General features: G+C 36.3%; 1 long non-coding RNA gene across 1 annotated transcript; it reads right to left on the reverse strand.

Annotated features, from left to right (window-relative positions):
* Positions 1-6,137: 6,137 nt before the first annotated feature.
* On the reverse strand, positions 6,138-28,476 carry LOC134662944 (uncharacterized). The gene is made up of 2 exons (XR_010098109.1): positions 28,133-28,476; positions 6,138-6,637 (listed from the first exon to the last, which is right to left on the reverse strand). It is a non-coding gene; the product is annotated as an uncharacterized LOC134662944 (long non-coding RNA).
* Between the last annotated feature and the right edge of the window lie 43,613 nt (positions 28,477-72,089).

The raw sequence follows: 72,089 nt of genomic DNA on the forward strand, positions 1-72,089 counted from the left end.
TATTTATTTATTTATTTATATAGGTATATATATATTTCGGGGATCTCGAAAACGGCTCTAACGATTTCGATGAAATTTGCTATATGGGGGTATTCGGGGGAGAAAAATCGATCTAGCTAGGTCTTATCTCTGGGAAAACGCGCATTTTCGAGTTTTTATATGTTTCCCGAGCGAAGCTCTGTTACCCAGATATTGTTATTAATCTTAGCACCATATATGTATATTTTCTATATGAACACGTTTGCGGATACTATATTGTGTCGTGCGTTCCACGAAAATTACTTAATTACTAAATTTGATCAATGATGCGATGAAATTTGACAGATTTCGAAACAGTAAATGATAAAAGATTTTGGTATGATAGATACAATAAACGCCCCCGTGGCTTCTGAATATCTTTAATTTTAACTTGCACTTTACTTACAGCAATAGAGGTCAGAAAGGGTTTTAATGATTGGAATTTGAAGGTGTACCTTTGAAATGCTTAAGAGTAGGTAATATGTGACATTATCTATGAAAAGGGACCTTATTGTCGATGGCGCTTACGCCATTATTAACGATGCTCCGATATAAATACAATGCGGCCTGATGCTGTGGGGCGTAAGCGCCATCGACAATAAGGTCCCTTTTCATGGATAATGCCCCATATACGTGTACGGCAGTAAACACTACTTACGTTTTACGTCCACGATTGCATCAATCGCATGAGATCCAATGTCCCACAATTGTTTCGCAATCAAACTCATCACCGTTTTGTTCGAATAAAAAAAATCCACAGCTCTCCCTACTAGACGGTCTACGGTACTCCGTTTTTCATCCTTAGCTTTATCATAACTCTTTTGTAACTGGTCTAGTGTTTTAAAAGACGATATTTTAGTAACTTCAAGAGTAAGAACTGATATAAGAAAGACCATAACCACTCGTGGTAACATCTTGAATGGAGTTTGAAAATCCTTTTATCATTGATGAGAACAATGCTAATGCAACAATGGTCTTAAGTCAGGATCAATTTGCAATTCGATGAAATCATGCATGTTATTCTTTCACAGAAGAGCCCATATTTGAAAATCAAGTAGATATTATGGAAGCGGGATAATACAGTGTGTGTATAGCAAAAAGTAACTAATAGGTACAGCAACAATAAGGATGTCTAGTGATACAAAAACTTTTTACAAAAAAAATAAAACCGACTTCAAAAAGGATGAAATAAAATATTATCCTTTTTGAAGTCTATGCGTTACCAACTGATATATTTGAAGTCGGTGCCAAGCCAAGTAGCAACAATACGAGTCAAAAATGGGATTTATAGCCATAAAGCTGATTATTTTTGACTGGTATTGTTACTGGTATTGTTAAAAGGATAATATTTTATTTCATCCTTTTTGAAGTCGGTTTATTTTTTTTGTAAAAAGTTTTTATTTTTCCATTTTTAGTTTCAATCGGTGAGTGAAAAATCAATCATCCCCTATTTTCCTACCCTTAAGGTTGGAGTTTTTTTCCAAATTTATATGGGACCAACTTCGAGGTATACCCTATGCAATAAAAAAATAATTATCAAAATCGAACTACTTACTCTGTAAAAAGTTATGCGTGGTCATACATAAAATATTTATATATACGCGTCGACTTGAGAACCTCCTCCGTTTTATTCGTCGGTTAAAAAGAGTACCTAATGCGAAAGATCCTTAAGAAGTCAATCCATTTGTGGCTCTGACCGAACGACATGCCTTACACGCCAACTCTAACGACTTACAGACAATCATAAAAGTCTATTAAAATCCCGAGAAGGGAGCGCAATCAATAAAATAAGGTCACGACTCGGCATTATCTCGAAAGGGAAGGCTCTGTTATCGATTCCAATAAATGCCTCTCTTTTATTTCAGGGAGAAAAAGAAATTACAGCTAACAGCTGAAATTCTCATTAAAATTCCATTATGGCATCGCTGCGAATATGGCTATATTTGACGTTGGGATTTTTTTGTATATTCTTTCCATTAACGACTTCCATAACAAGGGTTTTTGATAATCAGACAAAGTAATGATGATTGGGGTATTTGCGTTCATCGGGTTTTTCCTGTTATAAATTATGTGACTCATGAATATGTTATTTGAATTTTTTTTCTATTATTCAATATTATTCATGTATATTTTTGTGTGTATCCATAGGAGGTATTTGTTTTTAACCTCAAAATATCATTTTAGTCCGTGACAATTTGACAGTCATCTAAGCATGGCCACAGAATTAATAATACACACAGTTGCTGCGTCGCCAGTTCCTTTTTCTTTGAACTTGGCTGGACACGTTACCGCGTGTCTAGATAGTACTAGGTACAGAAGACTCACTCTCTAACAAAACGCGTCTGTTACGATCAGCACAGATATGGCCGCTAGGTGGCGACAGCGCCACGCGCGGCTTACGCTACGGCTTAGGGTAACATTCCATTTCTGACCGCAGCTGCACTACTGGTACTGAACGCGTCGCTGTTACTGTCAATTTCCTTAGTAAAATGAACAGTAGTGCAGCTGCGGTTGGAAATGGACTGTCACCTTTACGTAGGCGAACAACGCGCGAACGCGGCGCGGCGCGGCGCGGCGAGGATGAAACAAACCGTTGATACGTATAGGTGTGTCCTACTCGTACATGAGCGATTTAGACGCGAAGCGGCGCGGCGCGGCGCGCCGCGTTCGCGCGATGTTCGCCTACGTAAGCCGTAGCGTTATGGCTAGCCACCAATATTGGTGTGGAACGGATGTACTTTTAGCTACCTGTAGCAAAGCGACGAAGTCGCGGAGTGAGCCACGACTGGCACGGCTATCAACTTTATATTGTTATACTTTTATTACATAACAGCTATCTTTTTTTAATTTGAGCTATCGCTTTACGTTTTTTTAAACTAAAATTCAATATTTCTCTGAGAAATTCTTAAGTTCTAAATATAAATTATTATTAACTGCCAAGCAGCAGAATAGTTCAACGGATTACTTAAAGGTAACATTCGTATGATGACCGCAGCTGTAGTATTGTTACGGCATTAGTGCTGCAAAGTTAACGCGAGCGTTGTCACTTTCAATTTTCAATCTCCTTGATAAAATAAGTGACGTTCTTAGCCGCATTAGTACCGCGATTAGAACATTGAATCCGTCACTCATTTTATCAAGGTAAATGACAGTGACAGGGCCCGCGTTAAGGCCGCAGCAGTAATGCAGCTGCTGTAGTTGCAATTCGAATGTCACTTTACCCACCCAAGGGTTGGCACGCACTCGTCTTATTTATTAGTGAACCTAACGGCCCGCGTAAGATTGCAAGCCCTTTTGATAACCCTAGTGACATAGATGACAAAATAAGTACGCTCTATTGCGGTCTCGAGGTCGGAAGAGGCGGGGTCGATCGATATTTTGATATCTTTGTCACGCTAGTCTTAAAGTGTTAGTACTACCTATCTTTATTTTACAATATATAACAATATCTGCTAATATTTGAGGGAAACGAGACATGACCAATTAATTAATACAACACACGTAGAAAACCTACAAAGTTTAGCGTACAGTAGTTTAAGAATAAGATACGATAGTAGCTTTTGTACGCGTTTAAAGTGAAAAAAAAAATGTAATCCAGCCATTTTAACACTTCGACAGGTCTATTAAGCTGACAGATATGTTTTTCTAATGTGTTAGGTGGCTAACATTAAAAAATAAAACGGGTTGGTGGTATCGGCATAGGTATCAGAAGATTTCGGAGTTCGGAAAATCGAGACGTATCGAAAGCCTCTAGGTCTAGGAATACAATATCTACCATTAGGTATCTAAATTATGTAGATGTCTAGAAATCGTATTCGTGAGAATAAACACAGCGTTTTCGGTCGAATTGTCAGACCGTACCTATTATAAGTATAAGTAAATTTAATTCCAACATTTACTTGCTTTATCCGAAATTATTTTAGATCAGTTATTATAGCGTACGAGTACATTAACTCCTACAATGAATGAAACTAATAATATATTTTTGACGACCGGTCTGGCCTAGTGGGTAGTGACCCTGCCTATGAAGCCGATGGTCCCGGGTTCGAATCCTGGTAAGGGCATTTATTTGTATGATGATACAGATATTTGTTCCTGAGTCATGGTTGTTTTCTATGTATTTAAGTATTTATATATATTATATATATCGTTGTCTGAGTACCCACAACACAAGCCTTCTTGAGCTTACCGTGGGGCTTAGTCAATTTGTGTAAGAATGTCCCTATAATATTTATTTATTTATTTATTTATTATTATTTATTATATTGCCATTTGCCCATTACTTACATTTTCCTTAGCTGTTAAAGTCGTAAATGTTTGGCGAACATGCTTGGACGAGGTCAAGACCTATTTACTCTGTAACAGGCCCAAGACACAGGAAATCCTGATTTGGGCAGCTGATTGTCACATGGCCATTACAGATTTGATTGTATTGTTTGTGGGTAGGCAATATCGTGAGAATAACTATGTGCTTGGAAAAAGTATTAGGTATACTCGTATATTTTTGTAGGGCTCACCTACAGGATACTCGGACTTCAATCGGTTCGGTTAATATAACCGACGATAATGTCTAGTATAGGTAGTATAGGTTTATCTAGTATATCTGTATCTGGCAAAATAAGGAAAAATGTGTACCTTAGTACCACGTACTTGTTTTGCCTGAACTGTACGAACAAAGACCCATTCACTCCGCGTTCCTGTAATCTCGGTCCTCGATTGCTCTGATTGACCTTTATGCAAATCGTCCGTTTTCTTCATTTACCTCACATCAATATTTGAATTGGTTTAGGATAGTAAACTTTAATTCTATCCATCAAGGTATATTGTCAAATGGAAAGTATTCATGAAATACGACTTCGGATTATTTTAGATGGAATCCCAAATTTGCCTAGGAACGGATGGCGTGTATAATTGAATAATTAACCTGCCGCTCTTCACTTTATTTAAATAAAACGGGCAGCCTTCTGTCTAAACTGTTTATATTAACTAACTTAGTGATTGTTTTTCGTACATCATGAATTTTTACTTAGCCACTTCTTTCCGGTGTACGTTGATAAAAAAACCTTTTTACCTTAAGTAGGTAGGTACCTACCATAAAAATAAATCTATTAGACGGCGACTGATACCTACCTACATTGTGTTGGTTTATCCACGACTAATTTGTACAATGTTATATTATAGATCGTGACTGTACGAATATAATTAGGTATATTACTTGTAACTATGTGTTTTAATCCACGCTGAGTTCGTTTGTTCAGATATTTAGCTATATTGAGGTATGTTACAAATTTTGAAGCATTAAATGAAAGTCGGTACCTACGGATAAATTTTGATATTTATTTTCAGCTGTTTTTATAATTTTTTTAGGACTGTTGGTGTGAATCCAGTTATGGTAATTTAGAAAGGCTCGCCTATTACATATTTTCATAAAATAAGTCATACAATACGTTCCACTAATGAACAAAAAATGTAAACAAACTGCTAAATGAGGCATTGAAGGGTGCACAGAAAATCGGCAGAAAATTGTTCCAACACAAACAAACGCAATTTCTATAGTAACGATGTTTTAATCCATTGATGACATGAGATTGTGTAGATAAGTCAAGCTTTTTATCAATGTATTCATTATGTCGATTCATATCAGACTTAGTGTCATTAAACTTCAACATTATATACAGAGTGCTTCCTGTAACAGGAGCATTAAATTAAACTGTACACTTTAAAGTTTATTCTAAGACGCAATGTATTGCAAATTTTGTTATGTTTAAAGCGTGACAAGCAACGTCAAACATACTGATGTCAGAGTACATTGAAGGCAATATTTATTTTGTACGAAAAAGAGGAAGTCTAAAGGATTCATAATCTTTAAAAGTTGCTGAACAAATGTTGGTCAGTTTGAGGAGTACAGCCTTTAGTTTAATTTAATGCTCCTGCTACAGGAAGCACTCTGTATATTTAACGGTTAAAATAATAATACATAATATAACGACAATTAAAATTTGTTAAATGTTCAATAAGTATTTTATCGTCATTAATTCCACGTTTTGGTGCTATAGGCTCTTGCTAAAACACTTGTCTTATTCACGTACGAATTTTCGGTTACACGGTTCGGTTCGGTATTTTTAGGGTTCCGTAGCCAAATGGCAAAAAACGGAACCATTATGGATTCGTCATGTCTGTCTGTCTGTCCGTGTATGTCACAGCCATTTTTTTCCGAAACTATAAGAACTATACTGTTGAAACTTGGTAAGTAGATGTATTATGTGAACCGCATTATGATTTTCACACAAAAATAGACAAAAAAACAATAAATTTTGGGGGCTCCCCATACTTAGAACTGAAACTCAAATTTTTTTTTTCATCAAACCCATACGTATGGGATATTTATGGATAGGTCTTCAAAAATGATATTGAGGTTTCTAATGTCATTTTTTTCTAAACTGAATAGTATGCGCGAGAGACACTTCCAAAGTGGTAAAATGTGTCCCCCCCCCTGTAACTTGTAAAATAAGAGAATGATAAAACTAAAAAAAATATATGATGTACATTACCATGCAAACTTCCACCGAAAATTGGTTTGAACGAGATCTAGTAAGTAGTTTTTTTTTATATAAATCCCCTTAATACGGAACCCTTCATGGGCGAGTCCGACTCGCACTTGGCCGCTTTTTTATATTACTTAAAGGAAACATTCGTACGCTTCTGGTAAGTAGCGATCGGACCGGTGTTTCGATAGATCGCAAGTTCGAGTCTTACCGGAAACAGTGAGTTTCGGAAACAGTTTTCCTTTAATATAAAAAAGTTTAGTATCGCTTGCAGACGTTACGGGCTTGATTATAAATTAGTTTAGATGCCATTTTAGTAATAAATTTATCCTACCTCTATTACCAACAGCAATACCAATAAAATAGGTCAATGTTCCATTTTAATACTCATTATTTATATACACCCGACGGCGATGCATTAAACAACACAAACATTACTGGTCAAAAGGTTTGCGGATGCCATTGAATATTAAGATTTTCCCCATCTACCCTTCCAAATTTATCTTCTACTGTATAATAAATCTCAAAGCTTAGGTCCGCTCAGCCTATGAAAATGTATTTTACCCTGTTTGCAGGCCTTTGTAATAGCCGGACCTCCCCAATTAGTTTTTTATTGATTCAGAAACCCTCCGGCACTCTCCTATTTTAATGAAACCTTTCTTTAGTTACATGGATATTAATTTTACATAGCTAGTATAGTATTACTTATTTAGGACGTTGTTCTCTGCATGTTAACTGCATGCAACTTTACGTTTGCTAATATGTTTTTAATCCAACCTGCCTTTTATTTTTACCACAGAACAAGTAGAATGGCGATGCGAGCAGGGTACGTGTCGCCGCGGGGTTTTGAGCAAACGCTCGCATGCTACTCGCCCGCGCTGACCGAAAATGAAGTAAACATGACTTTTTGCGCCACAATAACGTTCAGATTAAGAAGCCAGACGTCAAATGTGTTTAAAGGAGGCGTATCCATTCACCACGCACACAAGGCGCTAGCTAGTTTTTGTGTAGAGTAACGAGCGGCGACACCGGTTCCGATACTAACTGTGCGCGATAGCCATTCTAACCTCTTTAATATGTTCTGTGATTTTTTTACTTATATTTTGAGGTTCTCTTCCGCTGATTTTGTGTGTGACTTAGTAAATAGTCTAAAAACTTAAATAGGTATACTAAGATATCTTAAAATGGGATTAGATTTTATAATTTAATCTGGCTGTTCGTCGGGCTGTTCAACTATTCAATTATTTAGTGGAGTACTTTGGCAGGAGTATTAGAAGTATTAATTTAATTAAGTAATGTAAAATGGTGAAGTAAAATATTATATTTTCTCGTGTTGAAGCACGAAAGTAGATTAATAGTGTAAGTAAATAACTTATATGTATGCCTATACGTAATCTACTAGTTTTTTTATATATTACTTATCACTAGGTACCGCAATTTGTTTATTTTCGGTAATTGGGTAGGTACATTTATTAAATGAAATAAGAAAAACTAAGTTTAGTAGTACTTTTACTAACACTATATGGTAATGCTATGTTGCGGATTTCAAATTTTAGAATTAATTTCGTATTTATAAACGCATTTATTGATCAAACATTATAAAATATTTCTCATGCACGTAGCCCATTCTATAGAAAGACCCTGGGTAATACCAATCTCCATCCATTTAATTACGACGTAAAGTCCCCCTCTTATCCCACATCCGCGATTAGACGCCCAATTCACGGTCAATTTCAGCGACTTCATATCGCAACCCCACATACTACAAATAGGGATGCAACTCAATAAACTTCAAACAAAATGCCGATGCATACGAACCAATCGTGAAACGGTCTAACGCACAGCACTTTCATTACCCCTTTGAACAAAAGAACCCGTATTTAGGAGAGCATCTATGCCAGTTACGTTCTTTTGGTAATAGGTAAGATAGTATAGGGGATCTCGATTTCGATTTATACAAGTACGGAATTTAATTAATCCCCCCAATGTTTGAAATGATAATTGAAGATTGCCGTGGAATTTCGCACCAGGGAAGGGTGTGAATTGGGAATAATCCAAGTTGCTTATATCACTTTGGTTGTGACGCAAAATTGCGTCACAGCCAAAGAGGAAAGCATGCTTATGATGTGACGGCCTTGTTCATAACACTATATTAAGGTTGTCATCAAAATTATACAGTATTCAAAAATGTAGTAGTATGAAATGAAACTTTATATGATTTGTTCGTTGCAAGACAATTGTTTTGTAATAAAATAGTAAGTATTGTTTTCTAATAAGAATTCTTTACCTTTAATTTTGCTAGTTAATAATTATTAACATAAAAAATTTTTTTAAACACAACAATGATTTGGTTTTGGCTGCCAAGTAGTCTCATGTAGGAAATACGTAATAATAATAACTAAATAATACTAGACCCTTTTCTTCCCTGTGTGAAATAAAATAAGTGTAGGCAATACAGTGCTGCTCGATAATTTTTCAGAAATTAATTACGCTATACTGGTTAAGACTAACTTAAAATTACCTTGCAATATCGGTTCATAGTACTAAATCCTACGTTCGGTTACGGTTTTAGGTAATATTAAAAATACACGCTGTATATTTAAACCAATAAGTATCAATAAAAAAAATATTATCTATAGCGCAACTTTTCGGATTGAATATTAATTATGTACCTACTTACTAATGCTTTTTGCTGTGCAGCTGTGTAATAAATGGCGTTTTTTAATCAATGTTGGCATTATAATATAATAATAATAATATATAATATAATAATATAGCCTTTATTTCTGACATTTCAACTTAATCTATATACATATATTAAATTGTGTTTTTAACTTGGTGTTTCCTTGTCAGTTTGCCTTCTGGCAAAGGCCTCCCCTAGAATTTGCCTGTCTTCTGTCCCTGGCTTGATTCAGGTTAGATTCTTGTTTTGCGTTCTTGAGTTGCTTTATTTATATATTTATTGTTTTAGGTATCTCGTTTTTATTAAGTTAGTTATGATTTACATTTTGTTTTTATATCTCGGTTTTTACATTTCGGTTTACTTTTTCTAGGGGGTGTTGGTCGTACTCCCCACGGGGACCAGCCGGATTGGGGAATGTTGATTAATTCTAAGTTCTTGTTGTTATTGTAGTTGTTTTGTTTTCTTCCTCCCGGGTGCCTGCTAGTTGTTATTATTTCGAATGCATTACAGCATGAGCATCTATTTTATTCTTTTTGTTAGGTTGTTTCTTCTCAGGTTCATTGCTTGGACGTTCTGAACTCTTCTGAACATTATTTGGAGATTGTGTGGGAGATCGCTTCCTCTTCTCGTTGGGGGTTTCCTTTTCACCTGTGTTGTCCTCTATGATAAGTTTATCATATCGGATATATGCTTTCTTTCCCTTCTCTCTTTCTTGTATCAATTGTTCTTTTAGTTCTTTTCTTTTTATAAGAATCTCTTTAGGATAGTCTTCAGTAGCATAGATGTTATTATGGAATTGCTTGTTGTTTTTAAGAACCTCCATTTTTCTCCAAGTTACTGTCACTAGTATCGGTCTAGGTTCGTCTCTTTTCTTTCCTAGCCTTGTTACTTTACTGATTTCCCATATATCCCACTTTTCCGTGTTTGCGATTTCACTGAGTTTATTCAATGTTTCTACCACCAGTTTTAATAGATCGTTGGTGGACGTCTCGGTTTCACTGACTTTATGAAGTATAAAGTTATTCTTCTTAACTTCCTTCTCCAATATATGAACTTTTGTTTTTAATCTTCCTACTTCTACTTTGAGTTCCTTATTATCTTGTATTAGTGGTTTTAATTTCTCCTCTATAGTGGTAGATAAATTATCTGTTAATGTTTTCGTTTGGATTTTCATCTCTTCCTTCAGTTTTTCAAAGAGTGTTTCCATTTGCGCGTCCATAGTTTTTAGTTATCGAAATTAGCAGTTTTTCTACCAAATAGTAGTTTGTTATTCGCTCTGGCAATAATTACGTGCGAGTCTGGCAACACTAACGTGTTATGTCAACTGTCACTGACGGAACTGTCGGAAGTGCGTTAAATCAACTCGTATTTATAGCGCAATGTATACGTAGCTATATATAGATTTCGTCACGTTATAATCACTTTTTCGACAGGACAGGCTGTATTTCAGTACACTTCACGCGGCGCTCGATGTATATCACTGTTTTTTGTAACCTGCGGCGTAATTTGACGAGAAATAACTACTTTTCGTTTAATTTAATCACGGACCGAGTTCCCAACGATGCTTCTTTGACAGCTGCAACCGGAAGTCAATGTTGGCATTAATAGAGCTTTAATTGCGGATAGCGTTGCAAAAAACCGGAAAAAAATAGCAGTATTTTATTTTATTATTTCAGTGGTTATTAGTCTGATAAAAACGAATAAAGCAGAAAAAAACCAAAGTTTTTTTTAAGCTTCTGTATTTCTCAATACGTTCAATGCGTTATTTTTGTAAGGCATGTGATGTGGGCTATTATGTCGTCATTAACAGATTGTATACACATTATAGAGTAAACATCTCATTCGTCAAAGACCACGTGATACAGCTATGTACATATCTACGTATCCTATAATCACATTCTTTGATGTTTCAAGTAGCACTCTGTGTGCGTCTGGCGCGACTCTAGTCCCCCTCCGCGACTTCAAACGCTATGATTCGCTTTTACACCTCTAAGTGGGTACCTAGTTTGCAATCTAGACTTAAGATTTTGAATGGCATCTAGGTAGGTCTTTAATGGTTTCTAATTAATAATTTCAAAGCTACGTGTAACAATGGTTTAACAGCCATATTCGAACTTTAAGATACGTCAAATATTAGATATAGAAAGGATATGGATCGGATACGTCACTGTCAAACAAGTGTCAAAAGTGACGTTTCTTCAAACAAAAACGTCACTTTTGACACTGACATATCCGAATGTTATCCGAATATTTGACGTATCTTAAAGTTAATAAATAATTAATTGCAGCGTGGTCGAGTTAAAGTAAAGCTAGGAAAGTAACAATTTTTAAGGAGACGAATTAAGGTTCATGTGAAGGTTAAGTATTAACCATAATTAATAATTTCAGCTGAATTTTACTTTACCGATTCCTTTAACTCAACAACACACCAAAAATATATAACACGGCCGCTGCGTCGCCAGTTCTCTTCTTTTGAACTTGGCTTGACACGCTCGCGCGTGTCTCGACATCAGTTATCTTCGATTGTTTTAAAATTACGTTGGAAATTCAAATCTCTGTGCATTTATGTTTGCTTGCGTAATGCCATGCAGTCCGCTAAGACTTAGAAATCATGCCTTATCATGGCTTGTTTAGTACCTACGTAGTCATTTTTTCCAAGGAGGAGTTTGACTAATATAGGCACCTGGGTCCAACAAATTTTAGAAAAAGGTTACTTCTGTGGACAATACCATCAAAGTTAACGACTCTGGTACATAGATATCCCGTTTTTCTGATTTGAGTCTCAAGTACCTACTGAAAAAATGTGTCCAGCCTGTAAAGGTGCCGCGTAAAAATTAGCTTTAGGTTCCCATAAATTTGCGATGTCTACAGGAAAGACGCGAACGAGTTTGCTAAAAAAAGGTGTACGAGTCTGGCCCACCTACTACTAAATAAATGTACTCACTCTGGCGATTCTTAGTATGATCCGTTTATTTCTCGTAGTATTTTTATGTACTTAATACGATAATAAGAATAGAATTCGAAATTGGCCCTTGAAATATTCATACAGCTATCTAATGAATAAATAAATCAGTTAAAGGAATCAAATTAATGAGCAGTAACATAACTTCAACAAAATTCATATTCAGATGAATTAATTCCAAGCGATGCCTTTTAATATATGTACAAAATATAATATCTACATTAATGTTGATGGTATTTATACATTAATAATGATGTGTTAGTTATAAATATAATACTATAAATGCAATGCAATGTACTGTAATGTAATTTACAAACCAACTTGTAACGATATTACTTATAAATATTTTCTTCTTCTTTTCTTTCTATTCTTAAATGGTTTTTGTTTCGTAAACAGATTTATTTACCACCTTATCACAAAAATCAAAGGCTTCACCCTCAAAAGCAGCGTTGAAGAATCCTTTTTAAAGAAATTACTATCACAGGAAAAATAATCACGCCCCAGTCGCAATCCTTACCAGTGAAATAATTAGGCTCTTTTAATTAAAAGACAGATGTATCCCTTTATTCTCTTGTTCCACGATGTGTGTAATCTTTCCTTTGTTTAGCTTTTCCAGGATCTTACGAGTGGTAATTGAATTTGTGGTGAAGTTTTGTTTAAGTGGCGTTTTTAAATAATTTAAGTTGGGTTTAACTTAGACATTGCAAAAATACTCTCCACTGCAAATGATCAAAATTTAACATAGTAAGTAAATGTTTATTTCCCGAAATGTTGTGATTCGAGGTGACAGAATGAATTATTGCGACGTTGACATATTACTTGTGGCAAACAACGGAACTCTAGCTGTAATCTTTTACAGGACTTGTGAATTTTGACTTCCACTCAGATGGGATTTAGGAATTTCGATGTTGATAGATTGATTGTTGTTTTTGTGGCCCGTTATGTTGACGGATCGAGCAAAAAGTTATGTTTCTGTGTGGGAAGTTGATTCATAGTCATTTTAATTCTCTTGTATTATGTACCTATACGTACATGTTACAATCACTTCAGCAGTCGCTAATGAGTCTGATGAACCCAGTGACCTTGACTATTAACTCTAAGCGCCCCTTGCACCATTTCACTAACCCGGGGTTAACCGGTTAAATCAGGAGTTACCATGGTTACCAGTACAATTTGACATTAGGTTAACGGTTTAACCGCATAACCCCGGGTTAGTGGGATGGTGCAAGTGGGCCTAACTTGTTCATTAGGTATTGCACGACGATGCCGTTCTTAAGTGAATAGTCCCTTCAAGTGATAGGTAGTTAGTTGCGTCATTTTGCTTGTCCGTCAGTGCGTCACACTCACGAGAGATGGACATAATATAAGTGACGCAATCAACGTCATAATCGCGGTAGTAATTGATAGATTCAGTAATGCAGCTGCAGTTGTCTACTCAATATGTAAACAGGCCCTAAGGCAATTGTACACGCTCGTAGGGGCCTTATCGGAAAAATAATAATTATTGATTACCTATCTCTGAAATGGCGTTAATTAGAATACCGGTGTCATTGAGAAAGTTGATTGATTTATTAAGCTCAGGAATGCACCCTTGAAATTAACGGAAAAGAAAATACAGTATAGTGTTAAATAGGTATTTAACTGTCTTGGCACCATGACATTGACTTTACATGAAAAGTTTTTCGATTGGATACATAATATTATCTTCCCCCTCAGCCTACTACTTCTGTCCCAAATGTACCTAACCACGGCTTTTTCAGAACATAACACAAAATGCTCCAATTATTTTAGGCAAGTACGTCAACCAAAAATTTTCCGCTGTGAAAACGTGACTTTGAATTCATATCTTTCATTACTCCGACGGAAGCTCAAAGTAAAAAAACCAAACGAAACCACTTGATATTTTGATTAAATTGGCAGCTCGAATAAAAGACTTCGGAGACGGCCGGTCCCAGATCAATGTGAAAGTTAATTGGAACGAATCGCACTTGAATTTGTAATTGAAAGATTACAGGTTCGATTCTGAGAGCGACAATATTGGCAAGATTGGAATTTGGATCCGATGACTGCCCTGAATATTTATTTGTAATGGGTTTTAATTGATTTGAGTCAAGTTTGTAAAGGGGTAGCTTTTGGCGTGACGTTTAATTAAGATTATTTGTTTCAAGTTGAGTTTATAGAGATGACAGTATTTTTTTATTTCAAAATATAGGATTTTTTAAGCGTTTGGCTAGCAAGGAATAGCACCCAACTGTCCGGCTCCGATTTGATTTATTAATTCATTTTTATAGGTATAATAATTATGTTATAGCCAGCACTGTACTCGAGCACAAAGGGAATTATAACTATCTATACATTATATATGGTCCGGAACAGTCCCTGGCCTGGCGGTATACAAACCCGCACGCAAATTTAGTCCCTCCCTGCGATTTTTCTTCATATCATTATGTTATGAATAATACTTTGTGCATTGGGTCCTTATGCCAGGAAAAATCTTAACACCGCGATGTACGTTCTCTATGTGCATTGTACAGTGAAATCTAGCAGGAAATTGGGTAAAACTTTATGCCGTGGTCACACTAACGGGAAACGCTGGGAAACACCTCCCTTTTCCTCCGCCCCTTTTCATATGGCCACACTGGGATTATCGTGATAATCAACGGCGTTTCCCGGCAGCCTTTAGTGTGGCCCCAGCATTAGGTCGTACTAACATGCCTGTTTATTAGGCGTTACACAATTTGGGTACAATCTATATATTTTTAGTAATACGTTACATGAAGGTCTGTATTTTTACAGGTTACAGGAACGAGATATGATGCTACTAGCGTCATCTATGAATACTTGTTTGCAGTATACATATGAGTTTGACTAGGTGTCACTAATCTTGATGTACACATTCATTACACTTTCATAAATATCTAGGCAATACAAAACACAAAGTTTCGGAATTTTAAAGCTACAGGAAAGGTAAAATATTGTAATTGTTAACATTGGTATCGTAGACTACTAGTGCCATCTAGTAGTCTCTATGTGAACTAAAAATTGCTTATTGGAAAGTTTGCGTTACAAGTTTAATGTTTATTTATAGTTTGACAAAGCGTATGATGGATGAAATTTTTAAATTTTTGGCGATGGCCAATGTGGCAAAATTATATTTTTGTAAAACATTGAACGAAGGTCTGTTAAAGTAAGAGCCGAGCCGCTACATTTCGGTATTTCTATGAGAATTACTGTACTACTCTCTTGGAATTCTAAGTAATTTCTTGAAACAAATATAGGTACTTACTTATTTTAAATTTTTTAAAGTTTGCTCTCTGAAAGCTCTCTGTGCACTTTGGAGGAAAAATGGTTTAAAATTATTTAGGTAATCAGATGGAGATGTATATTAAAGTTTTATTTAAAGAGCAGCCTAAGTTCTTCTACCTAGTCCTCGTAGTATTATGGCCAAATTTTCTAATTGAATAGGTATTTACAAATTACATTACATTTCCCAGTAAAACACCCCAAAGGAAAGACTTAATGACATTTTTAATTAAAGTTACTTGGGAATAACTCCAACCAATTGATTATCTCCAAAACGGAGTAAAAAATATGCCGTTGTTTTTTGAGAAAAATATTTTTTTCTGGAAAGAACCCTTGAAATTAACGGAAATAAAAATAAGTGTTAAAATATTCTTCTGGTTTTTTCTTGTTCTTGTTGTGCATCTTTTTAACCAGCTAATCATTAATTATCTTTTTTGTGCAAATTAGTAACCAAGTTATATGTTTTTTTAACGATTTCTACGGATGAAGTCACGGAATGAATGTTTGGTGTAAACTTCCCCTCTTTTTATTACCAGTAATTCTTTATTAGGTAACACAATCTTTGATGAGATTACTTAAAAAGCATCTCGAGTTTCTTAGAAGCTCTTTTCACGTTTTCACCCCTCACTGCCTTAATAAAAACGTAAAATAAACAAAACCCGGAAACGACCAATCCGCTAACAACATTCCTTATAAAAGTCTAACATAGAAGTTTTCCTTTACCGGCAACCATAGAAACACGCGGATATAAAGATGTTAAAAAACGCAATCAGGGACGTTATCTCAGAGTTAGATGGCGCTGTCGTCAAAAGTTTCCAGTAAAAAGTTATTGTTGTGATAGGATGTAAAATCTAAGAAAAATAGTGCTCCCGACATATCAGTTGAAATTTGTGCTGGTCCTACCTACCTGAATTGTACAAAAGTCAACTTTTGACAACCACCATTCCCCGACTCCACAGCCCCAGACCCCTTGACTCCTAACCCCCGACCCCTCAACTCTGAACCTCCGGAACCTCAACTCCCAAGCTCCGACCCTCCGGTTCTCAATTATAAAAAAAAACTACAACGGAATACAGAACCGCTTCCTTTCGAATTGAAGTCGGTTAAAAAGAAGGAAGTGGGTCGAAGTTACAGCAGTTTAATAGATAAACCATTTTTACACACCCTTCCAATGCACTTATGCTCACATCTAAAGCCGCAACGCACACAAACAAAACCAAAATAGATTTACAACCACAAACAAGACATCCTCTAGACTGAGCATAGTAACGCTACCCCCTCTGCCACTATATACGGTAGTTTTACTCCATCTTCGAGTCAAAGTGTCAGAATCCCGTGCCGTTATTGGTCCGTGTCTTGGAACGGACCGCTCACCTCGTCCCCCGCACCCCCGTATTTTTGGCAGCATCGGTTTCATGAAATAATTGCTCTAAACTCCGTCTAGAGGATTCCTAGTCTATGTTTACAACGAACTCAGTCAGCCCTTGTTTCCATGTTTTTTAAATTATGCTAATAATATTTACCTCAATCAACTTCGTACGTTTCTGATTCATACAGCAGCGAATGTTTTTAGTAAGTATTGGCGAGTAATGTGATTTCTCTAAATACGGACTATTGAAATCCGTATCTATGATTACTCATATTAATTATGAGAAAAGAGACTATCGGAATTTGTATATTCATAATGAATAATTTAAATATGTTTGATTTTCATTTACTTACCTACTTGGTTGGATATATTTCTTTAATGCAGGAGTTTACAATAGAATTAATTAGGTGATGAGAAATTAACACAATCAGTTCTAATTCACTTTCTAAAGCAGCACTTGTTTGATTTTATTTTTAGATTCTTCTTATCCATCGAAAGGTTCTTTTTAGGTTTCAGTGTAACATTAAATTCTAAGTAAGAGTTGTTTTTTTGTAGGTATAAATATATTTTTAACTTGCAAAAATATCAAAACATCGAGCAAAAACTCGTATAGCTTTATAAAGGGTATAGCCGGGTAAGCATGGCCAAACTGCCCTTAGCGAAAAAAACAATTTCCTTTTACTGGATTATTAACCTATGTATATGTAGTGATTTCACCAAATATTAAGCCTCAAATGCTTCAGATTTAAAAAAAAAATGCAAAAAAAGAAAAATTATTTTTATTTTATTATAGCCAAAGTACTAATCCGATTTCTTTGTAATTTGGGTATGTTGTATATACAATTAAGGTCGCTTTCTGAAAAAAATAATATTGAATTATCTCTTAAAATAATAATAAAAAATTTAGATGAAAATTTTCAGAAAAATAAAAAAAATACATGCGAGATAGTGACAGTTATCAAATTTACATATTTCATGTAGAATTTAATAATGTTTAACACATATTTTTTTCAAAAATTAAAATCGGGATTAACAGTGTTAAAAACTCGAATTTGTAACATCCCATAATACCTTCTCTTCATACAAAATAACTTGTACGTTATACTAGAAAGTTATATTCCCAACGCAATTTGAATTTAGAACGCGACTTATTTCGCTGAGCGCGGACCTTAAACTCCGTGGCTGTATGCGGCTAGGGCGAACGGCATTCAGAGATTTAAAAAGCGGCCAAGTGCGAGTCGGACTCGCCCATGAAGGGTTCCGTATTTAGGCGATTTATGACGTATAAAAAAAACTACTTACTAGATCTCGTTCAAACCAATTTTCGGTGGAAGTTTACATGGTAATGTACATCATATATTTTTTTTAGTATTATCATTCTCTTATTTTAGAAGTACCAGGGGGGGGGGGCACACATTTTACCACTTTGGAAGTGTCTCTCGCGCAAACTATTCAGTTTAGAAAAAAATGATATTAGAAACCTCAATATCATTTTTGAAGACCTATCCATAGATACCCCACACGTATGGGTTTGATGAAAAAAAAATTTTTGAGTTTCAGTTCGAAGTATGGGGAACCCCAAAAATTTATTGTTTTTTTTTCTATTTTTGTATGAAAATCTTAATGCGGTTCACAGAATACATCTACTTACCAAGTTTCAACAGTATAGTTCTTATAGTTTCGGAGAAAAGTGGCTGTGACACACGGACGGACAGACAGACGGACAGACGGACAGACAGACAGACATGACGAATCTATAAGGGTTCCGTTTTTTGCCATTTGGCTACGGAACCCTAAAAAAAGCGCGGGAACAGGAAATACGCACGAATTTTATACAGAGCGTTAACGATTGAAAAATGTCTGTTCCTTTGATGAATAAAATACGTCACATTCTAAATTCAAATTCGTAAAGACTGAGTTCACAATATACTTCATTCGTTTACGACTACTTAGCTTTGCTTGTATGAAGAGAGAGTATTATGGGATGTTACAAATTCGAGTTTTTCACACTGTTAATCCCGATTTTAATTTTTGAAAAAAATATATGTTAAACATTATTAAATTCTACATAAAATATGTAAATTTGGTAACTGTCGCTATCTCGCACGTATTTTTTTATTTTTCTGAAAATTTTAATCTCAATTTTTTACTATTATTTTAAGAGATAATTCAATATTATTTTTTTCAGAAAGCGACCTTAATTGTATATACAACATACCCAAATTACAAAGAAATCGGATTATTACTTTGGCTGTAATAAAATAAAAATGATTTTACTTTTTTTGCATTTTTTTTTTAAATCTGAAGCATTTCAGGCTTAATATTTGGTGAAAGCACTACATATACATAGGTTAATAATCCAGTAAAAGGAAATTGTTTTTTTCGCTAAGGGCAGTTTGGCCATGCTTACCCGGCTATACCCTTTATATGTGACACAAGTTATGGACTGGGATAAGCCTGTCACGAGAGCATGTCGATTGAAATTATGAATGATGACCAAATTGCGAGTATGTTTTTGTTTTAAAGGACATCTCATGAAACGAAACAGAAACTTTCAGAAGCGTATGGTTTAGATTATATGAACAATTTTAAACAATATACAGAGTATAAAATTCTGTGAAATACCTATATAAATGGGTACGGAAGAATAGCTGGTTCAATAAATCTGATCCGATCACATTTTCAGCTCTCAGAGAATTGGGTCACAGCAGCAGTTATCGGTTGTTTTAAAACCTAGAAAAACAAAGCACCATTGTGTCGCTGTCGGCCCTGGCTCCTCAAGAGTTCAACGGCGAATATCACTCTTCCTAGATGTACGGTGGCTCAAAGAGAAAACCGCCTTTGATGTGAAAAGCCACTTGAATGCTGTCTCGCCTCGCACAATGAGACATTAGCGTGCCTCGTCGAGATCTTAGAGATGAGCTATCAGGACTGAGATTTTAAGGTTCCATTGAAAATCTTAAAACGATCTCATTCGATTTTCAGTATTGTAAATGAGTGTAATTGTTTTTCAACCTCAGCAGCTTGAGTAAAAGTGAGCTAATAACCATGAATAAAATTCTATTTTGCTCACTTCGTGATACAAAACGACTTAATGTCATTCACTTTGAAGTGGCATTTATTCAAAATGACATTTCAAAGAGCGGGGCACACAATTAATACAAATTCGAAATACTTGGATTACAATCGCTCTGCTCCTTTCACGGCTTTTGTAAAAAGAAAGATACAGAAAATGGATCAAACTTCATTCAAGCATCGTTCAGAAAATCATCAATTCATTGATTAAAATATAACTTGTGGTAGACATAACGTACTTTACGTATTTAAAAAAATGTAACATAATTGCAGATATAACCTATCATTCAGAGCAATCTCAAAGCCATTCAGGCATTTTCGACCCCCGATAGCGATAGTTATGGAGAAAGATTTAAGCTTGAATTGACTAAGAGGGCATAATGAAACAAAAGTAATATAATATGTATTAATTTTAATAAGACGCAAAAATAATTGTTACTGTTTAGTATTCAACCTACTGCTATACTGATTTATTTGAGGTAGCGAGGCTACTGGCCGGCGACACATTCGCAATGGTCTAAAAAGTAATAACTAACGGTGTCAGTGTCATCAAAACATCGCAACAGAAAGAATATCTGAATTCGCGAAATATACCAGAAAACAGTGTGCAGTGCCTTAAAATAACGAGGAAGCCACCAGCGAGCAATCCATCCACCCGCAGAGGCCTCTGCCACCTGCAGACCACAAATACCGGTAAGCCCTTCTACCATCAGATAAAGCAGTATAGTGTCGAATGAACTAACTTAAAAAACTACAGTCCACTGGCTTTACGCCACATTTTCTGGCCTCCGAGCCGATTCTTAAATTTCCCAAATTTCGAACCCTCCCAGATTTATTTTTTCCCCAAAATCCTATCTTCTATTCTTACTTCTATAGGCTAACCGTTGCGTTTCCCTTGCGGATCGTATCCGCATATTATCTCGCTGTTTCCTATTTATTTCTACGATTTTACTGATATTTATTTCAATAAAATATCCAATTCGTTATACATTTTTGTCCGTGACAAACAATGGCGGAAGGCGAGGTGCAATTGTTATTGCAAATAAATACGTTGACACTCAAAAAAGAATATTTGTTTAACAAATTACAAAAGGCTTATGATGTATCCAAAACTGTTAAATTGGATAGTCTAGACTCGGTGCAAGATTACATGGTACAGTTTTCGGAACTCGATGACGCACGTTGCGACTTCGAAAAAATTGTCATGGAGATTATCATGCTGGAGATGCAGGCAAACCCCAAAGCTGAACCTTCAACAAGCTCGTTAGAAAGTTTCGACGATTTATATTTTGCTTGTAAAAAGGTAGCTTTGAACTGCAGCCGTATAGTCCAGGAGCCAACCAAAAATAATTTCACTGAAACCAAGGATGATTGTTTCGCTAGGCCACATTTACCGAAGCTGACTTTGTTTGAATTTGATGGTCAGGTGGAGAATTGGGCCACATTTCATGATACATTTGTGTCTTTGGTTCACAGTCGCAAGTTCGAGAACATAGATAAATTTCATTATCTGCTGTCTTGTGTCAAAGGCCCAGCACTGAATATTGTCAAGAGTCTTCCGATCACGTCTTACAACTATCCTGTAGTTTGGAAAAGCTTACTTGATAAGTACCAAGATGTCAGAGCGTTGACCGGCAGGTATCTGGATAAAATGCTGAATTTTTCACCTTTGACAAAAGACAGTGCAGCGAATTTAACCTCATTCGTGGAGACTTTTGACCATTCCTTGAAAGCTATTCACGCCTTGCAGATTGAGAACTTGGACGACTATCTATTCTGCCATCTGGCACTTCGCGGGCTAGACAGTCATTCTCGGAAATTGTTTGAAGAAAGCCGCGATCAAAATGAATTACCGACTTTCGCGGAATTAATAAATTTTGTGAACAAACAAATAAAAGTGTTGGAACATACTTTTCCTAGTACTAGCTCCCGGACTATAAACCATCAACAAGTCAAAGTGAAGTCACCTGTCAACTTCACACAACCGAGTCATAAACCTGCCAGTTTCAAATATTCGAACGCGACCTCGTCTTCGCAAAAGGTTGGATTAACTGTTTCGCGTAATAATGATACTCAAAATAATTCGTACCGAAACAAACTGACTTGCGTGCATTGCAACTCAAATCATCTGATTTATCGTTGCGAACAGTTTCGTAAACTGTTGATTCAAGATAGGATTGACCGTGTCAACGCCTTGAAGATATGCAGCAACTGCTTGAAAAGTGGTCACGAAGCGTCAAGTTGTAAGAGCAATATGACTTGTGGAGTTTGCTCTCAGCCTCATCATTATTTGCTACATCGGGATGCAAGTGTTCTGCAGGCTCCGGCCGTGCCGACCCTGCAGACGCCCCGCGCTGCCGTGCATGCAGCGGGGCCTTCGCCGCCGCGCTCCGTGAGTGTGACGCCCGCTCCAACTGGAACTGAGAATCTTCACTCCGTGAGTGAAAATTCAGGTTCTTACGGTGTAGTGTTGGGGACTACGAGGACTCTAGTGGTTGACATCACCGGACAACATCAGAACTGCCGTGCTGTTCTTGATTCTGGAGCGCAAAGCTCATTTATTACTTTGAATTGTGCTCAACGTTTGGGCTTACCTCGCAACAAATGTCCTTACACAGTATCAGGACTTGGAGGTGAACTTGTCAAAAACTTTGGCATGGTGACGTGCGACTTGAAGCCGTGTAAATTGGACGTTCCGAGTTTCCAGGTGGAGATGGTCGTCGTGGAGAAAGTGTCATCTGAAATGCCAAATGTTTCGTTTCCGCCAGAAGTTGTGGAAGAATACAAGAATTTTGAATTGGCTGACCCGTTGTTTTTCGAGAAGTCATCGGTGGATATTCTACTGGACAATGGCGTCGTGTCCGAATTTATTATGGACAAGCCTACTACTGTCAAGCCGAACATTCCAAAGGTTATTGAAACCATTTTTGGGTACGTCGTTAGCGGAAGATTATACAACGACAGTAACGACATATGGCGTGAGTTCGAGTCCATTTCTGGCCATACGCACTTTACTACAATTAGCCAGTGATGAAGGCGAACGTTTCCCTTCTGCTGCTGAAGTTGTACGTCAAGGCATCTATATGGATGATATTCTGTGGTCATGCGCCACCTTCTCTCAGGCATGTGCATTACAGGACGAGTTGATTAATATGCTACAGTGCGGAGGACTTGTGCTTAAGAAGTGGTCGAGCAACTCTGAACAGTTGTTTGAGCGCGTCCCGGCCGAACATCGTGAAACTACTGTCACTTTTCAAAAGGACAGGGATGACGTTTCAATTAAGCTTTTAGGCTTGAAATGGTCTCCGGTGTTTGACGCGTTCAGCTTCTCATTGAACAAACAAGATACCGTCAATACTAAGCGATCTGTACTGAAGACTCTTGCGTCAATTTATGATCCTGTTGGATACATTGCTCCATGCACATTTGTTGCAAAGTGCATTCTTCAGGACCTTTGGAAGGTGGGTCTCGGTTGGGATGATCCACTTCCTCAAGACGTATGCGAGCAGTGGTTGACGTTCATTGACGAACTACCCCGACTATCCGCGTTGCAGATTCAACGGCATATCTTGCTTCCAAATGTAACTGAATGCGAACTTGTTGGATTTAGCGACGCGTCTTCTCGTGGGTACGCCGCCTGCATCTACGTCATCTCACGACATCAGTCTAACGTTAAGTGCAGATTGTTGATGGCAAGGTCAAAGGTAGCACCTGTCAAAGTTCAGACTATCCCGAAAATGGAACTTATGGCCGCAGCACTTCTTGCAAAACTAATGAAGTACGCGTGTGAATGCTTAATTCGGGTTAATGTGACAAAAATCACAGCTTTGACAGATTCGTCTATTGTCTTGGCGTGGCTACAAACTGACGCTTATAAATTAAAAACATTTGTGTGTAACCGTGTTACACAAATAACAGAGTCAATACCTCCTCATGCGTGGCGTCATGTGAACAGCGAAAACAACATGGCAGACGTCGCCTCGCGAGGTGTTTCTCCGTCGCAGTTCATGGCTGGTAACACTCAGTGGTTTGAAGGGCCTGCCTGGATGTATGACGATTGTGAGAATTGGCCTGTTTCCACTTTCATAAACAAATGTGAAACACAAATCCCAGAGATGAAATTAAATACAAATACATTTAATTTACTATCTCAACAAACGGGAGAAGAAGGTAAACTGGAATTCGTTGATCGTGTTTGCAACCAGTTCTCTTCTTATTCTAGAATGCAAAGAAGCATCGCCTGGATCTTACGTTTACTGCGACGATTCCGTGGTGACGTTTCGATTTGCGACCAAGTTTTAACGACAAAAGACTTGAATCAAGCCCATGATTGCTTGATCAAATTAGTACAAGCAGCTTATTTCAAAGAGCAAATTGAAACTTTGAAAAAGGGCGTAACGTACATCCCTTCGTTAAGGAAGCTTGCACCCTTTCTTGACGATCGAGGCTTCCTCAGGGTGGGGGGTCGTATCCCGCACTCTGACTTGCCTTACAATGCGAAGCATCCTATATTGTTGCCGAAGCAAAGTAGGTTTACAAAGCTCTTGGTTGAATATTTTCATAAGAAATATTTACACACAGGTCCGCAGACCTTGCAGAATATTCTCAAGCAGAGATATTGGATCTTGTCGGCTCGTAGCCTAATTCGTTCCATTCATTCAAAGTGCAAGAGCTGCTACAAATGTAGACCCACTCTGCTGCAGCCTAAAATGGGTGACCTTCCATCAACTCGTCTGTTACCTAATAAGGTGTTTGAGCATGTAGGTGTGGACCTGGCCGGACCCTTTTATATAAAGGAAAGCTTACGGCGCAATGCCAAGATAGAGAAGGCTTATTTAGCGGTCTTCGTTTGCTTTTCAACTAAAGCCGTGCATTTGGAAACGCTCTCCTCTCTATCTGCCGATTGCTTTTTGGCTACTCTAGACAAATTCGTATCCCGTCGCGGTCTTTCGGCATGCTTTTATTCCGATTGCGGGACGAATTTCACAGCAGCCAGTAAACATCTTGCTGATGTTCAGAAATTCATGTCTGACAAGAGCACTCAACAGGATATTTTTAACGGCTGCGCTCAGCGCTTGATTAACTGGCAGTTCAATCCTCCTAGCGCCCCTCACATGGGTGGTTTATGGGAGAGTTGCGTTCGTATTGCGAAATACCATCTTGTGCGTGCTGTCGGTGACAAAGCCTTGACTTTTGAGGAGCTGACAACAATTTTCTGTAAAATTGAAGCCATAATGAATTCACGGACATTATGCGCTCTGCCAGCTAGTGATAATCCTCATGAGTTTAATGTCCTAACTTCTGGACACTTCTTGATAGGCAAGAGTCTGACAGCTGTACCAGAGTATGATTTGCAGTCTGTACCTGTAAATCATCTATCACGTTGGCAATATTTGCAAAATTGCTCTCAACTGTTTTGGAAGAAATGGAGCCAAGATTATTTACATACCTTACAGCAAAGGTCAAAATGGTTCACCTCGCCTCCCAATATTAATGTAGGGGACTTAGTGTTAGTCAAGGACGACCGAGTTTCTCCTTGCAGTTGGCCACTTGCAATTGTCCAACAAAAACATCCCGGTTTAGACGGCATTGTGCGCAAGGTTACTCTGCGCACAAGAGCTAACAATTCCTTTTTGAGACCTGTTAATAAACTGTGTCCTCTGCCTTATACTCACTAAATCCCCTTCTTTTATCGCATTAATTGCATATATTTTATTTTATTTTCGCGCCTATACATGCGCAAGTTCTGTTCTCTCTTTTTCATATTATGAGAAAGCCACATAGTGCTTTCGGTGGGGGGTGTTTAGTATTCAACCTACTGCTATACTGATTTATTTGAGGTAGCGAGGCTACTGGCCGGCGACACATTCGCAATGGTCTAAAAAGTAATAACTAACGGTGTCAGTGTCATCAAAACATCGCAACAGAAAGAATATCTGAATTCGCGAAATATACCAGAAAACAGTGTGCAGTGCCTTAAAATAACGAGGAAGCCACCAGCGAGCAATCCATCCACCCGCAGAGGCCTCTGCCACCTGCAGACCACAAATACCGGTAAGCCCTTCTACCATCAGATAAAGCAGTATAGTGTCGAATGAACTAACTTAAAAAACTACAGTCCACTGGCTTTACGCCACAGTTACTGACCCATGAATCATTATTATATTTACTTATACTATTTTTTTTTTTAAGTTTTGGTGCTCGGATAAAGTACATTTCTATCATCGTGCTGTAGATGACACTGCAGCATAAACCAATCGTTTCGTCGCATCGCATCGCCGCGTATTTCAAAACACTACTTAGTCAGCTAGACTAAATGGAGACTAATCATGGATCAGTAGGTTCCAAGATACACTTATAAATATATTACACCAATTTTAACTTCTATTTAATTTTAAACTTATTTCCTTAGACTTAGAAAAATGAGACGGAGAAAGTCAAGTCACTAAAGCTAACATTGCTTTTACCATAATGGAAGTACGGAGTCATTTTTCACTGTTCCTGCCGGTGCATAGTGCTCAGTTAGTTGTACTATTAATCTTACCGTTATTAGTTTACAGACGTGCCATTTTTTCCTTGTCCAGTCCATTGTCAGTAGAAAACTGTTTAATATTTTAAGCAGTACTGATTTCGTTCGTTTCATAAACCTACACTCGTAGGTATTTTAAATGTATGATTAATAAATGATTTTTTTATTTTTTTTATTTTTTTTAATGCTTTTCATTATGAAGCAGTCACATAAACTTTGATGACTTAGTTTTCTAATTATGTACTTACTTTGATTCTTCCAGTACACCCAATTGGGTATTATACTGTATTTAAAATAATTTATACAAAAACTCCAGATAATTATTACAAAAACATAAATTGCAGTTATTTTTAAACACAAGTTCTATTTAATAAATCGGATAGAAATATAAAAAGTAGGCGAGTTGACCGTAATGTACCTAATGTTTCATATAAATTCCATATTAGCAAATCGTTTTGACAGTTCAAAAAAAGAAACTGATTTGACTAGTATGAGAATACCCTATTGTTTAACCGACATGTACTAACTTTAAGCTGTTTAGTATTCTCCGCAAAGTCTTTTTAAACCGGCTCCATCATAAAAGCGTTCTCGCGTAACCCGCGCGGGTTTAATTAGATTCTCTCTCAGACTGATTAAGGATGAGATGTGAATCGATGGCCTATATAGGGAAATGGAGATTGTTGCTTTTAGAAACGAAAGTCATTTTACAGATTACTAGTATTACTGAATGAAAATAATCCTTACTACTCCTAATAATATTATTATGATGCGAATATGAGTCTATGGGCTCGATTCGGATTTTGTAATAGACATCTATTTATTAGATATCTTTTAGACATCGCCAAGATACGATAACGATATGTTTAAGATCTAATCTGTCAAATTTGACATTTCCGCGATTCTGGAGATACTCTTGAACGATTTCCACAAAATATTACTAAGAGATCTAACTCACATCTAATAGATATCTAACACGATCTATCGTAAAAGTGACATTGGTTGCCCGAATTGCGCTGCAAAATAGAACTAGTTGAAATCTAAACTATAACGTATCTAGAATGGATCTAGTACGTGTCGTCTCTTGTGAGTATCTTGAAGTTCGAATACGGCAGTTGGTGGCTGTTACCTCTTCATGCATAAACCAATTTAGATGAAATTTGGTAAGGAGATAATTTGAAACATGGAAAAGACATGGGATAGTTTTTATCGTTCTACACAAACAAAATCGCAGGCGCAGCAACATTTACGAGTATATGACCTAAAAATCGACCTTACTAGTTTTTTTGTATAAGGCTGTAATACTTACTGTATTAGGTTTCAAGTAAATAAAGACTTATTTATTTTGTAAGCCATGTTTCATTGCGAGCCCGCCACAGTGCGTATTCTCCCCATGAGCACCCATTTTAGGGTTCCGTAGCCAAATGGCAAAAAACGGAACCCTTATGGATTCGTCATGTCTGTCTGTCTGTCTGTCCGTCTGTCCCTCTGTCCGTCTGTCTGTCCGTCCGTATGTCACAGCCACTTTTTTCCGAAACTATAAGAACTATACTGTTGAAACTTGGTAAGTAGATGTATTCTGTGAACCGCATTAAGATTCTCATACAAAAATAGAAAAAAACAATAAATTTTGGGGGTACCCCATACTTACAACTGAAACTCGAAAAAAAAATTTTCATCAAACCCATACGTGTGGGGTATCTATGGATAGGTCTTCAAAAATGATATTGAGGTTTCTAATATCATTTTTTTCTAAACTGAATAGTTTGCGCGAGAGACGCTTCCAAAGTGGTAAAATGTGTCCTCCCCCCCCCCCCCGTAACTTCTAAAATAAGAGAATGATAAAACTAAAAAAAATATATGATGTACATTACCATGCAAACTTCCACCAAAAATTGGTTTGAACGAGATCTAGTAAGTAGTTTTTTTTAATACGTCATAAATCGCCTAAATACGGAACCCTTCATGGGCGAGTCCGACTCGCACTTGGCCGCTTTTTATTACTTCACACACTACGAGTAGGTACATAGAAACTTTTGTGTTGTCATAATTTGATATGGTATCTCTTATTTAATTTAGAATATACTATAGAAAGTTTCCAGAACACAGAAGTTTATTTAACATATTTAACCAAACGCCTGCATTAAATGTCTGCATCAAAAGAAATTGTATTAATACCTAGACTTGATACAAACCAGAATCACTATTCACCACTACAAAAGCTTTGCATTTCCGATATTGAAAGCCAACAGGTAATCCTATAAGAGCATTACATCCCATGCTCGATAGGGAATCCAGATACATTAGAAAATAGGTTTTTTTTCCACTGGGTTTTGATTAAATTGGTTGGTAGTCATCTTAATAAAATAATGTATAAGGAATTTATTTCTAATTAAACTCACGGCCCGATTCGGGAAATGAATTAGAGATTAACTAGATACGATATAGTAAAAATATGTGACGTTCCACGGCAAAAGGTACCTTATGGCGGCTGGCGCCGCGATTCGGGAAATTAATTAGAGATTATCACTATATATGAAATAGTAAAGATAATTGTGACGTTCCACGAGAAAAGGTACCTTTATGGCGGTTGGCGCTTACGCTATTATTATCGCCGCTCCAATATTATTGCGGCGATAGCGCCAGCCGCCATAAGGTACCTTTTGCCGTGGAACGTCACATATCTTTACTATATCGTATCTAGTTAATGTCTAATTCATTTCCTGAATCGCGCCGTCAGTATGTATGTCTGTCTGTCGGTTATCTATTTTCGCTTTCTGCTAAACCGATTTAGGTGATAATTGGTAAAGATAGTTTGAAGCCCGAGGAAGGGACATAATTATGACAGTTATGAATCAATCACCATTATCCCACGAAGACAAAGTCATGGGCAGAATTAATAAAATACCTAATTCATTTCTTAATGCAAGCAGGAAAATAGCGTTACCAATGATTTCATGAATGTATGTACATAATTTAAAACAAAATGTTAAGGGATGAAGATTTTCAATAGCGCTCGCGTTTAAAACAAGCGACGACGTGAATGCAAATCAGACTATACGTAGGTACTATAGCACAATGCTACTCGCGTTGACGTATATTCATTTGCTGTTTATTTTTTATTTATCTTACTCTTAGTGTAAGGCCTGAGTGGACGCTCGAGTTGGGCGTGCAGCGGGGCGGGGCGTGCGGCGTGCATGTTAAACAAATGCAAGCGTATAGGAGCGGCCTTAGTGCACGCTGCTCAAATCATTTGGGAGCTCGACGCCACGCTGCACGCCCCGCCGTACGCTCCGCTTCGAGCGTCCACTCAGGCCTTACATTTAAAGTGTTTTTTTATCCGATAAACTAGTTTAATTTGATATACCTATTTCACCACTATATATTACAATTTTCCCAAGTTTAAGGTAGTAATAAATGATGTGTCACAAAGACTAATATTGTACTATCCTATGGAACCCCTGAATAGTTGATGAAAATAGTTAGCACCTATTTGATGTTTTAGATTTGGTAAGTTTTAGTAATTGTATTGTCTGCGGTTTTCCTTTGGGTAAAGCCAACAGCCGGGCTAGGGAAAGCCACGTGACAGCATACTTTGAAATTCGTACTTAATTTCGCAATAAAAACAGCCTAACCGCTTTAGGCGGGGTACCAGCTTTTTGGGTTCTCCTCCCCTTCTCTCGTTTGTAGTATAAGAAAAAACTAATCAGAGTTTTTTTATCAACGGTGTAAAGTATACTGACCGTAACTAGAAACATTTATTTTAATATGAATTCGTAGCTGTATTTATTTGCTTCGTTTATTCGTTTCATTGGCACCAGTACGAGCCAATGCACTTAGAGTTTATTTAAATTGATAGTTTGTCTGTTTGAAACCACTCAAAATTGCTTTGCCGTAGTTTATTTATATTTAAAATAATTTATTTGGATTTAATGTAACGATTGTTTACAGTTTTCTTGGGGAATCTGCGACTACGAGTGTTTTGTTTCACAAGTACCTATAGTCCGTCAACCAAATCTTGTCAGTAGCAATGTAAAGCAAACTAAAGTAGGGCAACACTCAAAGAGCAGTATTGCGCTAAGAAAAGCAGCAATGTACGTCGAACCAAAAGAATTTTTTTTTCCGCTGAGCGCGCCCTGCGTACGTCAATTCAAATTGTCACTCGCGGTTTATTGAAAAAAATTTGAAACGGACGGACAATTTAAAAGCGATGTTAAAACAATGTTAATCAAAATGATGAACAAATTTGAAGATATCAAAAACAACTCCCTATCGTAGTGCTTATATTCTCTTTGTTCCCTATCTATGTCTTCTAAGTTTACTAAAATAAAATCATATCAAAATGCAGATAATTAGATAGTGCATATATTTGTTATTTACAATATAATATGCCACTTGTTAATGTAAATTAGTGTACTCTTCTGGATGAATATGACATACCTGTGTAATTTTTTTGATTGGACCTATAAATTAGACAAGAGACTAACTACATACTATATTACATCTACCTAACTATACGTAATTAGTACCTATACGGTACCCAGACTTCATTTTTATTCGTGGAATATTATTTCGAATTAAAATCATGATTATATTTATTTGATTAAGAATAAGTTATTCTCATTAAATTTTTTCTCATACGAATTATTCCCGATCAAAATTATTTGAATATTTTTGACGGGAATAAAATCGAGATGATTTTATTCGTACGAATTCTTATTCAAATAATGATTTTATTCTTGAATGCCCAACACTGATATTAGGTTACCTGCGTGCACAAATAGGAATACACCTATTATTGGTAATAATGGGTGTATTAATTGTATTATTGCTGTATTCCTATTTGTCCCCGACCCACGTGACCTACGACGCCATACATGAGGCGTGGACAAATGAGGAAATCATTGACATAGATATCTAGGGACTGGCTTTACGGGCAATAAAAATGAGGCATTACGCCAGTACAGCGGTGTGCAATCGCTACAAAGCGATTGGTTGATGAGTTCGCATCACGCGCGCGATTGGTTAACGAGTTCGCATTACGCGCGCTATTGGTCGCAACTAGTCGCGTTAGACTGCACGATTGGCTGGAATTCGTGGGTAGCACCGCTGAACTAGTACGATTTTTAGTGCCCCATTAGCCCGTCCTTAGATATTATACGTCAATGGAGGAAATGATTTATATGCAGGCCGCAGCACCTGTTGCCATCTGTTCCCGGCGGGAAAAAATGGTAATACACATGGTATTGGTGTGTTCCCATTTGTCTCTCCCCAATTAGGTGGGGACAAATGGAAAAGATTTCTATGCAGCGTCTTTTTCCATATGTTCCCCGCGGGGACAAATAGTAATATACTCATTATAGGTACTAATAGGTGCATTATAGGTGTACTAGCTATTGTCTGCGACTTCGTCTGCGTGGAATTAGTAATTTGGGTACCATAATTTTAAAACAAATCTGCTTTTTATTACACCCTTCTTTTCACCCCCAAAAGGGATGACTAATTAGTCAAAAATGCGAACAGTCTTTATTTATAACGAAGGTCTTTTGAGCACTTTTTAATTTAAGATATTATTTTCTTTTATTTATTAATTTTGTATCTTAACCACAGAAATAATAGTACTAGGTACAGAAGACTCACTCTCTAACAAAACGCGTCTGTTACGATCAGGACAGATAAGGCCGCTAGGTGGCGACAGCGCCACGCGCGGCTTATGGCTAGCCACCAAAATTGGTGTGGAACGGATGTACTTTTAGCTACCTGTAGCAAAGCTACTTCCACTCCAACTTGGAGGTTCGAGAAGTTGAAGTTGAAGAAGTTGAAAAAGTTGGAAAGTTGAAGCTGGAGAAGTTGAAGTTGAAGAAGTTGAAAAGGTTGGAGAAGTTGAATTTAAAGAAGTTGGAGAAGTTGAATTTGAAGAAGTTGGAGAAGTTGAAGATGAAGAAGTTGATAAGGTTGGAGAAGTTGAAGTTGAAGAAGTTGAAGTTGAAGAAGTAGGAGAGGTTGAAGTTAGAGAAGTTAAAGTTGAGGAAGTTGTAGTTAAAACGGTTGGAGAAGTTTAAGTTGAAGAAGTTGGAGAAGTTGAAGTTGAAGAAGTTGGAGAAGTCGGAGTTAAAGAACTTGAAAAAGTTGGAGAATTTGAAGAAATTGGAGAAATTTAAGAAGTTGAAAAAGTTGGAGAAGTTGAAGTTGGAAAACTTGAAGAAGTTGGAGAAGTTGAAAAAGTTGAAGGATTTCGAGTTGGAGCAGTTGAAGAAATTGGAGAAGTTGAAGTTGAAGAAGTAGGAGAGGTTGAAGTTAGAGAAGTTGGAAAAGTTGTAGTTGAAAAGGTTAGAGAAGTTAAAATTGAAGAAGTAGGAGAAGTTGAAGTTGAAGAAGTTGAAGTTGAAGAAGTTGGAGAAGGCGAATTTGAAGAAGTAGAAAAAGTTAGAGAATTTGAAGTTGAAGAAGTTGGATACATTGAAGAAGTAAAAGTTGAAGAAGTTTAGGAAGATGAAGAAGTTGTAAGTTGAAGAAGTTAACGAAGTTAAAGAAGTTAAATACGCTGGCGAAGTTGAAAGTAAGATGAAGAAGTTGGAGAAGTTGAAGAAGGTTAGGAAGATAAGAAGTTGGAGAAGTTAAAAGTGGAAGAAGTTAAAGTTGACTAAGAAGAAGAAGCTGCAGAAGTCGAAGAAGTTTAGGAAGATAAAGAAGTTGGAGTAGTTGAAGTTGAAGAAGTTGGGAAAGTTGAAGAAGTTAGAGAAGTTGAAGAAGTTCAACTTCCACTTCCCTTCCCTTCTCTCTTTAAATCCAATCTGCTTTTTATTTATTCTCCATACAAACTTCCACCCCCATCACATCCCTATTCACCCTTAAAGGTATGGCTAATACAATTGGTCACAAATACATAAACATCATTTATCTCTTATGAACTTTTTTTACATGATAAAAGGCATGTCCCTTTTCAAGAAATTATTGAACCCCTATACAAATTTCCACCCCTTGTTTACACCCTTAAGGGATTATTTCGGGGATAAAAACTATTCTATATCCTTCCCCACAACTCAAACTATCACCATACCAAATTTAATTTAAATCGGTTCAGCGGTTGTTGATTGCCCATACAAATTTTCACCCCCCTTTTCATCCCCCTAAGGGGTGAGTTCTGAGGTAAAAAGTATCCTATGTCCTTCCCCGGGAGTTAAACTACCCCTATACCAAATTTCAACTAAATCGGTTCAGCGGGTTAAGCGTGAAGAGGTAACAGACAGACAGACAGACACTTTCGCATTTATAATACTAGCTTTTGCCCGCGACTTCGTCTGCGTGGAGTACTAACTCCACCCAAAACCGTGGGGGGGTACCCAAATTACTAAATTTGGGTAGCTTATTTTTACCCAATCTGCTTTTTAACGATTCCCCATACAAACTTCCACCCCGCTTTTCACCCCCTTAAGGGGAGATTTTTGGGATAAAAACTACCCTATGTCCTTCCCAGGGACTCAAACTATCTCCATACCAAATTTCAACTAAATCGGTTCAGCGGTTATTGATTGCCCATACAAATTTCCACCCCCCTTTTCACCCTCTTAAGGGGTGAGTTCTGAGATAAAAAGTATCCTATGTCCATCCCCGGAACTCAAACTATCTCCATAGGTACCAAATTTCAACTAAATCGGTTCAGCGGTTATTGATTGCCCATACAAATTTCCACCCCCTTTTCACCCCCTTAAGGGGTGAGTTCCGAGATAAAAAGTATCCTATGTCCTTCCCCGGAACTCAAACTATCTTCATACTAAATTTCAACTAAATCGGTGCAGCGGTTTAAGCGTGAAGAGGTAACAGACAGACAGACAGACACACTTTCGCATTTATAATAGTATGGATTAGTATGGATTCCCATTTGTCGCCGACCCACGTGACCTATGCCATACATGAGGCGGGGACAATGGGAATATTTTATAATTATGCCGCGCCTGTTCCCGGCGGGAAAAAATGGGAAAACACTAAATATTGGTGTGTTCCTATTTATCCCCGCCTAAATGAGGTAGGGACAAATCAAAAAGATTTCTCTTCAGCGTTTTTTCCCCAATGGTCCCCGCGGGAACAAATGGGAATACAACCAATATTTATGTATTCCCATTTGTTCCCGCCCTACAACACTGCTGCCATACGTGAGGCAGAGACAAATGGGAACGTTTTATATGCAGCGCCTATTCCCATCTGTTCCCGGCGGGGACAAATGGGAATACATTCCTTATTAGTGTGTTCGCATTTATCCCCGCTCCAGTGAGGTCATCGCTCCAACAAATGGAAAATATTTCTATGCAGCGTCATTATCGGCATTAATTTTCAAACTTGATGTAAGGTTTGTTTTTCGTGTAAAAAAATAGTAAATATAACTTTGCAATTTGCATATTATTATATCGTAACTAGATTCCTTTACAATAACAAAGCCATCGACAATAAGGTCCTTTTCATATATAGCGTCACAATTATACGATCGAACAAACAAATCGGTCAAAACCCGACTATTTTTGATCACTACTCCAGAATAAATACCTACATAACAGCAACCATTTACTCCATTTGTTCCGCTTCCATCGCCTATTCTGTCCTGTTCAATTTAAAACGAGAAAGGTAGAATCGCTGCCTACGTAGAAAAGAGACGGGAAAAGGGTTACCCTATTAAGGGGTAAGCGGTAAATATTATAGGCTTAACTACCTTATCTACACCCTATTTAATTTGGAAACCACATCTAACATGATTAATCATATTGAAAATGGTTTCCATAACGATAGGGTAAGCCAAACGATAGGGTAACCATGACCTCTGGGTAAGCATTTAATAGGGTTACTTTATCGATACGATTAATCTTTAAAAGGGGTTTTCCGGTCCCTGATTGTAAAATAGGATTACATATTGAAAATAAAACAACTGATATTTGGGTGTTTATTTAATTTAAAGGTAAATAAGATAAGGGTCACTTTAGCTTACACTATAATTCAGGTCATTATTTGAAAAAATATAATGAAGTTACCAATGTTACCGGGTCACTTCAACCAAGCATAATACTCTGTAGTATTCTATTGCATCTTTGTAAATAGTCACAACTGATTGCTGAAAATATTAGACATGTGGGCCTATGGACGGTTTCCAGGACACAATTTATGGTCTTGTTGGATAGATTTAGGCATACGTTTTAATTTTATTTATGCCTTTTAACCCTAAAACAAAAAAACTGAACATAATCTTAAAAGTTCGAAAGAGTTCTTCCATGTACTTGTCATAACCTCAATTTTTAGTAATGTTTACCATCAACGAGCATGATTGTACATTGTAGGCCCCTTAGCTTTGCGTATTCTCATTTAATGTATTGGTATTTAATGGTGACAGCAGAAATATCTCTTGAAACAGAAACGATTCAGAATGAAAACCAAATGAAAACAAATAAGGTGACGGCTGTCGTTCACGAATTTCACGATCCACATTCCACAGATAAAACACAGATGACACGCATTTTGGAATTATTCGAACACAGTGTTGCTAACCCGCGATTTTTCAAATTTGCCGCCTTTTACTACTGACAAGATTTGGTTGACGGACTTTAGCTTGTATTATGCACTTAGGAGATCTAGCCCAAGGCTGGCAACTTGCCCAAAACAGGTTGACTGGTATAGTATTTTTTTTTCAAACTCGATGGGTACGCTGACAGGTGTCATATTCGGTTTAAAGAAATTTTATTGTCTAAGAAATTACAGAAATTTCACTTATAAGACAACTTATAAATAGGTAACTTACAGTATTTACAAGTTACGCAATAAGCAAGCACTTAATGACAGTGTTTAACAAGAAACAGTTGCATTTAGATTTAAACTAATAATTAAAACACAAGAATAAGACTAAAAATCGATCCTAATGGTCTTAACATAAGGTTTAGATTTAATTTGTTAGTAATAGGAACATGCGAGGGTATCTTTCTTGTTCGACTCATGACGGCCAGACTTGTTTATATTAATACAATTATGTGAGATTTGGCGGATCCAGTATGTAATTATAAATATGGAGATGACACTTGTCACCTTACCCATCGAGTTTAAAAATACTATGATGAACTAAGTCTGTCATATCGAACATTTAATTCGAAAACTAGCGATTCAGCGTGCGAGCGAAATACAGGTTTTAACAAAAGGACGCAAAATAACACTAACAAGGCTGCATTGAAGCGACACAGTAATAACTTCAATAGTCTCACTTCGGGGTATTAATTTACTTGCTTGTCTATCATAGTTTTTTTTTTTCAATCTGAGTTTTATTGAGGCTTTGGACACTCTAAGTAAACATGTCAGCCTCATAAAGTATCTATCATAGTTACAGTAAGACCTACTGCATGGACAGTTTACATACATTACTATAGTTTTATTCAGGGACCATAATTTTATATCCGCAACGCAACACAGACTTGCGGCCAGCTACAGGCTTCGTCAAGTTGCTTAAAAAACTTAAAAATGTAATATATGTATAAAATTATATAAAATAAAATAAACCTACTAGTCAAAAATACTACATAAATTACACTACATCACTAATACTACATTACATACTATATTAATTTACCCATAGGTAAGCTGAGGTCGTAAGTTGGTTAAGGCAAACGACTTTAACTTTCACAGAATTTGTAAATTTGTACGAATCCTTTAAGCTTGTAGGGTCGTCGATGCGTGTATAAAGTGTGGAAAGATAAGTCGGGCCCTGGAGGGGAAATTACCTTAAATCCTTAAGCTGGCTCATTTTACTTAAAGGAGACATTCCTTTATTTTTAAAAAGAAACAAAACTGCATTCAAAGATTTTCTAAAACTCGCTTGCCTCGCCCGGGACTCGAACCAACTAAAATTAAAAAAGCGGCCAACTGCGAGTCTGACTCGCCCATGAAGGGTTCCGTATTTAGGCGATTTATGACGTATGAAAAAAAAACTTACTTACTAGATCTCATTCAAACCAATTTTCGGTGGAAGTTTACATGGTAATGTACATCATATATTTTTTTTAGTTTTATCATTCTCTTATTTTAGAAGTTACAGGATGGGGGGGAAACACATTTTACCAATTTGGAAGTGTCTCTAGCGCAAACTATTCAGTTTAGAAAAAAATGATATTAGAAACCTCAATATCATTTTTTAAGACCTATCCATAGATACCCCACACGTATGGGTTTGAGAAAAAAAAATTTGAGTTTCAGTTCTAAGTATGGGGAACCCCAAAAATTTATTGTTATTTTTTCTATTTTTGTGTGAAAATCTTAATGCGGTTCACAGAATACATGTACTAACCACGTTTCAACAGTATAGTTCTTATAGTTTCGGAGAAAAGTGGCTGTGACATACGGACGGACAGACAAACATACAGACAGACAGACAGACAGACAGACATGACGAATCTATAAGGGTTCCGGTTTTTGCCATTTGGCTACGGAACCCTAAAAACAAACACTCCTTATTTTATTATACTAATCGATAGTAATATTATTCAGGATAAAATTTCTCTAACAAATATTTGGTGTTAAAAATAAAAAAGATCGTTATAATAAAATAGGGAGTGTTTTTATTTTTATTTTAGTTGGTTCGAGTCCCGGGCGAGGCAAGCGAGTTTTAGAAAATCTTCGAATGCAGTTTTGTTTCTTTTAAAAAATAAAGGAATCTCTCCTTTAAGTAAAATGAGCCAGCTTAAGGATTTAAGGTAGTTTCCCTCCAGGGCCCGACTTATCTTTCCACACTGTATAAACTCTACTACAGTTACAAGCGCACATAGCCTGCACTGGCTGCTTAGTCGTGGAACAAATAATAAATACGACTATTTCTTGGATTGCTCTTTGCTTATTATTTTCTGAAGTTAAAACTATTTCTAGGCCCGTTCGACACTGCTGACACAAGCTGGAAAACTACTAGGTACCTACTATGTTAAATATATATTGATGTACTCATTTAATGGATAAATCGTCAGACATAACATAGCTTGCATAACACAACTATTTATTTAACAAAACAAAAGTATAACAATATTATTTACTTTATGTTAGTGACGTAAAAGAGTTTTGTTGTCGAGGGTGCCAGCGTTTCCTGTCTATTATTCTTTTTAGTATGTTCCGTGGTAAAAGAAAATGATGTACCTACTCTTTCTGGTAATGTTTTATCACAGAGGGGTAGCTATATAAATATTTCCTTTATGTCGGATTGTCATTGCGTCTGTGAGAGGAGGAATATTAATGTTGTTTTTTGTCTTAAGTATATATACATAGGTTAGTAAAGAAAATTTTAAGGCCTAGTTATTTATGTCCCATTGCACACAATATTTTCCTAGTTACGGCAGACACAAGCCCAGACAGACAGAAGACAAGCCCTTAAAATCGTGAATAAAATGGAAGTAAATAAGAGATGTCTCTGTGGATTTTTCGAATTATCTCTTATTTTTAGGCGAAAGTATTCAAATGTACACTATGAAATAAAGTATGTGTGCTACCTACTTGGTTTCACTAAACGTTATTTAAATATTTGTTTTAAATTGCAATACAAAATTAGGTAATAGGTAGTCTTCAAGTACTTACTAAAATAAACGACTGCATTAAAATAAATCGAAATACATATAAATTTAATTAATAGAATCATGGTTATTAAATATTCAGTAAATATTAGATTCATGAAAAAGGTTACAGAGAAAAATAAATTTGATTTTCTTGTGTAAACACAATGTGACTTAATAAGGCAGAGTACGTACCTAAATGAACCCACAATGATTTCCAGCTTTATTTTAAAGTGATATTGTATTTTTTGTATTTTCCGACAACTTTATGCCCATTAAATGGTTAATGGCGATTAAAACATTGTTGTTTATTGATTATCGAAATATTTTGTCATTTCTTCATTTAATTTATTCTTTTAATATGTAGGAAGTCTTTATTCATGAATAACATTAGTTCATAATCCTAGTTATATTAAATGTTACGTTTCATTCATAAATTTCGACAAAAATGAAATAAAAATATCCATAAACAGGGGGAAATAATTACATAAATCTGAATCTCTTTCCCCGCAAAGGCATTACGGTTGTTCATTTTTCCTTCATACGAATTTGTGTGAAATTTATGTATGATTGCTGCATTCCTCCGTTCCAATGTTTAATGTTTTGTAAGGTTAGAGTACTTCATAAATCACTCAGAACAAAAGAAATGGGAGGGCAGAGAGAATAAAATAGAAATAAAATGCAAAAGAATTATTTATCTTTGTGCAGGGTTCAGTCCATAAAATCAAATTTAAAACCATACCTTTCATGTTTTCTGAAGTCCATGAGTAACTTTATTTATTTATAAGCTGACACAGAGCGTCATAGGGACGTTCTTATTATTAACACTTTTTTTAGATTGTACCTACCTACCTAACAATTATAGTAGGTACCACGGATTTAGAGTTAATAAACTGGATCGAGTACATTGACCAAAAAGTGTGTCCACATGAGAAGTCAAAGTAGAGCCCTGCATCTCGTTCTAATTAGGGTGACCATAAGACATCTGTATGTGGGATATTAGGATAACATGAAATATATCAGTAGGGTGTGACATTTTCTAAATAAAGTGAAATTTTAAGTAGTCGGGTTTTTTCTTTCATTTGTAGTCGGCCTCTTTAGCACTCACTCATGGTATGTTCATAAAGGTAGGCTTCCCTTTTGTCCACTTCAGCTTTTTTTAAGTGTAAGCGTCATTGAAGATCTGTTTAGCAAATATGACGTTTTTTTTAAAGTTGGTGCCTTTTTTCTATTGACGGAAATGTGTCCTACCTATAAAGAATCGATTGCATATATATAAACAGTTTGACACACCTTTTCCGTAACAAAATATTATGTATAAATGAGAGTCTGTAATGTTTAAGGAGTTAAGCACTTCGGTTTTTAATTTTGGCAATTGAAGGGATGTTTACAAAAACAACATAACTGACTACACTGGTTGACACCTGAAACGATTAACATGTTCTTAAAAAAAATGACAACCGCTCTAATCAGTTATGTTGTTTTTGTAAACATCCCTTCAATTAGGTATTCTATAACAAATCTTAAATTAAACATGCCGAAATAAAGACATACCTATTAAGTTAAACTTACTTTTACATTACCTACGTTAATTATAAGAATTCTGTGAGACCGATTCACAACGTGCCGACATCATAGTCACCCTAATGAGTTTGACAATGTTGTCTTGTATTTTTATAGTAAAATGTAATAATTGTGGCTTTCTTGTGAAACAATATTCCACAATTAGCAATTATTTCACTCCAACAACCTTTAACATAACATTTCTTCACAATTTTTAAGAAATTTCGCATTCACGTGTTTTGAAGAAATGTCATCAAGTTGGGGATACCAATTAATATTTAAAGTTACTACAAATCCTACCATACTAAAATTTAGGTTATTTTTTGCTGTGTATGCGCTTGGTTTAATCAGTTAATAATATTGGCATCATAATTATATACAAATTACTTAAAATATATCAGAACTGTAATCTGAATATAGCACTAAAATTGTATAAGAAGGTAATTAAATTCAGTAGTTTAATGATATAATTTCTACCACAATGGTATCTTTTTAACATTGGCAACATGTGCGAGTGAGACACAGGGCTCGGGTTTTTCTATCTCAAGTAGACCGTTTTCTCTAGTCTGGTACGAACAACTTTCTGTCTCGGTGATAAGGTTCAAATTAGTATGGCAAAAAAAGTGACAACTCGCTCCAGTTTAAAAAATATAACTTCATGGTAGGTACTCAGTTCATCATTTTTTACCCAGTCTTGATACCTATACCTACACTACTTCTTAATAATTGTAAAGGTTATAGCCAGTGCCACCTCTGCGTTTGTTCCGTTACACGAGAAAGGGTAGCATCATATACCCCTTTCATTACATTAAGAAAGGGGTATATGATGCTGGCCTCGATCGAAAGGGACTCTACGTGTTGGCTTTGCGAGGCTACGTGCACGCGCCCCGAGTGTCCCAAGTACGGGAAAAAATTCAAATATTATTAATAGGGGCACATGTAGCCTTTATAGGATATAGGTAATAAAAGCGGTGCAACGCGGAAACGCAGGGCCATTTATTTAAAGTTGTCCCCTACACTTTTTTTTTCAAAATTGGGATTTTCTATGTTATTTCTACTCAGAATCATGAGCTCTTTTGATCCTAATAGTCTATGAAAAAATGTCCTAATAGTCTATAAACAAAGTCTATGAAAAAATGGTAACGGAATGGGAAAAAAACCTTGGGACACTTTTTCTCCTATTAGGATAGAAAGTGCTCGTGATTCTGAGTAGAAATAACATATAACTTCACACTTTTTTTTTAAAGTGTAGGGGACAACTTTAATAAAATGGCCCAGCTAGTACATGTGATGGGCACACCTCTGTGTAGGGAACGGTGTGGGGTGGGTTGTTCGAGTAGTTAGGTAGATTTTACAGTTTAGTTTTGGTTTATTTAGATTTACTTGTTAGGTACCTACCTAATATCTTGATTATTTTTAAAATTGTATTATGTTCTTCTGAATATTTTTTTGAAGAGTGTACAGAAATAATACAGAAAAATTAAATCTACCGAACCCTTTTATTCTATTTTGCTGCGAGTAAATTGCCTTTATAGCTTCTTTATCGGCAAGTCAATGCTTATCCGACTTTATTTCTGTTTCCTATTAGTTTGTTGGTTTTTGTTGGTTTATTGTGCTAATGGATTGTATTGCGAGCGCCATTGCAAGGCTTATAATTGGGCCATGAAAAACTTTCATATAATAGGTAGGTACCTATAAAAAAATATTGTGATAATGACATTATACAAGTCACGATATATAAGCATAAGTATCATTACTTATGCTTATATATCGTGACTTGTATAATGTCATTATCACAATATTTTTTATTTTTTCAATTATTCTAGAGGACTTCATTAGGAATATGTTCAATTGTTCATACAATTGAACATATTCCTAATGAAGTCCTCTAGAATAATTGTCTAGGATTTGTATAATAGTTGTTAGGACTTATACGGCCTGATTCGAACTTTAAGATACGTCAAAACTTTCTATAATTTTAAAACTGCAGGCTGACGGTTTTAAAATTATACTTTATGCAGATTTTGCTGTGTTTTAATTGTACCCTAATTTGGTAAACCGATTTATCAAAATTCCTAGATCTAAAAAAAAGAGTGTTGATGTTCTGGGATTTAAATCAGGTATATTCTGCCTGATTTGAATCCCAGAAAATCAGGTATATTCTGCCTGATTTGAATCCCAGAAAAGAATTTTTTTTAACATGGCTTGACATAGTGGCATACGTAAAAATGATTTTTATTTACCGCTATTTGACGTTCAGGCGGGGAAAAAAATTCCGAAAATATATTTGTTTTGGGGTGTAATAAAACACTATTTGTATAATATATATATACACGTATATATGTGTATGTGTGTGTGTGCGTGTGTGTGTGTAAGTGAAGCTACAAAACGGTACAATTTCGCTCGCATATGCTATTGAGCTTAAACTAATTATAATACGTCATTACAGCAAATTGCATCATGTTCTCAATTATGCAGCGTTGTGCAATTTAATTAACTGAGATGTACCGTGCAAATATTAATAGATAACATAAAATAATTAGAAAGTTGAATACGCTGTTTATTATAAAAATGAGGAAAGTAATTATGGTTACGAAAGGAAGCATTGTTTATTAGATATAAAAATTTTCCTCGATGGAAAAACAGAAAACGCATTAAGTTTAAACCTCGATGAGTACTTGATAGATACGTAAAAGGGAGAAAGTACGGTTGTCAACAACGTCATGTATAAAAAAATACAGTAGTTATTACCTTTGTAATGTCGTAGTATCAGGATTACTTCCGGGACTGAACGCTATTATAATTTAAAATACGAGAGTACGAGGATTTCAACTGTAGTTACTCAAAGAGTACGTCTGAAGTATAGTATTTATTGAAATGATACGTTCATAAAACAAATTAACCTGCGGGGTTTGAACCCGCGACCTCCGGATTGCAAGCCGCACGCGCACGCTCTTACCGTGGCCTCTAGCCACCAGCGCTTTTTTAGAACCTTCTCTGACGCTAAAAAAACAGTCACATGGTTGTTTTATAATTGTTTTAACACATAATATATTTTTCGAAGTTTTAAGTATTTCGCTTACCTATCTGTTATTTCTTCTTTTTAACATACCTACGTAAAATCTTGCAAAACGAATTAACATAATTATAATAACCGTATCGATCTGAAAATTTGCGAGTAAGCAGGTATACTATTTCAGTAGCCAATAGGTTCAATAATTTGGCTCCATCGGGCTGATCTCGATATGGAGCCAAAAGATGGATAGCGGAACTTTTCGGGGCGGTGTTTACTAGAACACCGTCGAGATTAGGCTCATACGAGTAGGAGTCGAGTCGTCTTTGACGCGTCCAATTCTTTGGAAGCGTTAAGCACAGTCGGCAATAAATTATTTAAAAAATGGTCTTACTGGCAGAGTTTTATTACTATGTTTATACATAATATAATAATTTATAATTATAATAATTAATTAATTAAATTATAATATAATACTATTATAATTTTTCTGTTATGCGTATATTTCAATAATACGTATGTGGGTACGTTCGCGGCGGTATCTAATTATGATATTTAAAACTCCAAACCAAACTGGATTATAAAATTAGAATACTTTGCTATGGTTTTGTTACCAGTATTTACTGTCAATTTTGATTATATACTTCAAACGCCAAACCAAAACAAAAACGAACCTCGAAAATCATATAATCTCCAAAAGTAGGTACTTAAACTAATTCAAACAGCGCTGAATGTTCTGATGCCGACTATACCACAACTCTATTAAACAAATTAGTTACTAACGAAATTATACCTACAACTCGATTTCCCGTTTACCCACAATGTAATTATTGTCCAGAACTTTATTCAACTTATAACTTAAATAACGTGGGTGGTAACATAAAATGTAATCCCGGTGAAATTAAGGAATTTCGATAACTAATTCCCGGCAAAGCTCGGTCATTTAAGTTCAGTGTCTCAATTTGTATTTCATGAATACTAATCATAGCGTTTATGTCAGGCAATTGCAAGTGATGATTTTATTTATTAAAGGATCAGCCACAAATCTCTGCGTGTAGATAAAATGACTTTAACATACAGGGTCATTTTTGGACCATTAGCCATATTGTGCGAGGTGATTAGGTAGGTCATACTGAACAACTTTTTCTATGAGACCAACCCCGAAATCCCAAAAAGAAATTTATGATACGGCAAAAAAATTTTGTCCAAAAATAACCCTGTATATGCCTCCCAAGCTCTGAGAAGCTACCATTAAGAACGCTGAGGTTTCAATGTTATGACCTTGAATTAGGTTTGAGATGTTGAAAGTAAATTTACTTTCAATCACCATATAGAAAGTGTCGGCAAATTTTCTTACCTGAAAAATAGTGCTAGGTAGGTACGTACAAAGTCAAGTATAATGTATAAAATCGTTTTGGTTTGTTCTTTCTTTACCTAAACACGTAAGCCTGTGACAAGTAGGTATGGCGAACGAGTAGTCTTATACTATAATATGTAGTAGTTTTACCTTTACCTACCTATAAAATGGCGATGGTACTTTCTTCATTTTTCATCTTAGTTACCTTTTAACTTTAGCATAATTCTGTTAATTTAACAAAATAAAGCAAAACATGTTGCTTATTTTATATATTTTGCTATATATTTTTAAAGCTTGGAAAAGTCCTTACTCGACACCCAGTCCCCAATCGGCAGCGAATGGTTCGCATAAAATTCTATTCGCAATTTCGTATTTTCACTTTTCGTCGTGACACGTAGGGAGCGAAGAAATGTGTTCGCTATGAAAATTTAAGAATGTCTGCTGTATCCCGACGGATATGACCGGCGACGTGACGAATGTTACGCTTCATGTCGAAGATTTGAACATTACGGAAGAGCACTTCAATACGAGCCCCAGAAAGTTTTTTTAGAAGTACCTACCACAAATGTTACATATCCAGATATGACAACGTCTACAAGCTAGTCTCTTCCTCTGTTTGTCTTTCTCTCCCCCTCCTCTCACTTTCTCTCTCTCTATCTCTCTCTCTCTCTCTCTCTCTCTCTCTCTCTCTCTCTCTCTCTATGATATCACTAGCTAAACAATTCCTAAATTCTGTCCGAACCGAATATAGCATTGAGCTAGTAGATTGTGTGTTTTGTTGGTACAGGTAGGTCTGATAGGTATTAATATTAACTGTACCTACCTATAGTAGTATGTCGGTAGAAATCATTTCACTTCTAGTCCTTGGCCATGTAGATCATGTATGTAGTTGATAGCGTTATACGGTTATATTTTTATTTAAGTTGTGCTCAATTTCAAATGATTACTCGTAAAGCCTTATTTACGGAAAGCTGATATTTACGACGTCGAATAAGGAGGATTTACCGTTTATGAGATATTGATTTGGGTCTTCATGAAAGGTTGACATCTTAAAAATATCATTTTATCGTTACGATACGGTAAACAGTTTATAAAGGGTGTGTTCATGCCGTCCGTCTTCCGCCATTAAAATTGTTCTATTTACGACTGTAGGCACTTTTAGCCTTATGATTATGAGTCTACTCATTCTAACTTTCTGTTCGTAAGAAATAGCTATGTGTATCTGTATTCTAATCTATTTTTTTGACGTGATAACGTCTTATAAATCGATGAACACCGGTAGCATGCACGAAAAAGTGTCACTTTGTGGACAGATCTCCATGGTAACGTTGTGGATCGTATCGTGGTATCGTATAAAAGTATGCAATTTTTCATCAATGTTTTCTTATGACGTTATCACGCAAAATTATCGTGCGTTAACCGACTTTACATACAACCATAATTTTTATATATAATAATATTATATTAGTGAGCAAAATTAAGTATAGGTAAAAAAAGTATTCACTATTCAATGCCAATCAGGGAACAAATGGTGTTCCGGACATTTGGGAGGCGTGCGCGGAGCCGAACCCCTTAAGCCCTTTTGACACTTTACTGATATGCATTTGTAAGGATTACACCTAGCGGATGCTGCGCTTGCCCATGTCATGGAACTCACGCAGAGGCAGTTCCCACCGGGGTGTAAGGACCACTGAGAGTTCATGGAATCTAAAATTAACTAGGCTATTGGGATTGGGTGAAAGCGATAGACTAAATACTAGGCTATGGGATTAAAACCGAACGCCTGCCTGTCTTATAAAAGTTATAAAACGGAATGCAATTTTATTTCCGGCAAACGGTGACTCCCACAAGATCTCCCACAAAAAGCAACATAGAGGATAGCAATGGCAACACCGATGTGAGGGCCGAGGGAATAGAGGTGTTACTGAACTTTAAACATATGTGACGTTTCACTGGTAAAGGTACTTTATGGCGGTTGGCGCTTAGGCTATTATTAAACACGCTCCAATACCAATGCGGCGCTACGCGACGTATGCTCCAACCACCTATCTTTTTAAGTGGAACGTCGCATAATACCCAACTCGCCACTAACGTGACTAAAGTTACCACATCTATTCTTGAGAACGCACGTCTCGCGACTCCACTCTGAACAGCCGACTAAGGCAAGAGGTAGAAGATCCTATAAAACCCACCCACCTTTTGGGTGACAGAACTCCTCTAGGAACACTTTGGTTGGGGTTCCCAACAGCCAGCTGTTGGGAACCCCACGTACCCAAGTGTTGTACCCAGGTACAAGCTGCCCTGCGCATAAACTTAAGTTATCATGAATGAAGATAAGTTACAGAATTACAGATTTAGTATAACGTTTTGGCTTCTCAACTATATTTCTGTTTATATCAAATCTTATTAAAGTGCGCCCGCTGTTTTACGTGCGGAGTATCAGTGAAAATTCCATGGAAATAGTGCGGTAGTGATAATTTATATGAGAAAAGCTTCAAGATTAGGTTCGTAATAGGCCCCATATATTACGCCGCTGGAAGTCTAGTTTGCCTCTTGGATGTTACAATGTGTTTACGCTATAATAATGTCTATGTGCTAAATTTATCTTTATAAATTATGTTTTCTTGCATAAAAGTAAATTTATCTAAACTTGAGCCAGCTCAGTTTTTAGGGTTCCGTACCCAATGGGTAAAAAACGGGACCCTATTACTAAGACTTCGCTGTCCGTCCGTCCGTCCGTCCGTCCGTCCGTCCGTCACCAGGCTGTATCTCATGAACCGCGATAGCTAGATAGTTGAAATTTTCACAAATGATGCATCTCTGTTGCCGCTATAACAACAAATACCAAAAATATAATAAAATGAATATTTAAGGGGGGCCCCCATACAACAAACACGATTTTTTTGCTCTATTTTAGGGTTCCGTACCTCAAAAGGAAAAATCGGAACCCTAATAGGATCACTCGTGTGTCTGTCTGTCCGTCCGTCTGTCACAGCCTATTTTCTCCGAAACTACTGGATCAATTAAGTTGAAATTTGGCACACATATGTAAATATGTGACCCAAAGATGGACGTATAACGTAAATAAATCAATTTTAAATATGGACGCCATTTTTGGGGGGTAAATGAGAAAATTAAAAAATAAAGTTTTTCAAACTATATCATGTTACATATCAAATAAAAGAGATCATTGTAAGAACCTCAAATATATATCTATCTATATATACATATAATAAAGCTGAAGAGGATCGAAAGTCTGTACATGGAAGATATTCGAAAAAAAGTTGGTTGAGGATACTTAGAATCGATAACAGAACACGTTCCAACAGTTTTTAGAATTTTTGTCTGTTTGTCTATTTATCTGCTTGTCTGTTTATCTGTTTATTCGACCGCGCATCACGTGAAAACGGCTAAACGGATTTTGATGCAAACTTTACTAATCTGTCAAGAAAATTCCTCGCCCTATTTTAGGTTAGAAATTTCAACCCCTAAAAGGGGGGGTGGCCACTACACTTAATTAAGTTATGTTTGCACCTGAATCTTATGGAGCTAACTTAAGAAAGTGGTGCAAACTTTTTTTTTGTGTATGTACTTTGTAAAAAAAACACAATTTTTCTTAGTCAATGTCAAACGTCTTTGCAAATACATATTAAATCACATTTATAGACGGGTCTATCGTGGGTCTATTGACAATAATTAACATTATGTGAAGTGGGTCTTTGAAAATATGATGTCTACCCCAAACTTATTCATACACTTTTGGTCGGGTAGTTGCACAAATCCCTGAAACCAGTGAAACCTGTGTCGAAACGTCGGTAAATAAAGGTAATAAAATAAATTTCGAGATAGGCCCGTCTATAAATGTGAGTTAATATGTGTTCAAAACGCGAAAGTTTTTAAAATTTAAATAGGTATTATGTCTTTGTAAATGTCAAACAATTTGGGACCTGCATTTTAAACGCTTTACCATACCTTTCCGAAAAAAACCAATTTTTCACGAAATTCTCGCAACGTATTGAGGTTACAAGGTAGCACGGTCTCAGGAATCTGAGGAAGAATTGGAGACGTTCACGCAGTGCGAAGAACGGTTGACCGCTCAGCGGATTCGCACGACAGACGCGCTCGACGGTATGTACCGTGGTGCATCAGCGAGTACTGGAGAGAGTCGTACGTCTATACTTACCTACACATGCGCGGATATTGGCGGAAATCGAAAGTGAACAGGCCGTATATACCTAAATCCATTAACACTGTCTTGGACGAAGGCAACGTCATAACAGGCCCTCTGGAGTTCCTAAACTCATTGAGTGCTCAGGACTCCCAGTACACACATTAACCTACATTAATACTATTGTTTTGTGTTTAAGCACTGACAGCCTGGACGCTTCGGGCCTTCCACCCTACGCGGAGTTTAATTTGATAAAGGTGGCATATTCTGATGGGCACCCTACCGAGCGACTACTACTACGACTTAAGCACTGACATCCTGGACGCTTCGGACCTTCGGCCCTACGCGGAGCTCGGCCTTCGGCCTTCGCATTTAGACACTGGTACCATTGTTCTGTGATTAAGCACTGACATCCTGGACGCTTCGGGCCTTCGACCCTACACGAAGCTCGGCCTTCGGCCTTCTTATTTAGACACATACTATTGTTCTGTGCTTAAGCACTGACAGCCTGGACGCTTCGGGCCTTCGGCCCTACATGGAGCTCGGCCTTCGGATTTCGCATTATTTAGATATCCATACCAACGTTTCACGTAAACCATTGCGGCTGTGTCCCTGACATAGCATCTCTCAATTTTTTTTCTATCAAAAAAATTTCGCGCTCGCTACGCTCGCGTTTTTAATACGATTTTAAGGGTTAAGCCCTACTTTAATAAAGATGGCATTCTGGGCACCTTACCAAGCGACTACGACATATGCCAATTTTTTTTTTAATTTAAGTATTATTTATTAAATAACACTAAATAAAACTAAAAACTAAATTAAATTAAATTAAAAACTTATAATTAAACATTTTTTTACACTGTTAAAAGTAATCCCTGGTACATACATATATGTAGATAGGTATTTAGTTGTGCATACATACACATAACTGTAAATAAAGTGTAAATACTCGGCCTCATGTTTTTGATATCTATAATATTCTCCTTTCCTCTAATCTTACTTCTAACTAATATAATATTAGACCTAAATTCGAAAGTTTGTTAGGAATTATGGATTTCTATGTGTATAATTCTTACATCAACATCAACATCAACATTTATTCAGCAAATAGGCCACAAGGGCACTTTTACACGTCAACATGGAATTTACATACAGCAAAAAAAAAAACACATCTAGAATTATAAAATACAACTTTCTAAGCCGCAAATATAAAATCAAACTAAAGTATTACATAGAGATGTATAAAGTCTCTAAATGTCGAATTACAAAAAAAAACGCTATAACAATAGTATTGAAAAAAAAAAAAGAACACAAAGATACAAAATTATAATCTAAAATTATTTAGAGATGTAAATGTCTCTAAGTGTCATCATAACTAAAAGATTACAATATATAGTAGTTAATCAAATTATCCTTAGAGATGTATAGGGTCTCCAAGAGTCAAAATCCTGTATACCTAATTAAAACATTCATTAAGTAAGAAAATGACAATAAAAATAAAATAGCATACGAGAACCGAATGATGTGTGTCTGTGTCCATGTAATTATCCTCAAAAATAGAGTAACTAAATATAATAGCTCGTGTTAGCTTAAATAGACCAGTCTCCACAAACAGCACCCGTTCACGAGTATGACGCGTATCTCAGCCATCGCCTCTCTCAACCTTCATTCGGGAAAGTGGCGACCCGATCAACAACGCCCCCGTAAGCAAAGACTTTTAAGCGAGCATGACATATTCAAGCTGCCGGGCCATATTAATATTTAAATTTTAATAACGTATAACTGTGAGACACAACATTTTGTTCTTGTATGTTACATAAAAAAACGGTAAATCTTCACATAATTAATCTTAATTTTTCATGTTCAGAATTATTTGACTGGAGGGCAGAATTGGATGATATTTGCCATGGACATGATTTGGATAGGTACGTAAAAAAATACAAAAGTAGTACTGTATTGTCCGTTATACACCTACTACTCTGTGTCGTTTAAATCACGTCTAATATTGGAATAAGGGCGAAAAAACTATTGGGGTTGGAGTGTAGTTTTGTTTAGTGGTACCTACCTAATTGTAAAATATTTTATCTGGACTTCAGTCCGCTAATCGTATCCATCTGTCAACTTTACTTCAAGTTCCGCCTCCATGGGAGAGAAAGAGAAATTAGGGATGAATTAGCTTACTGACACAGACCGAATTCCACGCGGGCGGAGCCGCGGGCACAGCTAGTTTTTAATAATTTTAGCATTAATAGTTTAGCAGTTATTCAAGAAAACAGACAAAAAATGACCATTCCCCCCCCCCTTTATCTCCGAAACTACTGGGTATAAAATTTTGAAAAAAATACACAAAATAGTTCTTTACCTATAGATGACAGGAAAACCTATTAGAAATGTGCAGTCAAGCGTGAGTCGGACTTAATGTATGGAACCCTTGGAACGCGAGTCCGACTCGCACTTGGCCGGTTTTTTCTTGATGGTGCGGAACCCTCCGTGCGCGAGTCCGACTCGCACTTGGCCGGTTTTTTTTATTATGGTACGTAAGTATAATAAATAAACAATAAAAAACTGTATGTATAGGGAGCGTGCGTGAGCTATATGCTGCCCATAGAAGCCGCCAGATTTTTGGAGCGAGGCGTATATGTGATGTTTTTGCTTCCGATATAGCCCACAAGCTTGCTGAACCTATATACTAATCCTACTATGCACAAGAAAACGTACGGGAACGGTAGATGGTAGCACTTGCTTTGGCAATGTACATGTTATGTTTCGGATTCATATCAGGCCACAAGATGGCAGACCCTCAAACGCACGGTCCTTATAGTTATATTGTTTATTAAAACTATTATTTTTGGTATTCATTAAACCATAAGAGAATAATTTTATTAGGTACCTACACTAAAAAAGTAAGTATTTAAAAAATTACACTACAAATTTTCTTTGTACTAGTTATTAGTTATCCACATACCGTCAGATGGCGTAGTGGCGCCTATGATGACTCAATATTCTATCTTAGTGTGAATGTATAAGTTACTCTATAATTTGAGGCCGTTTACTCAGTGTTGCCATGTGCTGAATCAAAAAATCTTGATCGGAGTTAAAGAAATACGGATAATTTTGTTGTAGTATTGTCACTGATCAGACTGATATGACGTCATCGATAGTGGTCAGGCCTCAGGCCCTTTTATCGTTCGCTATATGTACTTTTTACCTAAATGTATAAAAATTAAGTTATGTTAGAATATGCACCAGATTATTTTTGATAACATTATTTGAGATTATTTACTGCAAGTTCCCTTTTCTTCGAAACTTTGAAGGAGGAGGTTGAGAACCTCTTAAATAATTCTTCTTTTTGTCCAATTCCTTGGAGACGGTTTGACCGCTTTGGATTTTTCGTTGAAAGAGCAATTCCATTTCCATTGTCTTTGTGACAGGATATACCTAATGATGGGATCCTAGAAATGTCAGAGATAGGTAGTCTTTAAGTATTTAGGCGCACATAAATTGTTTTCTTTATTAATTAACTCGTTGATTTATTTACTGAAAGCGCCATTTACTGGAGTAGAGTTGCTGATAATATAATGATGGTTTCATAAAACGATGGCATGCTAGACGGTTTTGTGAATTCAGTTTTTTTTTTGTTTAACATTATTTTAAATATAAAACGAGAATCCAAAAAACATGCCACGGCCAATATTTAAATTTATGAATGGCTTGTCATCAACTTAAACTGGAATAATTAGTAAGATGTGATGCCGATATCGGGCATCGCAAACCGAACAAATTTCACTATGAATATTCATGAAATTTAAATGCGATTCGAAATGGGGACCAGCTTTTTAAAGGATTTGCTCAGAAACTTTGGACGGAATGTGCTAATTTACTAACTGAGATGGGTATATTACAATAATAGCTGTTTTTTTTTTACATGGTAATAAATAGTTAATTGTACAACAAGAGATCAAAGTTCGATATTTCTTCGAGTGCATTATTTTGAGTCCCGTGCAAGCGATAGATTCTATACTAGATTCACGAGCGTAGCGAGTGAATCTAATTTAGAATCTTGAGCGTAGTAAGGGACTCAAAAGCGCACGAGATGTAAATAACTTTGATCTCGTGTAGTTCACAAAACTTTTCACCTCAGCAGTGAGAACATATTAGAGAACCCGAAAAATGTATTCCTTCTTCATCACTTACCTCTATTCACTCATGTTTTCTTAAGATATACCAACAATTAAGTTTTCACCTCAGCAGCTCGAACAAGGGTACTTTGCTACTTAAAAACAGTGAGCAAAATCGCATTTTGCTCATTTTTTCTCACTCAGTGAGCAAAATGCGATTTTGCTCACTGTTTTTAAGTAGCAAAGTACCCTTGTTCGAGCTGCTGAGGTGAAAAGTATATTTACTTTATCGTAAAGTAACTAACAAAATGATTACAAAGTGTTTTTTCCTTAAACAATTCAAAAGCAACATAACACATAACCCATCGATAACATAAAAAAAAACGTGCTGACACAGTATTTAATATTTAGTTACCGTCCTACTACCCGCTAACCCGAAATGCGAAAAACTCTTTGCCTTTTTGTGGTAAAAAATTTAGTGACGTTATTTGGGGGATGGTCCCCTAGGAAATATCGGTCCTACGTGACAAATGCGATCTCGGGGATCCACAAAATATACCGCGTTTGATGTATTGGACGCCGCGTATCCGATTCTATTATTCTAAGAAGTCCGAGGAAAATAACAACTCATAATGTATCTAGCCTCGGTACTACGGTTACATTATTACTACAATTGGCAAGTTAAGTGTCAGCTTAAGGCAAAGCGTAACATAGTGTATAAGTATATCATGCTGGATACTCAGTTGATTCGGATGAAATTTTCTAGCGATTTTCCGATCCGATGGAGTATCCGTAAGAAAAAAAACAACGGGTTGCACTCAGGGAGTGCCGGCAGAAGTGAAAACTCAATGACTAATACAAAATGCACTATGTATAATTTTAGGTTAGCGCCATCTAGCGTTAGCGTTAATTACTTGAAACCCCTAAGCACATCACTGTTAGTACTCCAGTTATATTAATACCAGTTACAGCGAAACTCACTAGATGGCATTTAAATCAATAAAGAAAAACTCAATGACATTACATGTAACAGTTACGGTCACGTGATCGTCTTACGCTGTCTCGAGTTTAACATTTTCCCCACCTCAAAAAGTGCACAGCGCCGCTAAAGAAGTTTTCACTTAAAAAAAATAGCATTAACTTTATTGGACCAAAATGACCAAAATCCACAATTTACTTAACGACTTTTTTAACTACCTACGCATAACCCCCCCAATTTTTTAAATCCTGTAAACGCTTCCCGGATCGGTGGAATAGGTATAAAATATTATATAACCTTTTATTCTTCCTATCACTTGATCTTACAATTCCAATAGATCTCTACGACGCTCGAGTAGCTTCAAAAGCATCGCCGGCTGTACCATTACGATGTAGAATAAAATAAAACATTTTTGTCTTGCTATTTATTATCTATAATAATAAACTGAAATTAAAGCATCCAGAATCATTTCTGGAAGGGTAGCTGCTGTAAATGCAATACTGATTCCATTTACAGGTGAATGCAGTGACCTAAATTGCCTAGACTCAGTTTAAATTAAGTTAACGCTGCCGCTTTTGCGACAAGATCCATTTGAGTTTGGCTAGAATCCATTTCTTAAAATGTTTAAATTTTTGACCGAACGAACGGGAAAAGTCTCTGTTTCAACTTCGGCCAATATGCTTTTTTCTCCACAGGACGCATTTCCTAAACGATTCATGTAAATTTTTGGGAGTAGGGAGATACTTTTTAGATATTATGTCGATTTTGTGTATGGATTTTTTTGAACAGATCAACCCGTTTTATTGTGTTGTACATTTTCATTCGTCGTATTCTAAATCGGTCAAACGTAAAATTTATTGATTAATAAGTAGTCAATTTAATTGGAAAGGTTTGGCTTTTCAATTAATTATCCAGGCAAAAGTACCTAGTTTATAAAAAATGCCTAACTCACTCATTTTCTTTCGCTATTTTACACAGACGGTCAAGCCATCATCAGTCACAGTCGCAGTCGTGTGAATTAATACACATGTACTTATCCTTATATATTTGTATCATTCAAACGCTTTTTTAACGCGCGTTGAAAAAGCTGCCATGCGAATAGGGCCTTACGCTTGTTTAAAATTCGAAATTCAAATTTGTAGCGTTAATTGTTTAAAATTCGAATAGAAATTGTAAAGTTACCTTGCAGACCTCGCATCTAAATATATTTGGTCATATTATTTTGAGTTTTATTAACCAGTACTAGAGTTCACTTTTATTAGCGCTTTTATCAAGATGTAGCTTTATTGAATTATATTTGAGTGATATAAAGTTAGAATGTAACTGTGAGATCCTCGTATTTCAGCCCGTAGAAGATTAGAACCTTTTTCGTGTAATGTCATTGAGTTTTTCTTTATTGATTTAAAAGTCATCTAAATTAGTGGCCATCTAAACCTTACGGTCACGTGATCGCCTTACGCTGTCTCGAGTTTATAATTTTTTCCCCACCTCAAAAAGTGCCCAGCGCCGCTAAAGAAGTTTTCACTTCAAAAACTATCACACAAATTAAAGTTAGCCAGCTAGCTAGTCAACAGGCAACTTTCAACTTCTAACATAATTTTCTTAGAACAAAGTAAATTTAGGAGAATTCGAACTTCCCAAAATCAGTTTCTGTTCAACAAACAGTCCCAAAGGCGAAAGTTTCTACTCAGTGTACCTACTTTTTGAAACACATGAACTCAATTGTTTCAACTTTTGTGAGCTCTTCCAGGCTGTTTTATCGAATTAGTAGGTGTCATGTTGTTCTTCCTTTGGAACCTCAAGCTAAAAAAGTTTAAACATTTTTAGACTGCATGTTGATGTGGTGTACAACTATATAGTTGCTAATGTCCCGCCTTAATTTAGACTATTGAGACACTTATTGCCATATTTGCAAGCAATACGCTAATAGAAAAAAATCTTCTTCTACCTAGCGTTATCACGGCCTTTGCCAGGGTCCGCTTTCCTCCACTTTGCGCGATCCTGGGCATCGTCTCGTGTGAGCCCGTTCACGTTCATATATTATCTGCTTTCACGACATCGAGCCATCGCTTTTTTGGTATGCCTTTGGGTCGGGGGCCGTTAAGGGCTAGTTTAAGGCATATGTTTCCTACGTAGTCAGCTGGCCTGCGACAAACGTGGCCGAACCACCGGAGGCGACATTCTTGGAGCTTCTCTGCTACCTCACGGACTGCGAGGCTGCCACTGATGTACTGGTTACGGATGCGGTCAGCGCGCGTAACGCCGCACATCCACCGCAGCATCTTCATCTCTGTAATGCGAAGCTCCTGAACGTGCCTTCCAAGAACCGGCCTCGTCTCGGCGCCATAAAGTAGGACTGGACGGATAATACACTTATACACTAGCCCTTTGAGTCTAAGCGGTAATACGGTACGCTAATAGAAAAAAATACTCTGACAAATTTAAACTACCTATATTTATGTAAGTATATATACGTTTTTGAGAAATAATCAGCTAGCAGACAGAATCGGACTTTGTCACCATATACCCTATTTTGTCGGTAACCGTAATGGAGGACTCCATTCGACGCCAGGGTGATCACCGCCTGATATTTTATCGAACATTACAAGAACATCTATTTTTTAACTGACTTCCATATAATAAAGAAGGATTTTTTTTTGTAAAACAAGTGTAAACCGGATCCGTCCAGTACCTATCCTAAGCTATACAAGGTGTAATAAATCATCAGTTCTTAAACTCATTACCCTACTTTGTTATTAAGTCTCAGTTGGATAAAATGTTGAAACATATTGGCATAGCTTATGTACAAATGTATAATGTGTTTCTTGTGTAGCTATATAAAATTGAATCCGTACACAATCCTGGGTCAAATCTTCCAAACGCCGCTTCCGGCCATATTAGGCACATTCGGGAAATCTCGACTGTACATGTTCTGGCGGATAATCCGGCTTCAGACTCGTTGGCTGTCAAACTTTTCAGCGACTGACATTGCTAACGCAAATCCTCGAACCAACCTACGAATAAATATAAAGATATATCAAAGCTGATCCACACCTACGGCTGGGAATGGTTCTACAAACGGCAAAAATAATATACTTAGGTACCTAATATATTTTAGCGCTCGTGCTTAGTTCGGATTTAAAAGATTTAACATATGAATACTAATTTAACAATATATGTAATATGAAATAAATATTTATTGGTATCAGTGATTGTTTTACAATAGTAAATATAATTGTATTTTAAGAAAACTGTTTTAAATAATTAGTAGGTACATAACATAATAACTTGACAAAAGATTAGGCTAGTTAATTGAGTGAAGTTATTCACGTTACATTAAAAAAAGATCGAAGTTATGAGGCTTCTACTAACATCATGGCATTTATCTGTGTTTTAATCTAACAAGTTTTTAATCAGGACAGCCAAAAAACACGCTCTTGGCGTAGGTATTACCGAAGTGGCCGCTTTCGTTGAAGACGTCCCCGCCACCTACTACGTGACGTCCGCCCAGATTACAGCAACATCCATCGCTGGGTGCCGGTTCGTAGCCCGGAGGTTCTACGTAACTGTACTTTCAATGAATTCTTGGAACGCAATATTCCAAGAAAATCCGTCTCTATCCTATTAACGGTAAGACTTGAACATTAAGCCTTTTCAGTGATATTTTTGCAAATTATCCAATGAATATAAAGCACGGGAACGGCAATTGCCGGCAATCCTCAGAGTTTAAGCAAATGTTTGCACTAGCTCAATTTACTGCAAGCCAATGGCGATCTCTTTGCAGAGTAATGATCCAAATAGGCAAAATGTCTCTATGGATTTTTTAATAATATTGTCTTTGGTTAATGCGGTTATAGTTACTCTTGAAATAATAAGTACTAGGTATTTAAACGGATATTCATTATTCGGGTTCTATATTTAACGGGTTCAAGACGTCGGGATATTTTTTACGGGTATATAAAAAACTAGCTTATGCCCGCGACTTCGTCTGCGTGTAGTTAGTAATTTGGGTAGCTTATTTTTACCCAATCTGCTTATTAACGATTCCCCATACAAACTTCCACCCCCCTTTTCACCCCCTTAAAGGGAGATTTTTGGGATAAAAACCCTATGTCCTTCCCCGGTACTCAAACTATCTCCATACCAAATTTCAACTAAATCGGTTCAGCGGTTATTGATTGCCCATACAAATTTCCACCCCCCTTTTCACCCCCTTAAGGGGTGAGTTCTGAGATAAAAAGTATCATATGTCCTTCCTCGGGACTCAAACTATCTTCATACCAAATTTCAACTAAATCGGTTCAGCGGTTTAAGCGTGAAGAGGTAACAGACAGACAGACAGACAGACAGACACACTTTCGCATTTATAATATTAGTATGGATTAAGTATGGATTGTAAACCATGCATTCCTCGCAAATAATTTGCAGCAGAGTAGGTACGCACTCCTCCCTGTTCCGCATACTAAGCATTAATAAAGCCCCACAGAGTGGATACTGAAGATCCGCTGCAATCATAAATATTCCTCTTTTCATAATGTAGCCTGGTGCAAACTGTGTAAACAGAAGAAGTAATTAGCTTAATTCGACCCAAGGGACATTCATGCCAAGAGCGACATCGACGTGTGCAAAGAGCAAAAAGACTTAAATGAGTTGTTAAGTGCATGTCACACCTTGGCTACCAAATAGCGTTACAACAATATGAATAGAAGATTCTCTCTGCATTGCGACGAGTCAGTTATTCGGGTACACCTGGCGGAGGCGAGATAGCCGTGCCGCAAAGGACAGGCGACGGTCTTTGGAATTAACATGAGGTTAGATCATTGCTTCTTTGTATACTTACTTACATACATACTTGTCTGGCACGATGACCCAAAATGAGTCTTGGCCTCCAACACAAGAGCACGCCACTTTGCTCGGTCCAGAGCGGTATCACGCCAGCTTTCGCCGATGCCGAGCTCACGGAGATCTGTCCGCCCAACGATATTTAGGATGTCGGCGTCCAGTTGGTCGATCCAAGTAGGCCCTTTTGGCTGCCTGATCTTCGTCCATCCTTTCGAGGTGGCCAAGCCAACGAAGATGATGAGCTTTGTGTTCACCTATTATGTTCGGATGGCCGAACCTACATAGGTTCGGTCCATACTGGAGGAGAAACGCATAAAACGACGGTTGTCAACGATATGCCAGGACCAAATGCTTGCATACTTCGGACACCTCTCACGTCGCTCACCTGATAGCCTGGAAAGAGTAATAATGACGGGCAAAGTTGAAGGCTCAAGACCTCAGGCCCCTCCCCCTACTAGATGGTGTTCTCAAATTACGGCACCTATGCAATTAAAACTGCACGAGGCCATGCGCTTGGCGGGGCACAGAACCCTATGGAGGAACCTGATCTTCAACAGAAGGACATGATTATGTTCGGCTCGGCTATTAGCTGTTCTATTTCGGCATTCTTTCGGCTTCTTTGTATAGGAATAGGGGATTGCTTTGAGCGAAGTACTAGTGCAGCGTAGCAGTAATGGTTAATATTGTAAAAGAGAGGAGATATTTATTAACACTTGGAGAGTCGCGCCCTAGTTTTAAACACTTTGTCTCTACGGGGTCTACCGTACCGGACCTAGTACATTATGTGGCCATATAATGTAAACGAATGTATGGAGGTAAATACGAATATATTTCTAAAATAAACAGTTTATTATTGGCGTATTACAACGAATAATATATAGTTCTTTTTTACATAGCTTGGTTACGGTGACAACAATTTATAACCTTAAAACGACAATAATTATGTATTGAGATGATAGCTGTCATTATACCCAAGCTATTTGAAAATAATAATATAGTGTTCATGATGAATGGCCATTAAGTCTTGCAGACCCAGTTGCGACTGATGAAGTGTTCATTTAATTTGTAACTATTTCTTATATCCTCCGGGTTACCTACATAGGTATTTTTTTATTAATAGAAGAAATAACCTATTGCTCAAACATGCACGGAACTAGCCGCATTAAGTATGTCCGGAAATAATTTCTACTCAGAATAACTTACCTATATAAAAAAAGTGTATCTACATTTTTTACACTTGTGTGTGGATCGTCACACAAAATTTTGTACACCTAATCACTTTCATTTTTAATAATTATGAATATAAATAAAGATGTTCTCACGTGGAATATAGTTTTTATTGCGTATGTGAGTTAACCTTTTCGACGCCGTGTCAAACACAAAAGCTGTCTCTCAGACGCCACGTCACCGAAGTGTCAAAACTGAAATTGAACTTTAGGCATATGCACCTAGGTCTATGTTGCTCTGTGGTCTATGACCGATTAATACGTCTTTGGCGTTGGACTTGCGGTGCGTATATATCGGTCATTAGCGTCCAAAAGGTTAAAAGTACCTATCAACGCTGCATATTAGTATTCTGTGTTGCATAAAAGTAAAATAAAATGTATAACATGTAAAGCAAAATTTATTTCTGCTGTTACTACAAAAGAGCTTGTGACTTTTGTCCCGACGAATATGTAAGAAGGTGGCGGCGAAAGAAAATTATTTAAATTCAAAACTCGAAGAAATCCGTGACCAATTTTCAAGTTTTCAGGAGATCGAGATTTTCTTGGCGTGTACCTATTAAAATCGCTATCAGGAATATTTGGCTAATCCTTAATCTTTATCTATTTTAGGCCTTATAAAATTTATGCAAAAATAAGTCATTGCTATTAACATTATGATAATATCAATTATAGAAATCAATATTCTGGAAGGGCAGGGATAACCCATGCCGCAACCATTGCACCTAAATTAGGTTAATGCCAATCCTAGAGAAGTGCACTTTTCTAAAATAAGTTTTGACGCAACTGCGTAAAATACGTAGGTATGTCATTATACAGGGTGCCATTTGAGTCGTGATCGGTTATATGTTTTTCTATCTCCATAAACAACGAGCAATTTAAAACTTTTACTCTTACTAAAATCAACAAAAAAATTTTTTTTGTTTATTTTTTGTCATTTATTTTACTTTTACAAGTGCCAATGTGGTATTTAAACTGCTTTGTAAGATGTTTCAAATGAAAAATTAAGTAAATTTTATTTTTAACTGGGACAAATGACAAAATTGATGTCAATGACAGTTCCGATTCAAAGAGGCGATTTAATTTACTAATTTAAATATCTTAATAAGCCGTTGTAATATCCTAAATCCACTTATAAAAGAAAAATAAATGACAAAAAATCAACAAAAAATAAAAAAAATCTTGTCTGATTTTAGTAAGAGTAGGGGCATTAAATTGCTCGTTGTTTATGGAGTTAGAAAAACATATTACTGATCACGACTCAGATGGCATCCTGTATACAATTCTACATATACCCTATACGTGATGATCATGCAATTTTATGTGATTGGGTTTATCCATGGAATACTTTCAGAGTGATAAGTCTGGTCGACGGTATTTGAAATCGGCTACGAGTAGGTATGTGTTTCGTCATTCTAGGAATACTCCGCTTCGTCTGCCCGACGTATGAATATGAAGGACCACATTCACAGTGCGGTTTGTAAATTAGGGATTGAGACATGTCATGTACTTGTATTTCAAATATATTTAAGTAAAGAACTAGTGTAAAGTTGTGTTTACACGACCAGCAACCAGTGACCAGCAGTGTCGTTTCAGCAACCTTACACTACAGGGTTATAAGATATTTTCTAAAACTTCTCTAAAATAAGTCTTATGCGAGCCATGTTCATGATTGTAATTATGACAAATAAAAGTACAAGAGTAGAAAAAGTATACAATGCTACGAATGCCAGAGCGTTTAATGTTTATTATTTCCGACACAACCACCAGAACATGCTTTAAAGTTTTAATAACGTCAAATAAAATACAAAAGATGCTCAATATTTTACGTTTTACGCGACAAGCAAGCCGGAGATTGCGCCTCTTGTCCTGGCTCGCTTCATTAAAAACCCTCAAGTACAGAAAAATGTACCACAACATTAAATTTTTAATGAAGCGTTCGTTGCTGTATAAAATAATATTAAACTGAAAGCTCGAAAGTACTTTTCAATGCATTTTTATGAAGCAAGATTGTAAAATATAGTAGAAAGCTTTCATAGTTCCTCGTTTTGTCATACAAGTCTAAAGTCTAAAGGATTCATAATTTTTAAAAGTTGCTGAACAAATGTTGCTCAGTTTGAGGAGTACAGCCTTTAGTTTAATTTATTGCTCGTGTTACAGGAAGCACGCTGTATACCTATATCATAATACTGAACTCCGTTTTTAGGGTTCCGTATAGTTTCATCATGTTGCTGCACTTGACATCCAAACGTCACCCATGATCTTTAAATGAAATTGTATTGTGCATTATTCGTATCGACAAAGAATAACGTTTAATGTAGAACTTTATTCATTGCAATTTTGTATTCAATAAGTCAACCCGCTAAAATATGACCTCAGTGTAAACGTCAAACCGTTCTACCAACTACTTGCGGTTGGAATAAAATATGGGCGATGTTTCATACCACAATAAAAATATTAGCGGTACTGCAACTCCAGAGTTTGATCCCAATATCCGCTGTGTACCGCATATCGAGACTATGTAAGGTTACTAAGCTATAAGTTTTGCAATAGACAATAGTATTTTATGCAACATTTGCATAATCAATCACATTTAAATATTGTATAAAAATATTCGTAAGTCATCTCTAGCCAACGCTGAGATTTTCAATGTATTAATCTATTTTTAACCCGCCAAACATCATCTAAGAAAATATAGTTTTTATAAGTATACCTATGTAATAGGAGTAACCTATGTATATTTAAAAAAAAAACGACCAAGTGCGAGTTGGAGTCGCACTTGTAGAGTTCCGTACCATCACGTTATTTTAATGTTTTTTTCTTAAAAAGTAAAACTGGCTCATGCTTAACCGGTTTTTATTGTTTGTTATTAGGTAGGTACCTATGCATAGTATGCATTATTATTTCTCATTTATTATCATACCAAGTAATGTGAATGGGAACTAAACGTTTGTTGTTATATATATTTATATATATATGTATTAACTCACTCAGAGAATTTTAATTGTTACCGATATCAGATAAACGAACTCGCAGACGGACGGACACTGCACCAGCCGTTGCTGAAATTGAAATCATTTATCGAGTCGAGCTACTGCATACTGATTTTTTACTGTATTGCAGTGCTGAAAACTGTTAGTCTATCTCTAGAGTAGTAGAATATTTATAACTTTTGAAAACTGGTAGAGTTTATTGAAAAGTAAGTGGATGACATCTTTTGGAAGAAAAATTCCCAAAACTAAATTTATTGAATCTTGAGTACACATTTTGATAGGTTAGTTTAATTTAAATATTATGTAAGTCAAGTAAATAGCAAACTTGAAGGAAAATCTAATAAATAGGTAGATATTTAATTGATGATACATGGACGACAGAGTATCCATGGATTTGTTACATTCCAAAACATTTATTATACAGAAGAAAAGAAGTAGAAAAGCTGCGCTCTTATCCGTGAAGCAAATTCCATGTAGTACTTTTCTTAGCCTTTTCCTTGACAGCCAGATACGACACGACTTGATCCATGTATTCCCTACTTTTTTCTCTTCCTTTTTCCTTCGACTTTCCCTTAATAGATGGCGTTGTACACGATTATAATTAATACCAATACTTCTGGTCAAAAATCTTTCGTATTTAAGTTGCACGAGATAATTGAAAATTTGTACGGAAGCCTCATATTGTGCGAGTTAAACGAACCGTATTAACTCACATTTACACTTTTCGTACGCTTTTCGTCGGGTAGTTGCACAAATCTCTGTTTTGGCATTTTGCTGGGACATCAGTTAGCCGCGACCACGACCAGTGAAACCTGTGTCGAAACGTCGGTAAATAAAGGTAAATAAATTTCGCGTTAGACCCGTCTATAAATGTGAGTTAATATGTCTTCAAAACGCGAAAGTTTGAAATATTAAACGAACCGGTTTTTATTTTTCTGGTTCTACGTCACTCCGGCTATCAGCGAGCAGTTGACAACGTAGTGAGGTGTAGTAAGTAAATTCACACGTTTGAATATTCAGCGTTTCAATTCCGCAGTTTGCCTGAACATCTTTGGAGCGGAGCCAACATGCTTATGAAAAGAGTCAGCCTATTATACTGATGCCTGAATTATTGTTCAGCTTTAGTTCAATACTACGTTTTTAGAGATTTACGGAAAGTTCATGAAAATATGTGGTGCAATAGGTATATTGATGTACATGGTTTAAATTTATAGCGAAGGTAACAGAATGATCTATTGATGTATTGATACTTGATTCTCATTGCATTTGTTCGCATCAATCGTCGTCGTCGTTAAACAAGCATGTTTTGGTTAAATTGCTTTCCATTCATGTTCTCTTTATTTTACATATGAGTATACAAAAGGTATGAGTAACAAATGTAGGCCATCAGGCGGTTTGGGTTCTTGTTTGCCACCGACGTAGAATAACAAAAATTCAAGTTAACAACTACCTTAACAACTGAATATCAATAAGCTTATACTTAGTAAAAAATAGTGCAGCACCAACGAATTGATAAGATAATAATTGAGAAGAACATATCCCATATTCATGATCGGAACGACGTTGAGCGTAATAGGCTTAGTTTAGATTTCTAATATTTAAGTAGTAGGCAAACGATATTGATAGTGTAGAAAAGACCAACAAAGCCTAAAGCTAGATTAAATAGATACTTAATAAAACAATTCCTTTGTTAAATAAAAATACGCCATCCGTTCACTACACAAAATGAACAATTTCATCTACCTGCTTGCCAAAATACTTTTAATTTTCGCTAACTGCATCCAAGAGAGTCTGAACAATACGCTAGATTAGCAACGTTGCCAAAAAACTTTTTACTTTACCGATGCATCCGAACAGTTCGTTAGCGGGATTGACTTATACATACATGGTATAACAATTACGTTTACATAGTACCTACAGTCAACTGCTAGTGATCTAACGAGGTAACCTTCCATTGTCACTGAAGCGCAAATTCGTTGACATGTGTATTCTGCCTGTCTTACCCTACGGTGCCCAAACTTAGTCACTCACAGAGATTCTATATTCTATTCTCAACTGAAGCTAGAATAACTTTACCTACACTTTTTGAACACATAATGAAGATACCTAAAGGAACGGAGGTTTAAATGGGGGGAAAATTTCCCATTAATTTTCTGCGAATGGCATTTGGTAACAAACTCCCTAAAAGTAAAAGAAAAGAGTTAAGTGTTCTTTAGGAAAGTTTGAGAACGTTACAGAAGAAAAACAATCGTAAAATTGGACTTTAACTAATTTTTAGAAATCCCTATTGTTTTCGATCTGGGCCAAATCTTAATCAGTGATTGAAAAAGTTAAGAGAAGGGTTCTGTTTGTAAAGGTTAAACTAATTAAGTTTTTAACGACTTTAAAACATGCTTTTAAAGTTGATATCTTTTAATCTTTGTATTTTAATTTCTTAAGACCAATATTTTATTAGGGCCAAGGTAAAATAAGGTCTAAAATAATTATATTATGTAAACTTCAAACTTTTACGAAATATCAAACTACATAAATTTGTCACTTCACGATTAACAATTTTACCAGAGTGTGGCAGCAAAATGAGAAGTTTTTATGTAGAAAAGTAGCAGAGGTGCGTTTTCAGAGGCTTCTGAATTGTATGCAGATAATTTTCTTATTGTTCACCGAATTTACTATAATTGGTACACGCTAAAATAGTGATTATTGTTGATTTTTACCAGTAGCTGGAGTGTTAAACATTAATAAAACATTGTATTTAAGTTCATTTCTCACTTAAGATATATTATTTTCTCAACACCCGTTTTTCCTCTACGTAAATTTTATAGGAAATTAGATACCTACACCCAAAAACACTTTTGCCACCGCTAGTCAAAATAAATTCATTACATACATACCTATTAAATAGAATAATAGTATTCCATACAAAACATTAAAATGAGAATCTTAAACTTCACAGGTTACTCGTAGGTATTTGCCCATCTGATTACAGAAATTGGTAGGTACCCGTCCTATATCATAATTACCTTCCCTTCCTTTTGATCATAATTTTGCAAATAAAAAAGTTACAATTATTATATATTTGTACGTATGTATACGCTCATGTGAACCTATGTACGGATTAGATAAAACCTAATAAAAAGTAGAAGTATTAAATTACTTTACTTTTTCTGCAATTTTGCCGTAAAACTAATCTCAACCCCGGACGCTACTCAAACGCATCCTATACGGCTACCATCAGATTGGCACTGACATAAACGCTATCGAGAACGTAATTTACTTTCTATACATCTCGTTCGCACTAATATGCGAGTACGAGCGAGATGTACAGAAAGTAAATTACGTTCTCGATAGCGTATATGTCAGTTTTGACACTGTCAGTGACCCATGGTACGGGCTCTAAGCGACGTCTATGCTATCTAACGTGCCGCAGAGTCTAGTCAGCAATGGTTAGAAAATGTAAAATAGAGACCTGGTTTTACCCTCTATCTGGAGGCTTATTATAATTGTAATGTTAAGAATTAAATCTGTATTTGATATGGATGTTTATCTGTTAGTGTCACAAATGAGATTTCTTTAACCAGAAATGTATTTTTTAATTTAATATGATTAAGTTTATTATAATAAGTATACTGTATAATAGTATTACGCAAAAGCTGACAGGCGCCTTTAGCAGACGAAAGGACTTAATACAGTTTAATGTTGTTGTGAGTAATAAGTATTCTATTGACGCTAAGCCTCTAGTCTCGAAAACGACCGATGACAGTTGGCAGGGAACCTAGTTTGCTATACTGATGACCCTCCTGGTCATTGTTAGCGCAATCTAATACCCATGATGGATGATCATAGAACTAAATTGATTAAGTAGCTTGTTTATGTCAAAAGTAGGTAACCCTAAAATACTCGTAAGTACTCGTATATGATCATAGAAGTTTTATGTCAAAAAACCGTGGTGTCAATTGGGAGATCATATTAATATATATATTCATATATGTCGGAGCGAGACACCAGAAGGACGTATTGCAGTGTTACAGTTCATAGTTAGACGCCTGTATAAAGTCGATTAGCAATGTTTGGCTACGTATTATTTGCTTGTAACGAAATAATAAAGTTGCGTAGTGAGTAACGCCACCATCTATTGGCGTATTGTTGAACTAAGATGACAGGTAGAAGGCTTTGGAACGTCAAGAGGTGTATCTTGAGTGAACGTAGGCACGAGTGGGCATTTTTGTCGTTATGTTGGTAGACTGGTCAGGCAGGTTTACCAACTTGAATTGGAGGCGGGAGCCGTTGGCACGGCCGCTGGAACTGGCTTCCTTCTTCTTGATCGGACCGCGCTAGAGATCGGACGTTAGCCAAGCTCGTGCCTAATTCGCTACGTTCCTGAAGGCTTATACCTGAAGGATTATTCTGAAAGCTTATAGATTCCAACGTTCTTTAACCGTTTCGCTAAGTGTTTTATTCCAAGTGTTATTTTGATTTATGTGCCATTAGAAGATTACTTTTGTAAAATAAAGAAACTATGTGTTGTTTTGAAAAGATATGTCCCGCCGAGTTTGTTGCCGGGTTAAATCTTCTCAGGTCAGCGGTGTAGGGTTGGAGCCGATGTAGTTTGAGTTAAATAAAGATTTGAACGATTTCATGAGATCTTTTTATTTTAATTGAATCCGATTCCATCGTAAGATCGTTTAGTTATTTTGATTATTTAGTACTGAAATATAGTAGGCACTAGTATGGTTAATGAGTCCGAATGTTTATTTCATGCACTGGTAGCATACCTACTATTTTGGCTGTGAAGTAATACATCGAGGTACCATGCCCACCACCCGCACAATTAGCGTTTCCCCTTTTCCCTTTTCGACATATATATATATATATATATATATATATGCTTAAAGAATTACAAATTAAATATGCAAAGTCTATCCGCCCGTACGTCGAACAATACATATATAGGTGAACCAGGATCTATTGAGGGTGCGCCATGTTGCGGAATTTCACTGGAACTAATTTTTTCATACTACACTGAATTGTCACCCTATACATGAGAATAACAGCGCCCTCTTGACAATTATCATATATTACTGGTCAGGCTATAATATATCTTGCCCCGCCAATGACGGTAAAGTCTAGTTAACTAGGTCGAGTGGGATACATACCCTTATACAGCAAGAGAAAAATAATGTTTTCTGAAGTGAAAACTTCTTTAGCGGCGCTGGGCAATTTTTGAGGTGGGGAAAAAATGATAAACTCGAGACAGCGTAAGGCGATCACGTAACCGTAAGGGGTGTAAGGCGATCACGTGACCGTAAGCCCCGTAAGGTGGCCACTCATAATTTAAATGGCATTTAAATCAATAAAGAAAAACTCAATGTTATTTGACATTTATGTTGCGGACTCCTTTTCAAGACTCTTTACCTATGTTCAAATAATTTGACGCAGTATGTAAATAAACATGTCAATGAAAAAGTGTAAAGTCTAACTTGGTCAGACCAAGTTGGTCTAACCAACTCAACCGTATAAGGTATAATAATGGTAACTAATGTTTAAATGCGTAGTGATATTTCTAATAAGTCGGTTTATTTTCGTATCTTGCCATAATAGCAATAAACTTTTTACATACAAAAAAATAAGCTTTCAAAAAGATTTTGTGACAATATAAAACTAATAGTAAATACAAATGAAAAAGGAAGATATTATTGAGGTTCCTCTATTTTCCTTAGGTACTTACCCGAAACGATGTATCTCGACCAAATGACTTGGAAATAAAATATACGGATGGTCGCTACGTTGGGTTGCCGCAATTTATTTGTTGACCGATTTGAACGAATCATTTTTGTGGTGATATTATAAGTACTTATAAGTATTATTGATGTGTGTTTTTTCATGTTTTATGTTTCTTCTTGTACAATAATAGTTATTTGTTTTACAAGAGGGCAAAGTTGTTGTTTAACCGCTCGTGCTAATATTGATACCCGAGCAAGCGAAAGATTCCAAAATTGATCCGAGTGGTTCGAAAAATGGAATCTTGAGCGTTGCGAGGGTTTCAAAGCACGCGGGTTAAACAAAATTTGCCCCCGAGTGAAACATGAAATTTTTCACCACACCAACCCGAAGAAAATATGAACTGTAAGATATCAAACAAAAACAAACGGAATCAAATCCAAATGAATGTTATTAAATGTTTATCATTAAAAATCATCATTTAAAAGTCAATTCAACCAGAAAACATAAGAAAACAACTCAAAATATGCATTTGATTACTTTGCCTCACATGTGAATAAAATGCAACTTTGCTATCGGTTTCCGAACAATCAAGAGAGCCTTTACCAGTTGGTGTGGTGAAAAGTGTTTTACTACTACTAATGCTACTAAATTGTATGCATGCGAATTCAAAAGTTCGATTACTCGGTCCATAATGTATTTTAGAGCAAATTAGTTTTCTAGATTCTTACAGATAGGATGAAACCTAATATTTTTATTTGCATAAAACTTTCAAAAACTAAAAAAATATATTTTCATTTACCAAATATTGTAAGTCTGTTTTGCCGAGAAGAATTGGAAAATGCCCTTCAAAATATAAAATGGGATATCTTGGGACTCTCAGAAATAAAATTAAAAGGAACAAATATAACAGAATATGACGATTATATCCTAACTACACGGGAAGTAAAAGCGGAAGGAACGGCGTGGGATTTATGCTGAAAAAAGACCTAAAATGTAATATACTAAGTTTCAACGCCGTGTCAGATAGAGTTGCCCGGCTAGACGTGAAATTTACAAACTCTACATTCAGCATCATCCAGGTTTACGCACCGACAAAAAAGGCACCCGAGAAAGAAATCGAAATTTTTTATAATGACATAAGAAAAGCACTGAAAAATACTCTATCTCATGTATTAGTAATTGGCGATTTTAACGCAAAAATAGGTCAACAAAAACCAAACGAAAAATTAGTAATGGGACAATTTGGCTACGGAACTAGGAATGAAAGAGGGAGCTTATTAATCGATTTCTGCTTGGAAAACGAGCTCTACATATTAAACTCACATTTTAAGAAGAACCCGAAAACAAAGTGGACCTGGAAATCCCCTAATGGAAACACGAAGAACGAAATTGATTTTTTCATAACACATAGACGCGATATTTGCTGTTTACAAAATATAGAAGTGATAAACACAACTCACCCAACTGATCACAGTTAGTACGAGCGACATGGATTTGGAATAGTAAACGAAACAAATCCAGAGCTCACTTTAGATGAAAACAATCCGAATTTCAACCAATCGAGAAGGAAAGCCTCAGAAACATGTTTTTAGAAAAATTGGAATTAATACCTGACCCAAATAATATTCAAGAGGCCTATACAACAATCGTAGGCACCATTAAAGAATGCGTCAATAAATTACCCCCCTTACAAAATAAAAACAAGTTGGATCTTATCGTTACTGACCACGTAAAAAACTTAATTACGAGAAGGACAGAACTAAAACAAAAATCAAATCTATCTACGCTGGAAAAGAAAGAAATCAAACGACTCTACGAAAAAAATCAGAAAAAACCTAAAAAGAAACAAATGTCAGTATAACTACAATATACTTAAAGAAGAGCTAAGCAAAAGAAGATCAGTAAAAAGAGGATACAAAAGAATAAATAATGCGAAGCAATGGATTCCGGCACTGAAACAAGTAACAGGACAATCTACAACAAACCGCCATACTATCATACAGGCAGCTACAACATTCTACCATAATTTATATAGTGAGAAGCAACGGTCGTCAATCTATACCGTAGAATCAAATCAAAACCTGAATAACAGCGAAGAAGACATTCCGATTATACTGAAAAGCGAAGTATGCCATGCAATAAATTCTTTAAAAACAATGAAAAGCCCTGGAGAAGACAACATAACTAACGACGTTATCAAAGCGCTAAACGAACCTTTAACTCCTTTTCTTACTGAATTATTCAATGAGATCCTAACACAAGAAATAATACCTAAACAATGGGAATCGTCTGTAATAACCCTACTCTACAAAAAGGGCGACCCTCACAATATAAGCAATTACCGTCCAATAAGTCTCCTTCAAAACACATATAAGGTCTTCACAAATATCGTGCTCTCGAGAGTGAGGAATGACCTAGAGTTTCAACAACCAAAAGAGCAGGCCGGGTTCAGACGCAGCTACTCTACCCTGGATCACATATTTACAGTGAGACAAATAATTGAAAAATATACAGAGTATCATAAACCGCTCTACCTATGTTTTATAGACTACTCGAAGGCATTCGACTCTATATCTCATCAAGTACTCTGGGTCGCCTTAAAGGAACAGGGAATAGTTTAGTTTCGTTTATTTATCTCAATATACAATTTTCATACAGGTAAAATATACATAGATTTCAGCTTGCTGTACTACTTGTCGTATGATGATCGTTTTTTTTAGAATAATAATAAGAATAGAACTGAACATCAAAATATAAAGTAAAATAAAATTAGTACATAACAAATCAAAACACAAAAACACATACACAAAAAGTATATAAATATCCTGAAAGTTATCTATCAAAACAGCAGGGCGCTGGTGAAACTCGACAAAACAGGGGATACCTTTGAAATACAGCGAGGAGTGAGGCAGAGCGACCCCATATCACCAAACCTTTTTAATTCACTCCTAGAGCACATTTTCAGGAAAGTAGAGTGGTCAAAAATAGTAATTTATATCTACGGCGAGTATCTAAATCACTTACGCTTTGCCGATGATATTGTTTTGCTATCTGAAAGCCACAAAGATCTCCAG

Source organism: Cydia amplana, chromosome 3, assembly GCF_948474715.1.
Source record: "Cydia amplana chromosome 3, ilCydAmpl1.1, whole genome shotgun sequence".
NCBI classification, from domain to species: Eukaryota; Metazoa; Arthropoda; class Insecta; order Lepidoptera; family Tortricidae; genus Cydia; species Cydia amplana.